The 70237-nt window shown below is 47.7% G+C and overlaps 5 protein-coding genes across 6 annotated transcripts in view; 1 reads left to right on the top strand and 4 right to left on the bottom strand.

Annotated features, from left to right (window-relative positions):
- Positions 1-18505: 18505 nt before the first annotated feature.
- Positions 18506-25357, bottom strand: chmp6b (charged multivesicular body protein 6b). Its single transcript, XM_083932420.1, has 8 exons — positions 25176-25357; positions 23794-23903; positions 22668-22755; positions 22478-22564; positions 22331-22396; positions 21195-21275; positions 20973-21045; positions 18506-20668 (listed from the first exon to the last, which is right to left on the bottom strand). The coding sequence occupies exons 1-8, from the start codon at positions 25236-25238 to the stop codon at positions 20619-20621; spliced, it is 618 nt and encodes a 205-aa protein (XP_083788546.1). The 5' UTR covers positions 25239-25357; the 3' UTR covers positions 18506-20618.
- Positions 25358-26497: 1140 nt separating this feature from the next.
- abca5 (ATP-binding cassette, sub-family A (ABC1), member 5) lies at positions 26498-52056 on the bottom strand. Of its 2 annotated transcripts, none has more exons than XM_083932820.1 (38): positions 51923-52056; positions 49715-49884; positions 47445-47631; positions 46224-46391; positions 45914-46011; positions 45493-45719; positions 45268-45409; positions 44179-44367; positions 43901-44048; positions 43575-43752; positions 43312-43370; positions 42881-43167; positions 42637-42756; positions 41986-42124; positions 41755-41845; positions 41084-41223; positions 40844-40963; positions 40557-40758; positions 39805-39971; positions 39411-39538; positions 39178-39315; positions 38421-38534; positions 38130-38300; positions 37640-37753; positions 37256-37393; positions 36367-36435; positions 36183-36274; positions 35928-36051; positions 34802-34919; positions 34593-34684; positions 33790-33965; positions 32979-33054; positions 32789-32883; positions 32385-32504; positions 32068-32220; positions 31810-31889; positions 31666-31721; positions 26498-30494 (listed from the first exon to the last, which is right to left on the bottom strand). In XM_083932820.1, the coding sequence occupies exons 1-38, from the start codon at positions 51933-51935 to the stop codon at positions 30354-30356; spliced, it is 5040 nt and encodes a 1679-aa protein (XP_083788946.1). In that variant the 5' UTR covers positions 51936-52056; the 3' UTR covers positions 26498-30353. The 2 variants fall into 2 exon arrangements, with proteins under 2 accessions (XP_083788946.1, XP_083788947.1); XM_083932821.1 differs by having other exon boundaries at positions 51919-51941.
- Positions 52057-53118: 1062 nt separating this feature from the next.
- On the bottom strand, positions 53119-60405 carry asb3 (ankyrin repeat and SOCS box containing 3). The gene is made up of 10 exons (XM_083933379.1): positions 60342-60405; positions 58967-59171; positions 57980-58150; positions 57773-57885; positions 57563-57695; positions 56490-56667; positions 55341-55559; positions 54484-54786; positions 54102-54235; positions 53119-53475 (listed from the first exon to the last, which is right to left on the bottom strand). Exons 2-10 carry the CDS (start codon positions 59166-59168, stop codon positions 53249-53251), a joined length of 1680 nt encoding a protein of 559 aa, XP_083789505.1. The 5' UTR covers positions 59169-59171; positions 60342-60405; the 3' UTR covers positions 53119-53248.
- A 24-nt stretch (positions 60406-60429) lies between these two features.
- Positions 60430-66545, top strand: cUnh10orf88 (chromosome Un C10orf88 homolog). Its single transcript, XM_083933378.1, has 9 exons — positions 60430-60567; positions 61601-61777; positions 61860-62057; positions 62146-62215; positions 62507-62698; positions 62897-63004; positions 63193-63316; positions 64115-64316; positions 65937-66545. The coding sequence occupies exons 2-9, from the start codon at positions 61638-61640 to the stop codon at positions 66157-66159; spliced, it is 1257 nt and encodes a 418-aa protein (XP_083789504.1). The 5' UTR covers positions 60430-60567; positions 61601-61637; the 3' UTR covers positions 66160-66545.
- Positions 66546-69873: 3328 nt separating this feature from the next.
- Positions 69874-70237, bottom strand: part of LOC310961346 (serine protease HTRA1B-like) — a 24917-nt gene continuing 24553 nt past the window's right edge. The window contains exon 10 of the mRNA XM_083933376.1: positions 69874-70237. This exon is cut by the window's right edge and continues 1392 nt beyond it. The gene's annotated coding sequence lies outside the window, so the exon portion shown is untranslated.

Below are 70237 nucleotides of genomic sequence, written 5' to 3'. Positions count from 1 at the left end.
CGATGCCTCATGCAGCCGCAGTAGTTTCTAATGCCCTGGCTCTCTGACAGCCGCAGTCTAAACACCACGGCCGAGATAATCACTGAACACTGAGATCTACCATGAAGCGTATCAGTGATGCCACAGGGGGAAGGTAGAAATATCATCAGCTGACTCAGGACACAAGTGGAGCTAACCTCCTGAAGGTGCAGTGTGAGTCGTTTAAAGCACAGCTCAACAAAAGAATCTGTTTTTATGGTGACGAGTTTGACATCAGCAGAATATTCTAGTACGAGTGCCGCCTTTCAGGTAAAGTGGAACAGTGGAAGCAGGTGAGCATGCATCAACACACACACGCGCACGCGCACGCACGCACACGCACACACACACACACACGCAGGAGCTCAGACACTGACACGTTGTTGGTCCGGCCACCATCTGAAATATTTCCCCACACAAGGAAAAGAAAACGAGGCGAGGCAGATGTTCACCCTGGAAGCATCTGTGTAGTGTTTGTGTGTCCAAACACAACTGTTGTGTGTGTTTATCCGTGTGTGTGTAGTCGATCACGGTGCTGGCAGGCGGGCGGGCTGTGGTGCAGCAGCAAAGAGGAGGGTTTGGGCTGTGATTGCTGATTTTCTTGTGCTGAGTGTTTGGCAGCAACGCTCCTTCAGGAAAACAAAGTATTTCATGCGTTTTATCTCGTGAGGTTTGACAAGGAGCCGCACAAACAGGCGTTCACACCTAGACGGTGAAGTGTGGGTCCATCGTACGCTCGCACAACACCTGAACAACCACCCGGGAGACTTTTACAAACGCGGGAGAGCATGCCAGCGTTATGACTCATTCTTGAGCCGCGCAGCTCGTTTTAGAAGCAGACTGAATTTCTCTTGTCGCCCGATGTTGTTTCTTCTGTTTCTTCTTAACAAAAGGAACAAAAAGAACTCTTCACGCCGACTTTCTCACTAGTGTTCAAGTAGAAAAGGGTTCTGGGAATGCAGAGTTAGCCGCACGAAGGAAGTGTGCAAGTGTATTTTCTATTTACCGCGTTCAGTGTGAGCGTGATGATGTACTGGAACAGCACGAGGTGGAAATAAACAACAGTATTTCTGAAATGAGTGTGCATGATCAGTGCATGAGCAGCGCTGCGACGATGAGTCGACGGAAAAATAATCAACAACTGTTTTAATAATCTATCGTTAAAATGATGTTTTATGCAAACAAGGTGAAAATGTTTCCAGCCTCTCAAACTGCTGCTTCTTTCTGTTTTTAATCATTCATTCATTCATCTTCAGCCTCTTGTCCCTGTCGGGGTCGTGGGCGGCTGGAGCCGATCCCAGCTGACATCGGGCGTGAGGCGGGGTCCACCCTGGACAGGACGCCAGTCTATCACAGGACACATAGAGACGAACAGAGACAGACAACCATTCACACCTACGGGTGATTTAGAGTCATCAATGAACCGAACACCTGCACGTCTTTGGACTGTGGGAGGAAACCGGAGAACCCGGAGAAAACCCACGCAGGCACGGGGACAACATGCAAACTCCACACCACCGTGCCCTGGCTTTAATCAGCTGGAAGACGAGAAATACAGAAATTAAATCAGAATCTGCAAACTGAATTATGACCCCAGGCTTAAAAAAACAAACAATATTTGCAGGTAGAGAAAATGTAGAAAGCTTCTGAGGATGGAAACGTTAAAATTAAAGCAGTTTAGTGACCGACTGAAGCAAAACCCTCCCCACACGTGAGACGCACACTCCCAGCTGAACCCTCCAGAGAACAAAGGCAAAGAAAACAAGAACATTATGACTGTGTGTGTGTGTGTGTGTGTGTGTGTGTGTGTGTGTGTGTGTGTGTGTGTGTGTGTGTGTGTGTGTGTGTGTGTGTGTGTGTGTGTGTGTGTGTGTGTGTGGGGTGAGTCAGAGCCTACATAAACAGCAGCAGGTTGGTATCGTGTTGGGGCGTAAATTACTGCAGAGCCAAGCCGGCCGTGTGGCTCCATTAGAACCTGCTGCGCCGCTCGCTGCCAAACGGATTAACCAGCAGGACGGGACCTGGCAACCCCGGCGAGGAGGGCGGGGCGGGGCGGGCGGGCAGGGACGGACCAGGTGGAGACGAGAACACGCACTCAAAATAATTGAGGGGAGGCAACTGGCTCCAGAAAACGAGTTCATAATGAAATTATAAGTAAATTACTGGAACAAAACACTTTTGACCGATCAACAGGTTTAAAAAAAAGACGGTTGGACGGCCCGCCCACTACACTGTCCTGTCCATTTTCAAAGGGCATGTATGTGAAGTTGGGGGGAGGGGCGTACGTCCATCGGACAGGAAGTCACTGTGGTGGGGGCTTGGTTACCGTCTCCCCCTGAACCCCCGTTCTTAAATCATTCATGGTGTAATCGATTGGACTCATTAATGTCCCTCTGTCGTCCACACTGAACTGAGCTCTTGGTTTCTGTCGTTCACACGACAAAAGGTCACTTCCTTGGACGCCGGAGCGGCAGGAGGTGACATCATGTGGCGTCCAATCACTCGCACACAAACACAAAAGCTCTCAGAGGAAAACACACGTCACTGTAATCAGCGCAGAGTCAACAGCATCAGGGCTGATAAATAAAGTTCACACTCAGCCGTGTGTGTGAACTGGTCCGGGATATGAAGGTTAACCAGATTACACACACACACACACACACGCACGCACGCAAGCACACACACAGTACAGGAAAAGGTCATTAACTGTAGGTGGTCGTCCTGGAAACAGCGAGGACTCGTGCTCCACTGGGGTGTGTTTGGCTATCGCTCACGAGTCAAGGTGACCTCCTGTCATCAAGTTTACTGTGTGTGTGTGTGTGTGTGTGTGTGTGTGTGTGTGTGTGTGTGTGTGTGTGTGTGTGTGTGTGTGTGTGTGTGTGTGTGTGTGTGTGTGTGTGTGTGTGTGTGTGTGTGTGTGTGTGTGTGTGTGTGTGTGTGTGTGTGTGTCTAACCTCTCCATAACCTGTCACCACGCTCCCGTTTCTCACCGTCGCTCACACACTTCAGTGCAGAAGCAATTTGCCGTCACCACACGACGTTTTCCATCAAACAGCAGCCGAACAGGTAACGTCCTCGACAAACACTCTTGTTACAACAACGTGCATCAAAAACTGAATTAATTATATTTTATATTGGAAAAAGAGTCTTCCATCTACGGCTGCGTCTCTTCCACTGGTTAATGTTAACTAAACGCTTCTGTTCAGGCAACAAACGCTCGTGGTTAGAGTTAGGAAAGGATGGAGCTGCGTGTTTGTGCGAATGGTAGAGCTGCAAATATTCATGCATTATTCATTCATTCATCTTCAGCCTCTTGTCCCTGTCGGGGTCACGGGGGGCCGGAGCCGATCCTAGCTGACATTGGGCGTGAGGCGGGGTCCACCCTGGACAGGACGCCAGTCTATCACAGGACACATAGAGACGAACAGAGACAGACAACCATTCACACCTACGGGTGATTTAGAGTCATCAATGAACCGAACACCTGCACGTCTTTGGACTGTGGGAGGAAATAAAATCGGTTTCTATGTCGAAATAAAGTCTTAAAAGTACATATTAAGGCATCAGTTCCTACAGTGTGTGCGTGTGCGCGTGTGCGTGTGAGTGTGTGACACAGGTCAGCGAAGCCATTTCTTTCCACACGTCCAGCGTTTAATCAGAAGCGTCTCCTGACAAACACTGAGGAGTTTTTATTCTCAACACTGACGGAAACTTTCCAAAGCGGACGAACGGATGAGATGAGACGTTGCTGACGGCGTCGCCTCCAGGTCATTAACTCATCACGTAAGCAGAAGCACAAACAGCTCCATTCAAACAGCTCATCGTTTCCACTAAACGAGGAGAAAACCCTTCAGAGCTCCGCGTGCAGCAGCCTAAATGAACCGGTCAGACTCTAAACGTCAGGAATGCATGTGAAAGTTTGAACAGAAGCCGTAAGAAGAGCTTCCCACATGCGTCTCCTCGCCTGTGTGTTTCTGTGAGCAGCCCGTTGTTGCAGACGCCCGCGGGCAGCCCTGCAGCTCAGCGCGGAGTCACGGACGAGCCCCCAAACACCTGTGGGCCCCCGTCACCTCCCAATTTGACAGATGAAGAGACGGATGAACTGGTAACAGCTGGTTGTGAGACGTGTTCTTGTCGTTTTTTGTGGAAAACCTGTCAAGTGCAGTTTATCCTGGGTTTTGTTTCGTTGGATGTCCGGTTGGGCAGAAGTTCTTGACCAGGGTTTGAATGTTTGCTGCGAGACTAATTGTTCTCATCTCATCTTCAGCCTCTTATCCGGGGTTGGGTCTCGGGGGCAGCAGCTCCAGCAGGGGACCCCAAACTTCCCTTTCCCGGGCCACATTAACCAGCTCTAACTGGGGGATCCTGAGGCGTTCCCAGGCCAGTGTGGAGATCTAATCTCTCCACCTGGTCCTGGGTCTTCCCCGAGGCCTCCTCCCAGCTGGACGTGCCTGGAACACCTCCCTAGGGAGGCACCCAGGGTTCATCCTTACCAGATGATCCTGAACCACCTGTTTTTTGTTGTCGTTGTTCCTGGGAACACAGGGACGAGTTCAAACCACAAGAAACTACAAGTATGTCTGCAGACGTGCAGTAAACCCTGCTGTGTTCTTATTATGCGTGCATTTCATTAACTGAATAAGGCTTCTTTCTGATCCTTCCACCATTTTACCGCGTTCACCTGCAGCTCAACAACTGCTCCGCCGTGAAGCGTCCACCCACTCAGATATGCATTCAGATGCGCTGTGCATTCAAATAGGAAGCACCATTATTGCCCGTGTGAAGAAAGACATTAGAGCCCCACCCCCCCCCTCCCTCCCTCCCTCCTGCTGCATCATCTGCTGTATGTGCGGTGATGAGCTGGTGCCGACACATCATGTCCATTGGTGTTTGGCTGCTGTTCCTCATTATTCTGTTTCCTCGGACATTATTTGCTTCTGCTCAGCCAGTGTGACAATCACCGCGCCAAAGCTGTACTGCTTCAGCGCCCTCAGGAGATGGACAGTTCTGTGTGTGTGTGTGCGTGTGTGTGTGTATGTGTGTGTGTGTGCGAGCTCAGCCAATTTCCCTTTCAGATGAGCTCTTATCTGCGTGCAGAGGCAGAGTCAGCGCCCTGTGTTCCACAGTCGCAGCTTTAGAGGGAGACGGGGAAAAGGAGGGAGGGAGCACTTCCGCCGCCATATATGGAAGCGCTGGAATTCCCCCCCGTGACAGGGCAACCCATCTTTATGCAGCTCACGTTCGGCTCATGCCGCAGGAAAGCTGACGGCGTGGCGGCGATGGTGGTGGTGGTGGTGGTGGGCGAGAGCGAGGAGGTGACGGGAGGGAGGGAGTCTCCATCGTCATCGCCTCAGAGTGACGCATCAGGTTCTCAATGAGCACATATGTTCGCATGAGCGCAGGTGTTCATTCACAAATATCAGGGTTGTAGGAATAAATATGACAGGTAACGTAACGTGACGTAAGACGGCATAACAGAGTGTGTGTGTGTGTGTGTGTGTGTGTGTGTGTGTGTGTGTGTGTGTGTGTGTGTGTGTGTGTGTGTGTGTGTGTGTGTGTGTGTGTGTGTGTGTGTGTGTGTGTGTGTGTGTGTATAAAAGGATGCAGCCCAGTACTGCAGTGGGATGATGGTGCATTTCAGCCTCCAACCTCAGATCACAGATTAAAAAGCTACACACACACGTTTGTAATTATGTTGAATGATGTTATTCAGTCACTGAGGCTTTACCTGGGGGGCGGGGGGCGTATATGTGTGGATTAGTCGACTAATGACGACCACTGGTTGCTCAAGACAATCCTTGGTCGGGGGGCAGCCCTAGTTATTAGAGTGGATCCACAAACTTTGTCTCCTCACTACGACTTCTGTTTATTCCGTCCCGTCCTTTTTTCTGTATGTGCAGATCTGTTCCAGTAACTTCATCCTCGCCTTTCATCCTCTGCCAACCTGCTGCTTCCTGACAGTCTCCACCTCTGCTCCACACTCCTCCTCCAGCTCTAGTTAGATCACACACACATGCACACACACACACACACACACACACACACACACACACACACACACACACACACACACACACACACACACACACACACACACACACACACACACACACACACACACACACACACACACACACACACACACACACACACACACACACACACACACACACACACACACACACACACACACACACACACACACACACACACACACACACACACACACACACACACACACACACACACACACACAGTTCACACTTCTAACAGCTGCATCATAACAGAGCAATCTAAATTATAAAACCGTCAGCAGCGCACGCTCCTGCAGCGAGCCGCATCACACAGCTGAATAAAGAGCGTTTGCAGGTACGGGGAGGCTGCACGCTCTCTGGGAGCTGCTGAAAGGCCTGATGGGAAATGCAGTGAAACCCTTGAGCTTATTTCTTGCCTCGTTAGGTCCCTGAGGGCCCAAAGTCTCAACCACACTGTGTACGTAGCCTGTATGCAACTGTGAAACCACAACAATGAGCTAAAAAGGAGGGAAAGTCAGCCTCTTGCTTCCTATCTGCTCCCGTCTTACACGACTCAATCACACGTGCCACAGCGCTGTCAGGCGGCGTCACGATGACGCTCGCAGGCACCGATGCTGCCCGAAGATCAGTACCAAGGAACAAAGCCAGAACAAAGCCCGGAGCTGGAGGAGGCGCAGTGTTCTGCAGGGACAGGAGCACAAAGCCAGTGAACGCAGTGTGACTAATCAGAGAGGAGAAATCACTGGTTTGAAACAATCACAGTGGAGAGATCCTGCCAGAGCGCCGCGCTAATACAATCTGCTTCCTTTCCACATGAGCACCGAGGCCAGAGGCCCCGTTTCACCTCCAACGACCTCAGACACGAACAAATGTACCGAGGCGGCTCACGCTGCCGGGTCGGTACCGAGGCGGCACAAGACACCGAGGAGTCGTGAAAGAGGGAAGAGGAGGAGAAAAACACACTGATTAATGGAGCTCTCTTCCTTCCTCAGTCCTTCCACTGCTGCACTTCATCTCGTCCCTGACAGATGCTGTTCCTCGCACCTGCAGCGCTCGGCCTGCGACAACAGCTGTCCGCTCTCGTCTGCAGGGCTCACACTCTTCTCTCAACGTCATTTCACTTTCCAGGACATTTACGTGATGATGATGGAGCTGCTGCTGTGGCAGACAGGGGATAATCTGTGTCACATAAACGCACATCTTTGGGGCTTTATCTGAGCCAGCAGGGGTGGAAAGTCTCACGAGTCCATTCACGATCAGTTTTAGATTCAAAATCAAGTGATGAATCAGTGCATGCGCCCACGTTATGGCATCAAAACAATAGATTACACTTTTAATCAACTGATTGCTATAATGTAAACACACAAAGGCAAATCAATGCACAAATGTAATGAAGTCATGACTTCACTCATCCTCTGTGCCGCTTCAATGCATTTACCATTAATGTCAGAATAGAGGCGCACTACAAACACAGGGCCGGCAGGTTTGACCAGGGAGAAGAGAACGACGGCTCTCTCGTCGTCAGCGGGCGTTCGTAGTGTTGCCGAAGTACCTGACTTTCACACTGAATGAGTCGTGTCCAGCTTCTCCTTCCCTGGAGGTTGTCAAACCCAAAGTGCGCCACAACACTCGCCTTCAGTGACGGGCGCGCTGGCAGTGACCGACTAGTGGGTAGCTCACTGCAACAGTGCTCTACGGAGGCCGCAAAGTGCGCACCGTGAGAAGTTATGAATAGATTATGAATCTTAGAAGAGAGGAATCACGATCTTTAGATGAAGCGATCGTTTTGCCCATCCCTATAAGCCGGTATCACGCCGGTGTCACGCCGGTGTTTGACCCACATTAACTTCCTCTGATTCAGTGATTTGACCGCAGCTTCACCTTCATCATCGTCTCTCAGCAAACATTTGAAACAATCGCTCCTCAACCCTAAAGCTTTGCAAGCTAAACAAGCTAGCAAGCACATAAACTTGAGCAACTGAACCAACTGAACATAATTCAACCGTTTTTAACACTTTGGGAAAAAAAGCAGCAAGTGTTAGTCTGTAAACTTCTGCAGTCACAACCCAGCTGGGACTCATTAGGGGTCGGAGCCCAGGGACCAGGAACCCAGCACACACACCGTAGGTAGGACGTGATGGGTAGAAAGACTTAGACACACACACACGAAGGAAGAACCACAACCACAAAAATCAATCAATGCAGCAGCTGATCCCTGTGTGATGATCCACTCCTGCTGCACCCTCAGACGGTGTGAACGCAGCCTCGCCCGACACTCGAGCTTCATTCAACAAACGGAGCCGGCAGCACAGTTGGGATTACATCACCGGGCTGAATACACTCCTGAACAAACATACAGATGGTGCTTGTTTAGCAGCCAGAACAACCAGAGGAAACAGTTTACACACACACACACACACACATAAACAAACACACACTGTGAGTGGGGTAACCGTCAACCTCAACGCATCTAATCCAGAGGGACGTCGATCCACAGCCGGCGGCGTTGCATTTACATTTGTGATGTGACGTAACGTTACAGAGCCAGATACAGTACAGCATGGGTGCTGACACACACACGCAGTCGTGAGACACTGCCCACACACACACACACCATCCACCAGTGTGAGTCATCCATAAATCACATTCAGCCGATCTTGTTTCAGCAGCAGTGAGGTTACGGCTTCGCTCCTCTGTTATTGTATTCTGGCAGCACACAAACATCCAGAGCCGCTCTGTTTACCCGGAGAAGGGTCGTCGTGCTCCGTCGGAGTAGTTCGACCCTCCTGGGAGTTCATTAAAGCTCACTCTTCCCCTGCTCAGCACCACATAGAAGACTGTCAAATGACTCAAACATCAAATCCGTCACTGAGAACCTGCCGAAGCTCCACACGAACGCTCCCCTGACACGATCAGCCGATCAGCAGGAGTCACCCGTCCGTCTACACGTGTAATTTGGTGCAGATTAAACATGTTCTAGGGGGTCAAACATGGACTGGGCAGTGTAATGGCGGTTCCTAATCCCATCTTGAGGCTGTGTGATTTAAATCTGACATTTTCCGTCTCTCCTCTCCTCGTTGGGACTCTGGTGTTATCTAATGGGAGCCGGCACCTCTGGGCCTCTTCATCTTCCTCCCCTTTAATGAATTAATAAAGACCTGTTAGTTTCTCTAAACACAGCCTCCCACAAAGCTCAGCTCGCTCATCGGATCGGCTCAGAAGCGCCCCGGGGCCCCCTCCCCACCAACCGCAGCAGCCATTGCCACGTCGGTCTCCTACGATCGGCGCCCAGCGGCGGCGGGTCGAGCTGGCTTCTCCACACTCCTGCTGACTCGGTAATGATGCAGCCCGCTGATGGCAGGAAGGAACCCCGCCGCTGCAGCTCTGCATCGTGGCATTTTCACAGTCCAGCTCGGTCGCTTTCAAAGACGCTGCAACGTCTTATGGTCGCTTTAAAAACCGATAAATGTGACTTTCCAATTAATGGTTGGGTCTATAAAATGTCAGGAAATAGCGACGAAAATACGGAGAAACACATCAGATCCTCACACTGGAGACACTGGAACTTTCTCTTCATACAGTGTGTTTCCATGAACATCAGTAACCCAACAACGGTCTTAAGGGACTAACCAGAGGTCCCCTGGTGTCCGTGTGCGGGGGTTGAATGGTGAAATGAGGGAGTCACTCTTCCTCCGGTACAGTAGGTGGAGCTCCACCAACATCCAGCTGCTCTGAACACGCCTTTATTCCCACCTTCACCTTTGTCACAATCACCAGCGTGGGGAAAATGGCCGACTTTTGGACAGAACCAGGACAGGAACAGCTCTTCCTGGTACTGATGCTGGTTGCCATGGTGAAGTCCTCCCTGGGTTTAAAGGGAACGCTCTATTGTTGTTGTTTTTTCACGTTGTTATCGGCGCCGTTGCTTCCTGGTTTCTTCTTTTTACGGGTCTGAAGCCACTGCAGTGCTAACCGGGGTGTGAGGACTCTGATTGGACCCAGGCTACGGTGTTTCCACGGTGTTAGAGAGACAGGAGTCTGACCTGAACCTGAACATAATCAATACACACTGAGTGAGGACGATCACCTGATCACCCTGACCCCTCAGCACAGCTTTATACACAGACACTTATACGCATACGCCACTTTAATGCAGTTTCTGTCCATCTTCCTCCTCCTCCTCTTCCTCTTTTCTGAAGTTCAGGCTATTAACGATTTAAAGGAACCTCCCACAGGTCACAACAGCAGGCGCCTGCTCCTTGTGCACCATCGATTCCTCATTAGAGTGTGTTTGTGTGTTTGTGTGTTTGTGTGTTTTCACGGCTCCTCAGTCGCCTAAACTCTCCTGTCGAGTTGCACCGTCGATGGGAAACACGGCTCAGCGAACACACGTTCTTCCTGAAGCTCTCAGACACGCGGGCTCGAGGCGGGTGGACCAGCGACACGCTCCCTCACATAAGAACAGGAAAGGCCTCGCTGTGCTTCCGCCGCTGTAATCCACCTCACCTGGAGAGATGCCCTGAGTGCAGAGGGAGTGAAGGGTAGCGTCGCTGCTCCTGCCTCTGCTCAACAGGAGCTTTGTTGTGTGTGAATAACAGCGGAGGACCTGAGGGCTTTGACACATTTCCTGGGCCTCTCCAGTTTCCTCGAGTGCAGGGCGCGTTCACTCCAGATTCCCCAAGAACGTCTCTGACTTTGACTGTTTTCACACCTGAAACTAGAGCCGACCAGGGCGGAGCTGCAACTGGTGCTCCATTAATGGGTTATGAGTTATCAACTATTAAATTAACCACTGATTGTTCTGGATGAGGGATTAATGGGATTCATCGTGCGGCCTCAGGCAGCAGGACGCAGCAGGACATGACGATGTACGCAGAGGACGCACAGAAGGCTGCGTCCGTGTCGGTGTGCGTCTCTAGCGTAGAGCAGAAATGAGCCGTTAGATGCTCTTCATGTCTTGAGGGAGGACGTCCACACCCTTTAACGAGTCCGCTCCACAAATGTGGGAAAAGTCTCGGATTCTCAAATGTGAATTTCTTTTAGTTTCTTTCCTCTAAAGGGACGGGACCGGAGAACCGGTAACAAATCAGTATCAGCACTGTACGTCACAGAGCGGATCAGTTCCTCTCATCAACGTCTGAAGTTTTATTATAACAGGGATCGACTGATGCCCGATACAGAGTGACCATTCTCTTGAGCTGATGCGACTTTTCTCCCTCAGTTTACATCATAAAAATGACACAAAGATGATAACAAATGTTACGAGTCTGACTTTTAAAAAAGGAGCATTTAATGAACTTAATAAAGGCGTCTGCAGCCTAGCAGAGCTGCCTGTGGACGCCTGCAGCCCACATCGGCCGATACGATGCACCTATAAAACACAAATATAGACCGATGATATCACTAATTATAACGTTTAGAATGATGTGTTTTTTATTAGAAGAAAACCTAAATAAAAAACAAAGCTGTGGGAAAGTTCTCTTGTTTCTTCTCCGCTGCACTCAGACTTTAAAAGCACAGAACACGGATGAGTGATGGATGAAGAATCAGGCTGATGAGCATCGATAACACTGATCTCCTCTGGGACAGGGAGCTGAGTATAACAGGGACAGTCTGCTTCCACAGCCTCTCCTCTGCCTTTAGAGGTGAACTCTCCCGGGACAAACCGTCCACCTGGACTCACCGGCACCTTTATTAGACCCACAGAGAGGATCAGTGAGTCCACGCACTCTTAATGAATCCTTCAATGAACAGAACGCATGAGCTGTTTACTGAACTAGATTTCTGTGAGCTGGAAGAACTGGAGTCACTGACACTAAAATCATCCACAGTTAAACAGCCCTCTGCCTCCGTGGACCCACCTGTCTCCAGCTGAGGACCAACACAGGAACTGGCATCCTCACAACCTCAGCGCGACACACTCCTGCAGACACACAACCTCACAACCTCAGCGCGGACACACTCCTGCATCCTCACAACAGCACGGACACACTCCTGCATCCTCACAACAGCGCGGACACACTCCTGCATCCTCACAACCTCACAACAGCGCGGACACACTCCTGCATCCTCACAACAGCACAGACACACTCCTGCAGACACACAACCTCACAACCTCAGCGCGGACACACTCCTGCATCCTCACAACCTCAGCGCGGACACACTCCTGCATCCTCACAACCTCACAACCTCAGCGCGGACACACTCCTGCAGACACACAACCTCAGCGCGGACACACTCCTGCATCCTCACAACCTCACATCAGAGCGGACACACTCCTACAGACACACAACCTCACAACCTCACGGACACACTCCTGCAGACACACAACCTCAGCGCGGACACACTCCTGCATCCTCACAACCTCACATCAGAGCGGACACACTCCTACAGACACACAACCTCACAACCTCACGGACACACTCCTGCATCCTCACAACCTCAGCGCGACACACTCCTGCAGACACACAACCTCACAACCTCAGCGCGGACACACTCCTGCAGACTGCATCCTCACAATCTCACAACAGCGCGGACACACTCCTGCAGACACACAACCTCAGCGCGGACACACTCCTGCGCACACACTCCTGCAGCCTGCACAAACTTGTGTGTCCTGTAACACCGTCCTTCCCCCGGTGCAGCAGGTGTCCCTCCGCGGCAGAGGAACAGCCGAACACCCCCCCGTCTTACCTTGTAGACATTCTCCGTGATACGGTGCACCTCGTCGGTCCGGGACATCCTTGTGGGAGCTTCGGTCAGAACCATAGAAGAAGAGGCTTCCGGAGGGATCTGACTTCTCTGTGCGCCGGAGACACGCAGACGAGCTGGTGCGTCCGCGGGATCCCGGCTTTTATAGGAGAGTCCTCCGCGCTGCGCCCACACCGGCTCCCCACGCAGCGCGACGCTCGGTCGGTGCCTCCCGGTTGGAGCGCAGAGGCGGACCCACCTCACGAGGGGCGGTGCTGCGTTCAGGGGCGCTGGGAAATGAAGGGTAGGGGAGAGGAGGGTCGGTTGGGACACTTTTCTGTCAACACGACATAACGAACAACAAAGTAATCCCAAAAAGATGCAAAACCAGCACAAATAGATGCAAAATGACTAAAAATAGATGCAAAACCAGCACAAAAAGATGCAAAATGACTAAAAATAGATGCAAAACCTCCACAAAAAGATGCAAAATGACTAAAAATAGATGCAAAACCACCACAAAAAGATGCAAAATGACTAAAAACAGATGCAAAACCACCACAAAAAGATGCAAAATGACTAAAAATAGATGCAAAACCACCACAAAAAGATGCAAAATGACTAAAAACAGATGCAAAACCACCACAAAAAGATGCAAAATGACTAAAAATAGATGCAAAACCAACACAAAAAGTCCCTGAATGCAGCAGAACCTTAAAAGGGCCTCTGACACAATCATACAAACCTAAAACAATTATTTAATAAGATTATTATTGTTATTGTGACATCACTGTTATATGTTCATGATGTCCCTGAAGGCACCTGCAGTGTTTATATTAATTTTAATAACATAGATGCTGTTCTATGGAGATCTGTGGAGGACGGACATCTGTCTGCACCAGAGAGAGGAAGAGAAGGAGAGAGAGAGAGAAGAGACGGACAGATGGACAGAGACAGACACAAAGACAGAGACAGACACACTTCCAGTAACTATAATAATATCTATAGTAATGTGAATATGACTTATTAATACAGCAGAACAGTAGAAACAAGCACAACTAAGGTGATAGATTATAAACGCAGCAGGAAGCGTCATGCAGGACCACGGCAGCAGGCACCACCACCATCAACAGAGACCTACACACACAGGACCACGCCAGCAGGCACCACCACCATCAGCAGAGACCTACACACACAGGACCACGCCAGCAGGCACCACCACCATCAGCAGAGACCTGCACACAGGACCACAGCAGCAGGCACCACCACCATCAGCAGAGACCTACACACACAGGACCACGCCAGCAGGCACCACCACCATCAGCAGAGACCTGCACACACAGGACCACGGCAGCAGGCACCACCACCATCAGCAGAGACCTGCACACAGGACCACGGCAGCAGGCACCACCACCATCAGCAGAGACCTGCACACGGGACCACGGCAGCAGGCACCACCACCACCATCAGCAGAGACCTACACACAGGACCACGGCAGCAGGCACCACCACCATCAGCAGAGACCTGCACACAGGACCACGGCAGCAGGCACCACCACCATCAGCAGAGACCTACACACAGGACGACGGCAGCAGGCACCACCACCATCAGCAGAGACCTGCACACAGGACCACGGCAGCAGGCGCCACCACCATCAGCAGAGACCTGCACACAGGACCACGGCAGCAGGCACCACCACCATCAGCAGAGACCTGCACACAGGACCACAGCAGCAGGCACCACCACCATCGGCAGAGACCTGCGAGACGACAAAACACAAACAACTCCAGGGGAAGAAGTTGAATTAGTAACATGCACTGATGAGACATGAATGATACAGACAGAGAGGAGAGAAGCTCGGAGGATCGGGAACAGGATGATGACCTCATCACCTCCTGACGCCTCTGTGAGGAGGGACGGTCACGCCGTTCTGTTCTGCAGCAGAACAGTGAGAGGAAGTGGATCTTTTTAGAGCTGCATGGAGAATAAAGAGGAGCCTCCACTTCTGGTCGTCACAGCGGACTAAAGCGACCCGAGGAGACCCGACTGCAGACGGACGGTTAATGGAAATCAATCCTCGTGTTGGACCTTCAGAGCAAACAGACACTTCCACACTGTCGGCCATTTTATCGACGATCTGCTCCCCGTGACGATTCAATCCCAGCAATTAGTTTCCGTGACTGACGCAGGATTTCATTGTGTTTGCTGACTATAAACAAGTGATTTAGGGTGATCTTTAATCACTCAGCTGCAGACTTGAGACACGTCAGCAAAGTGGAGTCGCTAACAGCCGGACGTGGCTAACAGTGATTAGCTCGGGGCAGTACGGTGCAGGCATTCAAAGGTCTTTTTTAACCACTAATGCTGCTGAAAATAACAGCAAACCTCTGCAGCAGCATGAGAAGAGTCCCTACACATAAAACAAAGCACCAATGGGCTCCTTCCACTGTAATGGACTTTACTATGAGAGGAGCTGGTACAGGGGCCAGTAGGTAAGTCTTTAAAACACTCTTTAATAAACTCTGGCTTCACTAACTGCTACTTAGCTCGGGGCAGCACGGTGAAGGCATTCAAAGGTCTTTTTTAACCACTAATGCTGCTGAAAATAAATGTTTGTATGAGTGACTACCTCAGATCATGTTGGAAATGTATATTTAAATTGTTAACCTTGGAAAATATAACGGTTAACGGTAAATATAAAGAACATATATCGGCGTGTAGAACATCAGTCAAGAGCAGGAGGTTGTTGTAAAACTGGTAATTACACTTATTTCATCTCATCTTCAGCCTCTGATCCTGGGTCAGGTCTCAGGGGCAGCAGCTCCAGCAGGGGACCCCAAACTTCCCTTTCCCGGGCCACATTAACCAGCTCTAACTGGGGGATCCTGAGGCGTTCCCAGGCCAGTGTGGAGATCTAATCTCTCCACCACATGGAATTTGATGTAATTGTGCTTTAAACAACACAAGTTCCTGACAAATGAAAGGAAAACACGACAAAGTTTCATGTTTTAAAATGTGTCGGCACGTAGAGTCAGCATCGTGTGTGTGTGTGTGACCTGGACTTTTCAAGGATTTCCAGCTCCTGAAAATAGAAACTGTGCACGGATGAGATGTGACTTTAACACAGTTCTGCCTGTGTGTGTGTGTGTGTGTTCAGTACACAGTGGAGGTGTAGTCAGGTAGGCACGTATCTGTGTGGGCAGGACACACACACACGCACACACACACACTCTCTCGAGGCATCCATTCAGCAGCATGACCATCCTACTCACCATTGTCCTCTCTCCGCCTCAGATCCACGTCTGTGATTCATCAGCGCGGCGCTCTGACATTCAGGTTCCTGTCTGTGCGGCGCCCACTCCCACTCCCACTCCCACTCAGCACGGACGGGCTGTAGCACACACTCCGCTGCACCAACATGAAGCCAGTCCATTCATAATCAGTGTGAAGTTCAGTGACTTAACAAACACAGCAGGCTTTTGCGTTTTTAAAGTGCTCCCACGGCCACAGACAGAGACATTTAATGCTTTTATTTTGAAAGGGTCCAGCTGAAATAGTTCAATTACTTTTAACTCTGACAGAAAAGTTGAGTGCAGAACAAGGTCACAGTGTTCAAACAGTGTTAATGAAGCAAACACTTAAATGCTAGGAAAGGAAATAGAAAGAAAAAGTGTTTGAATGGGTTATTTTTATTATCTGAACTTTAGTTTCTGTCCTAAAAAACATTTTTAATAACCTGCACATGTTTAAACTCCTTATGCCTCATTAGTCGTCTGCTGTATTTCATATTTGATCTGTTTGTCATTGGTTTATTCAGTGTATTCTTATATTGTACAGATATATAATATACATTATTTGAGTATGCTATGCTATTGTATTTAAATATTCTATTTTCTCATTTAATATTTAGTATGTAAACACATATACATACATTCTGTTATTGTTTGTTTGTGTATTTCCTGCTTTTTTCACATGCTTTGTATGTGCAAGACAGGAAGCTATATATACATACATACATACATATATGTATATATATATATACACACACACACACACAGTATAGATACATATATGCAATACCTGGGTAACCTGCTGCTGAAACTTAAGAATTTACCAATTTGGGATCAATATAAGCTTTCTGTCTTGTAGGGTGACTGTGGCTCAGTGCCAGAGTGGGTCGTCCTCCATTCAAGAGATTGGCGGTTCGATCCCCACCTCCCCCGGTCCACATGTCAAAGTGTCCTTGGACAAGACACTGAACCCCGAATTGCTTGTCGTGCTGCGCATGGGTGTGTGAATGTGGTGTGAATGGTTAGATTAGATGGTCTGTAGATGTCCACTGCCATCAGTGTGAATGTGACAAACACTGTGAAAGCACCGTGAGTCGTCAGAGTAGTCTCTCTGCTCCAACACACCTGATTCACAGGTGACTCAGGTGTGTTAGAGTATCCACAGTTCACTGATGGCTGCACTTTAAATCAGATGTTCTTGCGCTGTAGACGACCAAAATGATGTTTTATAACCTTCATTTCAAAGCTTGAAAACCACAACCCCATTCAAATTCAAGTGTTCTTTAAAGGATCTCCAGCACCAGTGTGTGACCGCTCCACATCAGACACTTTACAAAACATTTGGCGCCACCTTGTGTTCAACCATGCAACATTTGAAGTGTTGAGTATTAAAAAGTTCCCTCTGCGACGTGTTTGAGTCTCTAAAAACTTCTCTGCCATGATTTAAATGTTGTTTGCTTTGGTTTAACCACTTAAAAAGTTTCAAAAAAGTAAACTCAAAGGGGATGGAAGCACAACTGCTCTTTCTCCATCACTGAAAAAGCTTCTCCTGAGGTTAACGCGCAGACCTGAAATGAAAGAGACGCGCACAATCGGAGCCCGGGCTGCCCCCCCCATGCAGCTAGCATGAGGGGGGCAGCCCTTTGAGATGCGCACTCACGCTGTCCATCCGTACCGTGCCCAACAGCTAAAGTCTAGTTCCTTTGACCAGTGAGTGCAACAGCTTGCCGTCCACGGCCCGCTTGGGAGCGGTGGGCTTTAGTAAAGCACGTTTGCACGTGTACGAGCGTGTGCACGTGTACGAGCACGAGGCCTACGGCGGTTCTGAGGTCATTTCCTGTGCGCCTGTTGGGAAGTAGAAAAAAGAAGGAGGGACCATGCGCGGACATTTCAAACAATGGCGGTGAAAGGTTCACGTTGGTGTGATGCGGAGGTGGAGTGTTTACTGCAGATTTGGTCGATGAAAAGATTCAAAAACAGTCGACAAGACGCACAAAAACTCAGAGGTCTACGGAAAGATCTGGAAACAAAGCCACGCATCGCCATGACGTCATCAATGCGTGTGACGTGTTACGGCGTGATGACGTATAGGCAGCAAGAAGCATTCTCCGAGGCCCAGGTAGTGTGAGTACAAACGGGCCTGGAGGGGGGGACAAGGACCCTAAAGCACGGGGCACGGGACGGAGGCACAGTGGGAGGGCGCCCTCAGTGTGTTTTCCGCTCTGAGCCGGAGCTTCCACCTTTCTGTGACGCTGTTGTGTCCGAGTCGTTCCCCGTTCAACAGGGTTTCACAGATCAGACGGCTGATTGGTTCACGGATCAGTGACGGACCAACTGAAGCTGCTGGAGACGTTTGAATGTGAGAGTCTCAGAGTGAAAACACCTCTGCAGTGATGAACTCTGATAGGAACAAGTCGCTGTCGTCACTTTAGAGACACAAACAGAAGAAACACACTTGTCTGAGAGGAGGGGGACTTTGAGAGTAATTAAAAAACACTTTTATTGTAAAAAGAACAGAGAGAGAGAGAGAGAGAGAGAGAGAGAGAGAGAGAGAGAGAGAGAGAGAGAGAGAGAGAGAGACGGAGAGAGGTATAATAGAGCCCGGTCTGTTGCTGCACCGATGAAATTACTGCAGCGTGAGCGTGTTAGTCACCGGTGTTTGTGAGATTAACTGATTTACAGATTAGTTTGATGGATCTTCAAAGATACACAAGCTTAACAAATGTGGGCCATCGTTGCTGCTGCAGCTGAACACAGCTCTGCACGAGTGAACGCGGGTTTGATACGCAGAGTAAAACAATTACAGGCCCCTGCGATGATGATGATGATGATGATGATGATGATACTCGGTGGGGAGAGATTGGCTTCTGTCAGGTTTATTACCTGTTAGAGACGAGCAGCTGCTGCCTGAGAGCCCACAGACGCCACGATTAGCCCTTTCTCCAATGACACTCGACTCATCCACAAGGGGAGCAGGGAATTAGACGAGTTAAGCTGCACCAGAGGGGGTCAGGCTGGGGGAAAACAGATGCTCACGCAAACGTTTGGGTACTTCATTCAACATTTCAGGGTGTGTCGAGAACAGCGGGGAGGTCCAGAATATTCCTTTACTCAGTGAGAAGCCGTGTAATGAGCGGGGTGATGTAGAGCTAAAGATAACAAAGATGGACGAACCTTCAGGTCTGTGAAGTGAAGTCAATGGTCACTTAAAGCTGTAAAACAGACCAGACAGCAGGGGGCGCTTTAGGGCGGGGCTACACAGACACCTGTCAATCAGGTATCCACGGCAACTGTGACATTCAAACAGAACGAGTGAGCTTGTTTTTGGGCGTCGTCTTTGTTAAAGTCTCAACTTCACTGGGACATCGTGAGAACGTCTTAAATCCCTCACGTCGCACCTGCTTTAAAGTGGGGGCGTTGTTTTCCAACCGTTATTTTTTCACTTTCACGCAGAAACACAAACATCACCCGACTCTTAGAGCTGCGGCGTTTTCTCAGCTTTGACGAGAGTAAAGAACTTTTCACTTGGAGCCTAAAGTCCCGTTCAGACCAAAGATTCACGACGAGACGAGTTGAAACTTGCAGCGTTCTGAAACCTGCCAGTTCACACCAGAGAGACGAGGCCAGACGGTGGATCGTCTCCATAGCAACGCCTCTCTGCACTTCTGCTCTAACCTGCGACTTCTCAGCCTTTTGAGGACAGAGGTAGTGAGAAACTCGCTGCAGCTGCGTTTCTATAGAGATGAAACGGTTAAATTAACATTGTTTTTCTGATTCGCTGCGGCGCTCGCTCTCCTTATTTATTGTATTGCTCGCTCGGCCCTCTCTCTCTCGCTCCGTCTCTTTTCTCACACGCACACGCAAGCACGCCGTTTTTCAACCAGCTGACAGTCTCTCAGTGACTTGACCAGCGGACTTTGCTCAGACCTGATTGGCTGTTGAAACAGGTGACGTGTGTTTTGTTCTAAAAGCAGCTGCTGGAGACTTGACGAGCAGGGCTCAGGAGACGACATCAGCAGGTTTGAGTCCAGACGAGACGGGTCGGGTCGGCTCACACCGCTGCTGTGTTGTTGAGAATCTTTGGTCTGAACTGGGCTTCAGAGCGAGAACAGAACTCCTGCAGTGAAGTTTTGCTTTTGAGCATCACAAATCAAATTTCACTCACCAAAGCATCATAAGTGAGAGGACACACACACACACACACAGTGAGTCTGGGGGTCATTCGTGTGAGCTGACTGTTCACAATGACTAACACAAACACGCATTAGGGTGAAGTCAGTGTGTGTAAAATGATTGAGTGGCGAACACCAATCGAACAAAATCTTAGGCACAGGTATCTGATCTCACAGGTCTTTGTGGTTCTGCGGTGAGTCGAGGGCTCCGCGGTGAAGCCGCCCCACTGCCCTTCACGCGTGGGCGTGCGGCGGGGGCTGGATGATATGGAGGAGGCGCCGGTGTCTGAGAGAGGCTGCTGTCGCTTGGTCACAGGGCTCTGAAGGAGGGACAGTCCTCCGGCTAAATGTTTGTGTGGTCGTGTGTTAGTGTGGGAGTGTGGAGGAGATCCAGAGGGAGGTGAGGCGCGCTCCTACGCAGCGAGCATCTCTCGCGCCTCCTTCTTTCTGGGACGCTCCCGCGCTGAAAGAAAGGATAAGAAAAGGTGGTGGAGTCAACAACCCCTTCTCAAACTAGAACAGGTTTGTAGAGAAACTATAGATCCACCTTTGAGGCTACTGTGGACATAACGCTATCTACTAGAACTGGGCCAGACGAGCACAAAAGAGCCGGACACACACATAAACATCGTACACACATTGAAACGACAGCGTGCACACTGAGATATTATGCAGCTGGAACATGATCAGGACAACACGAGAGGACGTTTGGTGTCAGAGGTCAGAGAGGAATCGGAGACAAACTAAAAGCATGTGAGGGAACCCACCTGGTTGCTCCTCTGTGGCCTCTGGGACTTCTGGAAGCTCGTCTTCGGGAACCTCTGGAAGCTCCAGGTCTCCCTGAGAGCGCGAACAGAGCGGAGAATGAAGAGTGACACACGGAGGGTCGAGCCGCTCCTACGAGGCTCTAATGTCTCATTTCAGTTCCACACACACACACACGAGTGAATCCACAGAAGAAGCTGAGTGACGCTGATGGTTGCACCCACCTGAGTTATGGCCTCCAGCTCCGCCAGCACAGCGTCTTCATCTTCCTGTGTTAGAGAGCCGGCCAGCATCTCGTCGATTTGCTGCGGAGAGACGGAAAGTTCTCTGTGAGCAACAGCAGCTTCATATTGTACGGATTAGAAACATCTGTTGGCAGAACTGAAGTAAAGGAACCGCCCCAAACCCAACTGTCGCTGCCAACTGAGGAAGTTGGTGCAGCTCTTAATTTTAAGTTACAGATCAAACTGTCAAAAAGGATTAATACACGACCTTTAACCCTCACGCTTCCCTCAGATTTACCAACGCTGGTCTGGGGCTGAAAACGTCTGCGCACAAAAACTGCCATAAAATCCTCAGATCAAGTTTTTTTCAGATTTTTTTTGCTTAAATCCTCAAAAAAAAACTTGCCCCTGATCAAAATGAACAAATATTTAATCATTTTGGGGATTTTATGTCTTCAAATGCCAGTTTAATGATTTTAATTTTGAATTATTTGGTTAAAAAAGACAAAAGATGAATTGTTTTCCGTATAATAAACAGTAGGTTGATGAAACTTTGCTGGTGATCAGAGTCTTATGTGTCAAAGATTAGCAACAAATTGGATTGATCGATTTCAGGTAAAAATATTGATGCTTGAGGATTTTTTAGCAGTTTTTGTGCGTTTTTCAGCAAAATCAAGACTCTAATCACCAACAAAGTTTTCATCTTCCTAATATTTATTATATGGAAAATATTTCATATTTTGTGGGGGTTTTTGGTGATGAGTCACTGAAACAATAAAACTGTCATCCAATGACTGAACGTTTGGTGGTTTTGAGCAGGTTTGAAGTTGTTTAAGAGATTTAGGAAAAGAAATCTGAGAAAAAATTATATATAAGGATTATAAAGCATTGTTTTTGTGCTTGGACGGTACCAAAGGGAGCAAAATGTGAGTATAAACCTATGCAATATGTATAAATGTTTGTAATATGTCAGAGAGAAAAACAGTGGATTTCACATATTTGGCTAAAAATAAGAGTTTTTACCAAAATGCCAAAAACTGTAACCGCCAAAATGATCACATAATAATAAAAAAATGGCCTTTTTTGCCCCGAGGAGAGAACAAGAGTTAAAAAAGGTGAAGAACTAAGAGACTTACCCGTTGGTACTCGATGGAGTCTTGGGTTTCATCCAAAATCCGCTCGACTTCTTCTACAGACATCACCTAACGAGGGAAACACACGCGTCAGTCAACAGGGACACAGGCGGACGCTGGGACCGTCACACAGGACGTGACGTCGCCTACCTCGTGCATCTTTTTCAGACATTCGTTTCCTGCTTTCAGCCCTTGAATGACCTTCATCTCGATCTGGGCGAACTCCAGGTCTTGAACCTGAAAACACGCAGAAAAGAGAGGCGGTGTTGGTTTGAGCCTCTGCGGGGGGGGGGGGGGGGGCACGCCGTGCGTCGGTCTAACCCCAGCCTCCGTCACTCACCATGCGCTCCAGGTTGCCGATCTGGTTCTCCGTCTTGTCGAGAAGTTGATCCTGGTAACGCTTCTTTTTCAGCAAGAGCAGCGCTTTTCTGTTTCAACACAAAAGACATTCAAGACATTCACAATCAAGTCAGAACGCTGAAGAACAACGGGCGAGAAAACCGGGACTCGGTTTGTTGTTGAAGAGAAAGACGAAGGGAGAAGAAATAAACCATCAACTCTAGGACACAAATGGAGGAAGTTACCATAAAATATCAATGTTTTGATGTTACAGAATCCAACCTATGATGTTTCTGCAGCTGTCTAAAAAGGGGTTAAAGCGTAATTCAGGCGTAAAATCATCCTACGGTCGTTTCAGCACTTACACACATCAACTAACCCATGGAGACACTTTGCTTCGTGTGTAAACTACAGAGTTCGTACAGCACTTTTCAAACACTTTCCAAGTCCCTGTTGGAGCTTCTCCAGCCCCTCACAGTCGGGGTAAATCACATTTCTCTACAAACACAGATACTGAAAATGATTATTTCACTTTTTCCATTAAAATCACGTTAAAAGAGATACGATATAAAAATAAGAGCCAACCTCTGCAGCAGCATGAGAAGAGTCCCTACACACACAACAAAGCACCAATGGGCTCCTTCCACTGTAATGGACTTTACTATGAGAGGAGCTGGTACAGGGGCCAGTAGGTAAGTCTTTAAAACACTCTTTAATAAACTCTGGCTTCACTAACTACGCTGATGCTGCTTTGTTGTGTGTGTAGGGACTCTTCTCATGCTGCTGCAGAGGTTTGCTGTTATTTTCAGCAGCATTAGTGGTTAAAAAAGACCTTTGAATGCCTTCAACGTGCTGCCCCGAGCTAATCACTGTTAGCCACATCCGGCTGTTAGCATAGTTAGTGAGTGAACTTTGCTCCTAAAGCTCTGAAAGACTCTTTTCAGGGGAACAAACTGGATCTGGTGCAATGATCACATTAATTGTCGTGTTATAAGAGAAAAAAACTAGAGCCACAGTTATTCTGGTGTAAGTGAAGGGGGGGGGGGGGGGGGGGGGGGGTTCAGGTGGGCTGGAGCTCGTCAGTGACCCTCCCTCTGTGCGTTTGTACGGACGTTTTGCTGACTCACTCTTTTTTGCCATTTTTCAGCAGCTGCTTGGCGAGAAGCCGCTCCTTCTCCAGCTGCAGGTTGATCCTCTTCTGGTACTGCCTCAGCTTATCTCTCTGCTGCTTCAGTTGCTGCCATGATGAGAAAACACACACACACACACACCTTTAATACGCACAGTAGACATTTACACGCATACACACTTCAAACTTAACACCAGCTCAAAGATCGTTTCCTCTCCTAATAAAAGAAGCTTCAAGCGTCTCGTGAAAGCTTCTCCTGCTCTTACAGCTGCGAAGCACCTTTATAGTGACGGATTATTGCACTTAAATTAAATGTTATTGTGCTAAAAACATTTCTTTCCCTGACGGCTTTCTACAGAAGGCGACACATTAAAGGAAAGCACAACAAAGTTTCACGTGTTTGTAAGAAACTCAGCATTAAATAACAGGCTCTTTATTCAAAATCAAACCTTTAAAACATTAATAAGAACGATGTCAATCATGTGATTTAAAGGCAGAATCATAAAGGAAATAATCAAAAACACCACAAATTAAAAGTATATTTGACATATCTGATATTTCTTTCTATTGTAGAGTAAACATTGTGACTTTATGCACTTCTTCATCACATTACATCAGATGTTATTGTTTCCTGACAGCTTTCTACAGAAGGGTGAAAACACAACACTTGTTTGTAATAAAATCAGCATAAAAACCTTTAAAATCAACAGTTTTCAAGGATTTCAAACAGTCAATGTTGCAGTTTGAAGGCTGAATCATAAAGGAAATAATCAAAAACACCAGAAATTTAAAGTATATTTTCTATTTCTTTCTATTGTAGAGTAAACATTGTGACTTTATGCACTTCTTCATCACATTATATCAGATGTTATTGTTTACTGACAGCTTTCTACAGACACATTAAAGGAAAACAGCATAAAAACCCTAAAATCACAAAAACTTTATGCGAAACTCAACCTTAAAAATCAATTGTTTAAGGATTTCAAACAGTCAATGGTGCAGTTTAAAGGCAGAATCATAAAGGAAATAATCAAAAACACCACAAATTAAAAGTATAGTTGCTATTATGTTTATGCCGAATTGAAGAGAGACTTATAAAGTGCTGAAGTTGTGAATTTATGTTGAATAAACCTGCTGTGTAAGGTAAAAGTAAGGTAAAGTAGCTTGTTTTTGAACGCAGTTCGGCGTGACTAAGGTAAACATCGCCCGTTGAGTTAGCCGCTAGCGTTAGCAGCTAGCTGCTAGCTTTAGCCGCTAACGTTAGCAGTTAACCGCTAGCGTTAGCCGCTAGCGTTAGCAGTTAGCGTTAGCAGTTAGCAGCTAGCGTTAGCAGTTAGCGTTAGCAGTTAGCTGCTAGCGTTAGCCCGCTGTGACACTCACCAGAACCGCCTTGTCCTGCTCTGTCACTCGGGTCTGTTTCTTCTTTCCGAACAGGTTTCCCATCGTGACTCAGCATCACAGCTCCAGACTCTGAGCCGCGGGGGGAACCATTAAAAACGCGTCTTCTTCTCTGAGGGAACTCCGCGGACTACAACAGCTGATCCGCCATTTTCCGTGTCCACACCCACACCAGGAAGGACGGCGTCCGAGCAGGGACACACAAAAGGCGAACGACAGCTCTGCAGCAGGTACGGGGGGAAAAAACAGGACTAAATGAATACAAATAAATAAATCACAAATAAATAAAAAATGCTGCAATAAATTAACTAAATCATGGATAAAAGTATAAATAAATAAAAATAAATAAATGCAGATATTTAAAAATAAATAATCCAATAAATTAACAATAAATAATAAATAAATAACTAAAATAAAAAATGAATAAAAAGACTGTTTCTACAATTGTATTCACCAACATTTAATAATTTCAGTTTTTCTTTGTCATGTTATTGAGGCAGAGATTCTCATTTATTTATTTCTGAATTTATTTATTTATTTTAGCAGCTATTTATTTATTTTCTGTATTCATGTATGTATTTATTGCTGTATTTATTCATTTATTTCAGCATTTATTTATGTATTCATTAATTTATGTATTTCTAAATGTATTTATTTATTTCAGCATTTATTTATTTCTGATAATATTTTTTCATTTATTTATTTCTGTATTTTTTCATGGAGTTATTGATTTAGTACAAACGTGGAATCCCGAGTACTCAGCGCCCTCCCGTGGTCACAGCGGGGAACTGCAGCACAGCGTTCGCCCCTCAAAATGCAGCATTTGTCAAAAATTTAATTCAATAAAAAATAAAAAAGGAGCCATGCGTTGAAAGGAGCCAGTTGAGGTGGTTCAGGATCATCTGGTAAGGATGAACCCTGGGCGCCTCCCTAGGGAGGTGTTCCAGGCACGTCCAGCTGGGAGGAGGCCTCGGGGAAGACCCAGGACCAGGTGGAGAGATTAGATCTCCACACTGGCCTGGGAACGCCTCAGGATCCCCCAGTTAGAGCTGGTTAATGTGGCCCGGGAAAGGGAAGTTTGGGGTCCCCTGCTAAAGCTGCTGCCCCCGAGACCTGACCCCGGATAAGAGGCTGAAGATGAGATGAGATGAGATGATGTCTCCTGTAAATGCTGCTTCTGTTCATTTCTGTGTGAAAAGTAAATGAACAAACTCACCAGCAGCACTCAGGCTACTCACATCGGTATCCTGCTTTCGTGTCCGTGCATAAAAAAGAAGGAAAAACCCCCAAAACAATCATTTGGATCAACATTTATTCATGAAAAGGAGGCGTAGAGACGACGAGTGTCCCTCCAGACACGCGGTTACACAGGAGGGGATACAGCACGGCCAAACACAGTCATTAAAAAAGAACATCAGTGCACGCGTCATCTTACAAAGATTGCATAATAGAAAGAAAGGTCGTACAAATGTCCCAGAAATAGTGCAATTTGACCACCACCAGGAAAACAAAAGGACACCTGCGGACGAACAGTTGCTTCTCTTCTCTGAGTGAAACGTTTCTGCATGTGATGGTTTCTCTGTTTTGGGAGCAGGAGGGAGAGGAGAGGGTATTTGGACGGCTACACGTTCCTGAAACACGGAAAGTTCAAAGTAAACACTCTTCAGTGCACTCGGAAAAGCAAATATAAAACGTACACAGCGTGAGAATGAGCCAGAGACTGGTGCGTCCTCGCCACGCGTGAACGCAGAGCCACTGGGAACAAGGCTACATGTGCAAACACACACACACACACACACAAGACACGACGACAGCACATAAATAAAGTGTTCACATCAGGACACGAGGCGCCCGGCCGTGCGAGCTTCAGTGGATCTTTAGTGTGTGTGTTGTGCTCTCTCTCGTCTGTGGAGCACGTTTGAGATCAAAGGTAAAAAAGAGCAAATAAAAATGTAAACTGAGCCTGAACACAACGATGAAGCTGGGCTCAGACAACGAAACCTTCACGTTGGACGTTTTATTCAGTTTCCCTCCTGCAGGTGGAAGTTTAAGCTCCACTGTGGAGGTTTAAGTGAAGTTTAAGCTCCACTGTGGAGGTTTAAGCTTCACTGTGGATGTTTAAGTGATGTTTAAAGTCCACTGTGGATGTTTAAGCTTCACCGTGGTTCACTCTGCACAGAGACACTTCACATTTATCCGCTGAAAGTCCAAAGTTTAAGGGGCGGGGCCTGTGAGCATGATTTGTGACATCACAACTGGTTCAGACGTCAAACCTGGTTTAATATAATTAACCAACACACAAAGAACGGACGTTACAGTAGAGATTAGCCGACTCATCGATCCATAAGAAAATAATCCTCATAATCGATGAATCGTTAATATTTAATTGAAAAATGACAGAAAATGATGAATTCCACGTCTTAAATATAAAGATTTCCTGCTTTTCTCTCTTTTCTATCCTGTTAAAGTGAAAGAATGTGGAGCAAACGGGACATTTAGGAAACTGTGAGGACATTTTTCAGACTTAACCATTAATCAACAGAATCATCTGCAGATTCATGAAATTCATATTTAAAGATCATTCAGGGAGGAAATAAACGAGAACACGGAGCTCGTTCCTGTGATCAGACGTCAGATCTTTGACTTTCAGACACAAACTCCCTCCAAAAAAACTGATGAGGTGATTTTCTGTGTTAAACACGACGTAATTACAACAAACTCATCCTCTGGGAAGCTGAAAGTGTTGAGATCTGAGGCCAGAGTTTGTGTCCTCGCATCATCTGTTCCTGTTATTTTGTCCAACTCAACAGAGCCGGGGGACGTAACGAGCAGAGGGCTCAGCCGTCACCAACGACACGAAACAACAAAAGTGACTTTAATTCCCTTTAACCGCATCGTTCTCACCTGAACGTCATGACAAAAATTACAATTTGTCGGTTTGCTGATGGGTGTTGCACCAACAACGCGCCTGCTTGTACAAATACTAGATTATGCAGCTACACACAGTACACACAACACAACACAACACACACAGACACACACACACACACCAAACAGGCGAGATAGAGTTAACAAAACAGCTGCATGAATAAAAGTGGCACCAAAGTGAAACGGAGCGTTACAAACCCTCCTCTCACCGGAGGGAAAACATACATTCAGTCCCTTTTTATCCCAAAGCCTCGTGGACGTGAACGTGGACGTGAACGTGGACGTGGACGGGGAGCTCCGCCTCTCTGCCCCCCCCCCGATGCGTGATGAGGGCGGTGTGCTACATGTACTGCCGTGCATATTTCTACACTACATTCTAGTTAGAAAGTTGAACCTGTAGAGAGGAGGACCCCGGAGCGTCTGTCCCACATCCGTCTGACACAGTTCAACAGAATCCACCTCCTCGTGAGCGTGCGCGCTGAAACACTACGTGGTTAAATGTGGGTGGACGTCGATGTTTGCATGCTGGTGGGAAAGAAGGAGAAGGGACTCGAACATCGGAGGGAAATACACTTGTTTGTTAAAGGTTGAATATGTAGAATGAGCACAACAGCTCCATCTAGTGTCTCCAGATCGTCGTCTCAACAACAAAAAAGAAGTCCAGCAGTGGGGTTGCCAGGTTGGTCAGACCTGTAGCTCCAGGAGACCGGAGTCTGTTTGAGTCTGTTTGAACCCGTCCCCTCCAGAAAATCACAGCATCAAAACAAGGATCAGAGGAGTTTGACTGACAGTTAGCGTTAGCCGTTAGCGTTAGCCGTTCCAGCTAAGTGCAGATGAAAGTGATGTTAGCATCAAGGAGCAGCGTAGCCATGTGGGCGTGCGTTTGAATGGCGTTCCTCTCCTTTCTCTCAGTCCATGGAGTGAATGCTCGGCCTATAGTGATTCTGGTTGTTGCCCGTCTCCGCTCACTCAGCTGCTGGGACAAAGAACGCCCCCTTCACTGAGGCTCCAAAGCAGCTGCACGATTGGCTAACTCCATTTCACCCAGTGCCAGCCTACAGTAGCTGCACCCAACAGCAGACAACCCTGGCAACCAGCAACGCCCAACGCTATTGGCTGCTACCATGGAAACACAACGGGACAGGAAGTCATTGTCAAACCCGTCCAATCTTTCATTCTGTTCCCCTCAAAACGTCCCGTGGGGGGATACATTATTTTTTAAATATAGCTTTTAATAAAGATTCTACGTATTCAACCTTTAAGTGAAAACACTACAGGTGAAACTTTAACTCACAGACCACGAAAAGTCCCCAGTTGATTACTGACATGAAGACTTTTATTTTCACCATCACAAGTTTACTGAAATGTTGCTTTTAAATATGCAAAAGAGGCGTTTTCTAATGCTAACGTTTGGTGAATTTAAGAGAAATCTACAGCAACAAACACAAATGGACGAAGTGGAGTCAAATAAAGGTTTTCTTTCCACCCGTGTGAAAGAAGAGGAGCGGATCTAAGTCTGCACCCTCCAGTGGAAAGACTCCGCCCCACATCCACGATACACGGTTATGCACAAACTATTGATGCACATGCTACGGACACCGTAAAGTACTTCTGAGCGTCGGTGTGTGAGGAGGTGCGGTCGTGTGCGGTTCACAGATGTGCTGCTTTGGTTCGATCGTGGACGCTTCTGGTAAAAAAATGTTTAAAAATCACAAACACAACTGTGAAGAGACGAGCAAACACACTGACTCCTCCCACAGAGGAGAACGGATGGAGAGGATCACAAAGCATAAATATTATTTATATATATATATGTTTCCTTTGACTCCCTGTGAAGATAAAAAAACACCGTTAGAAAGAGGAGGAGGTGTCGCGTCAGCGTGCCGAGAGAGACCGCAGGCCCCTCGGTCAGTGCGATTCAGAAAACACGGAGCACCAGTGGACGAGGGTTACGCACATGCACGCCTCAGACCCGAAGAAAGGGGGGCCAGAACAGCCCTGAGCCCAAACACACACACACACACACACACACACACACAAACACACGGTCAGACTCAGTGTATGTGAGCCCCCACGCAGCTCTGTCCCGTTCATTGTGGGGCGACGGTTTTTGCGTGGAGCGGGCGTGTGCTGTGCTGGCGTGAGCCCCTCAGGCGCCGCTGAGGCCCCGGCGGGTCCGTCGGGTGGGTCGGTCCTGGTCAGTCACCAGCCTGCTCCCTCTGCAGCCGGAGCTCAAAGCTGGTGCACGATGCTCTCTGTGGGGTTGACGGGAACGGAGCCGTCCTGGCGCAGACGCTGCCACTGGAACGTCGTGCTGAGGGAGCCGACCTCCTCCTCCTCATTCTCCTGCTCCTTGGCGAACTCCATGAACACCTGCGGGACAATTAATGCGTTATTTTTACGATAGGAGCGGTGCGCATCGTTATTACATGCAAGCACCAGGGCTTGTGATGGAGGAGGATGGAGGAGGAGGAGGAGGAGGTGGAGGAGGAGGATAGAGGAGGAGGAGGAGGAGGATGGAGGAGGATGGAGGAGGAGGAGGAGGATGGAGGAGGATGGAGGAGGAGGAGGAGGATGGAGGATGGAGGAGGAGAAGGTGGAGGATGAGGATGGAGGATGGAGGAGGAGGAGGAGGATGGAGGATGGAGGAGGAGAAGGTGGAGGATGAGGATGGAGGAGGAGGAGGAGGACGGAGGATGGAGGAGGGATCTCACAGTCTCGTTATTACATGCAAGCACCAGGGCTTGTGATGGAGGAGGATGGAGGAGGAGGAGGAGGAGGAGGTGGAGGAGGAGGATGGAGGAGGAGGAGGAGGAGGAAGAGGAGGACGGAGGAGGACGGAGGAGGATGGAGGAGGAGAATAGAGGAGGATGGAGGAGGAGGATGGAGGAGGATGGAGGAGGAGGATGGAGGAGGATGGAGGAGGATGGAGGAGGATGGAGGAGGAGGATGGAGGAGGATGGAGTAGGATGGAGGAGGATGGAGGAGGAGGAGGGGGAGGAGGAGGATGGAGGAGGAGGAGGAGGGATCTCACAGTCTCCTCCATCACAAGCACCAGGGCTTGTGATGGAGGAGGATGGAGGAGGAGGATGGAGGAGGAGGAGGAGGATGGAGGAGGAGGAGAAGGTGGAGGATGAGGATGGAGGATGAGGATGGAGGAGGAGGAGGAGGAGGGAGGACGGAGGAGGAGGAGGAGGAGAAGGTAGAGGATGAGGATGGAGGAGGAGAAGGAGGAGGATGGAGGATAGAGGAGGAGGATGGAGGAGGATGGAGGAAGATGGAGGAGGAGGAGGAGGAGGAGGAGGAGGATGGAGGAGGAGGAGGAGGATGGAGGAGGAGGAGGATGGAGGAGGAGGAGGATGGAGGAGGATAGAGGAGGAGGAGGAGGAGGATGGAGGAGGATGGAGGAGGAGGAGGAGGATGGAGGAGGATGGAGGAAGAGGAGGATGGAGGAGGATGGAGGAGGAGGAGGTGGAGACGTTAGGATGTGGGCACATGAAGCAACAAGAATGAATAGAGAGTGAGGTTGTTTGAAACCACGCACCTGCTCCAAGGTCGACTGGGAGAAGTTGTACTCTTCGAAGTTGAAGGTTTGTTTGGCTGCGGATAAACAGATGAAGAAGAGAAAAGACAGTGAAGGAGCAGATGTGACTCATATGTTCACAGCGAGACATCGACGGTGACTCACCGCTCTCGAGCTGAGAGAAAGACTTGGCCAGGGATGTGACGTCCTCCATGGGGATCTTGTAAACCATCAGAGTAGCAAAGCTGCAGAGGAAGAATCAGCCGACACGATTCAGCCGTTTCATAGAAATGTGTAAAAAGAGAAAAGATGCAGTGGGCTCTCGTGAAAGCTCGCACACCGCTGCAGAACGTTCGTAATCAAGCACTCGACCGACGAAGAACAGTGTTCACAGTCGGGAGTGTGAGGAGGAGCGGGTCTCACCTCTCCTGCCGCGCGGCGTGAGGGAAGATTCGGAGGATCTCTTTGTGCAGCAGCGCCACCTGCTGGAGCCCCGTCAGCTCCTCTCGGAGTTTCACCTCCAGGCTGTAACCGCGACCGTATTTCCCTTTTAGATGCTGGATGGAGCCGATACATCTGACGGAGGGAGGGAGAGGGAGAGAGAGAGAGAGAGAGAGAGAGAGAGAGACAGACAGAGAGAGAGAGAGAGAGACACACAGAGAGAGAGAGAGAGATTCAGTTTGTTCGTTCGTTCTTTGAGAGTATCAGAGAACGCCACATGGCGGCTGTTGAGTACGGACCTCAGCTGGCCGGACACCATGATAGCCACGCGGTCGCACACGGCCTCGGCCTCCTCCATGTAGTGCGTGGTGAGGACGGCTCCCCGCTGACGGTTCTTGAAAGCAGCGCGTATGGCCCTCCTACACAGAGGAGGTACGGAGGTCAGAGGCTTTACAGATGATGGTAAAAGAGAGCGGGAAGGATGTGCTTCGTGTCACTCAGAGCAGTGAGCGAGCTTCAAACACTAAATCAAAACTGAAACAGCATCAAAATGTGCGTCTGTCACAGGTTTAGATTCAGAACTGATTTCCCAGCAGTTGACTCTGTCTCCGTTTAACCAGTTTCGAGAGAAGAATGAATGAATATCAATGATTTAAACAAAAACAGACAAAATACTGTTATGGTGACTTGAGTAAAGTCTCACCACATGCGCTGTTTGGACTTGGGGTCCATCCCCGACGACGGCTCATCCAGTAAGACGATCTGAGGATTCCCGATCATGCTCAGGGCGAAGCACAGCTGTGAACAGACAAGACAACGGCGGAGATCATGTGGGAACGTTTTAGACATGCATCTGTGTGGACGGGCGGCTGAGTGGGTTCCTGTGTCCTCACCTTCCTCTTGAGTCCTGCTGACAGAGACTTGGCTTGTTTGTTCAAGTGGTCCTTGAGCTCCAGAGCGTTCACCACACTGACGACGACGACAACAACAACAACAACAGGAGCAAAACTTTCAGTACTCTGGCATCTCCTCCATCATCAGGAAACACAGTTAAGGTGGTATTTAAGCACCAGTATCTAATTATTCTCTACTAAACACTGTGGATGAAGTTACTATAAATCAGTCCAGAGGGGTGAACTACGAAGCGCTCTGAACATCCCGAGGGTTTCTTTGGATCACCTGGATCGACAAATATGAAACTCTCAGTCAGAGTTAAACAGTTCCACGAACCTCACTTTAAGGTTAATTTGTCAAACCAGGGTTTACGCTTTAGTTTTAATGTGCGTTCTCATAAAGAGGCAGAGTGTCACGTCCTCTGACTCACCCTTTGGATCAAGGGCCGCGTGTTTCACTGAAGAGGAGCACAGTGAAACACGAAACACAGACACACTGCTCAACACTACGGTCACGTCTTCTTTGTGTAAAGTTGTCAACATAAGGTCCAACAGGACGATCAGACAGTGAAGAGCCTCAGATGAACCCGTGTGTCTCATAAAGGAAGAAGCTGCTCCGAGCTTTAAGGAGCCGATCGAACAAGAAAGTCTTGGTCTGAGCTCTAAGTCTGACCTCCTCCAGACCAGGTTTGGTTGAAAGCATCAGTTACCACGGTGACACAGCGATGCTAAAAGAGAGCGTAAACATACCTCGCTAACTCGCTAATCGAGCGCTCTGATGGTGGAAGAGTGTGGAAGAGAGAGCTCTCACCGCTTGATGATCCCTGGGACGTCATGTCCTTTCAGGCCCTTGACGGCGGCGTAGATCTCCAGATGCTCCTGCAGCGTGATCCTGGGCCACAGAGGGTTCACCTGAGGACAGTAGCCCACGTGCTCCAGAGGACTGTCCACCGGGCGAAACTCTGTGCTGTAGTCTCCCATCAGCACCTGGACACGGGCAGACGCACACGGGGACAGAGAGCAACATTACGGACAGTAGAGCGTCTGTGTTGTTCAAAGTCATTTTGCATTTCGTCGACCGTAATGCTGCTTTTATTTTCTATTAAACTGTATTAGGTTGAGGGGCGACACGGAGGAGTGGTGGTATGGTAGTTAGCACTGTTGCCTCACAGCAAGAGGGTTCCTGGTTTGAATCCCGGCTGGGGGCCTTCTGTGTGGAGTTAGCATGTTGTCCTGTGTCTGCGTGGGTTTTCTCCGGGTTCTCCGGTTTCCTCCCACAGTCCAAAGACGTGCAGGTGTTCGGTTCATTGATGACTCTAAATCACCCGTAGGTGTGAATGGTTGTCTGTCTCTGTTTGTCTCTATGTGTCCTGCCGCCTCACGCCCGTTGTCAGCTGGGATCGGGCCCAGCGACCCCGGCAGGGACAAGCAGTTGAAGATGAATGAATGACTGAATGTATTAGGTTGACGGAGAATGATCCAAAGTGAGATGACGCTAAATTTTCATGACTTTTAGGGGAAACACTGCAGGTGAATGGGTAAAGCATGAAACCTCCCCTGTTATAGGTTACATGAGTAAAAGTGTTAAATGCTTCAGTGTTTCCTGTACTGTACCTGTCCTGCAGTGGGGTCGGTGTCCCCTGACAACATGTGCATGACGGTGCTCTTTCCTGCTCCGTTGGGGCCCAACAGACCCAGAACTTCACCTGCAGAAACAACACGTTACATGTTTCCTGAAATGAAATCTACAGCTGAATGGTTTCCTCTCTTGGAGTCAGAAACCATGAAATTAAAGCATTAAAGCGTCCACTTGACAAACAGACCTTTGCGAACACAGAAGGAGATGTTCTTCGTGGCCACTTTCCTCCTCTTGTTCAGAGAGAACCCTTCTCTTCGGCCTTTGTACTGCTTCCTCAGGTTACTCACAACCACCGCTGGTTTCTAAACGGACACGACACAGTGAGGAGAAAGTGTGCACATATGTACCGAGACCACAGACCTACAGCGAGGCCGTGACCTGTCACACAACATTAACGAAAAATAACAAGTATCTCCTGTGATTCCGCTCCTTTCTACCACGTTTCATGCAAATGAGGCGGGGAGATTTACTGTGATCCTCCTGACAAACAGACAAAAATCTGACTTCCTTGATGGAGATAAAGCAGAAATTGTCCAATTCCAAGTTCTCTAGTGGGGGCGGCAAAGTTTTAGGTCGAGTGTTAAACGTAAGCCCAGTATTTTCTCTGGGGATCGTTTAGTTTCCCTTCAGATCTCTTTCTCATTGTCGCATTCCCAAATGGAGACCGGTCCCTTTCTCCCATCCATACCTTAGGGCGCACTCACACTGTCCTTCTGTCCCGGGCCAAAACAGGTTTTTCAGCCAAAGCCTAGTACGTTTAAGCAGTGTGAGTGCAACCGTTCCGCGCATAACTGCGGACAGCGGGCCGTCCACAGCCCGCTTGAAAGAGGTGGGCTTTAGCAGAGCCGTTTGCACATGTACGAGCACGAGCGTACGCACGTGTACGAGCACGAGCCCTATGGCGGTAGCGATATGTGCACCTGTTGGGACATAGAAAATAGAAGGAGGGACCATGCGCGGACATTTCAAACAATGGCGGTGAAAGGTTCACGTTGGTGTGATGCGGAGGTGTCGACAAGACGCACAAAAACTCCGAGGTCTACGGAAAGATCTGGAAACAAAGCCACGCATCGCCATGACGTCATCAATGCGTGTGACGTGTTACGGCGTGATGACGTATGGACAGCAAGAAGCATTGGCCGAGGCCCAGGTAGTGTGAGTACAAACGGGGCTGGGGCGCGGGGGGAGAGGGAGGGGGGGACAAGTACTCTAAAGCTCGGGTCGCGGTGCGGAAGGACAGTGTGAGTGCGCCCTTAAACTCTGAGGAGAACGGGCTCATATCTGGGTCATGCACCGCTCCACCCACTCACCTCCTCACAGGACTGGCAGCTGAGGGCCTCCTTCACTCTGGCCTTCTCCATCTGAACGTCCTCGTCCTCGTTCAGCCCTTCTTCTGGGTTCTTCTCCACTTTGGGCTTCGACTGGGACGAGATCCTGGAAAAACAATCTTCCATTGTTGTAACAACAACTTGAACGAACGTGCGTCTCTATTTGTTCTTAGAAGCTCGCTCTGTTCATGTGAAGCACAGGTAAAATACCTGGATGTTAAGAAATCTGATCATTACCTGCAGAACTGATCGTTCTTCATTGTCCTCCCTCCGTAACGGATCTCCAACCACCGGAGCAGGAAAAGCAGCAGGACGCACTGGAGATACGGCTGAGCACAGACACACACGTATCATAACGGCTGAACACACACTTTGTCTATTTAATGATTGTTTGACAGACATTTTTAAATGAGACACGCACAGCTACAACTGCAATGAGCAGGTTTTTCCACAGGAAGTTCTCCTCGTACGAAGAGGGGAGGAAGGTCGCCTGAAAACGGAGACAAAGCATCAGTGAAGGGACTAACAGAGAAATCTTAAGGGTCCAAAGAAAGCACCCTGAACCATTCTGTACAAACAAGTTCACTAGATCTGCAATTCACCATAAATCCAGATAAAATGGATGAGTCAGCACCGTGCATGTGCAGCAAGAGAACCACAACAAACTCAAATCTATGTAGAAATGTCCAGAGCATGTGGTAATTCTCAGTGGTTTCATCACGTTGTCTAAAATACAGTTTCACGCAGGTTTGGAGACAGAGAACCCACAGAAGCCTGTGACTGTTCTCATGTGTCCAGGTCGCCGTTCTCCCCAAAGCAATTTGAGTCCAAAGCAACTGGACTTGGTTATTTGTCAGGAAGACGTTTCACCTCTCATCCAAGAGGCTTCATCATTTATGTACGCATCTGACCAGGACCAGGACCAGGACCAGGACCAGGACCAGGACCAGGCTGGGACTAGTCCGACTGACTGGTGTGGAGATCCAGGTTTTAACCTCTCACAAGGCCGATGATGTCACAGGAACCCTTTGTGCTCCAAGTGCCAATGACCGTCGTTGGAGTGGCAGTCGACTGCCACTCTAACGACCCAGTCCCAGTCCCAGCCTGGTCCTGGTCATGGTCCTGGTCCTGACCCAGCCTGGTCCTGGTCCTGGTCCTGGTCAGATGCGTACATGAACTGATGAAGCCTCTTGGATCAGAGGTGAAACGTCTTCCTAGACAAACAACCAATTCCAGTTGCTTTGGACTGAAATTGCTTTGAGAAGAACCCACAGAAATGACGGTGGGGACGGGGGGGGGGGAGGTCCTACCTTGGTGATGCAGTTGAGGCAGCCCATGAGAGGATACAGAGGGTTGAAGAAACACAAGGCGTTGTGCAGGTTCCTGGTCAGTCCGGGGAAATTGGACTGACTGGACAACTGAACCAGCGAGGCCGACACCACACACACCTGAGGCAGAAGTCAGTCAGTTAATAAAACCCTTTCATGTGACAAGAACACATAAAAAGATCGTGATTAGACAGATTGATTGTCATTAGCTGGGTTCACAGGTTGACACAAATTGAAAATACCGGTTATCAGCCTCCTATGACAACAAAACGTGTCGCCCGCAGTTTGGCTCCTTCTGAGCACAGTTCAGGAGGACATTTGATTTTGCCGTCTAAGGTTTAAATCTGTATTCTCATCCCACCTCACCATCATGGAGATGACAGAGAAGAAATCCCTGTTGCTCTGGACTCGAGCGAAGCCGAAAGATAACACGTAAGTGAAGAGGATCATGGCCGGACCAAAGCCGACAGTACACAGGACCTGAGGGAGGGGAGGGAGAGAAGTCATGAATGACACGCAGAAATGTAAAGATGCGTGAGTGTGAGCCACAGTGTGTGAGCGGCAGTGTGTGAGCCACAGAGTGTGAGCCACCGTGTGTGAGCCACAGAGTGTGAGCCACAGTGTGTGAGCCACAGTGTGTGAGCCACAGTGTGTGAATCACAGTGTGTGAGCCACAGTGTGTGAGCCACAGTGTGTGAGCCACAGTGTGTGAGCCACAGTGTGTGAGCCACAGTGTGCGAGCCACAGTGTGTGAGCCACAGAGTGTGAGCCACAGAGTGTGAGCCACAGAGTGTGAGCCACAGTGTGTGTGAGCCACAGTGTGTGAGCCACAGTGTGTGTGAGCGGCAGGACGGACCACAGCGGTGAGGTTGCTGGAGGTGAGCAGGTTTCCAGCGTGGAAGGAGAAGAGGATGATGGTCATGCAGGACAGGATGAGGTAGTAGAAGGGGATGTCCACAGCCGCCTGACCGCACCAGTAGGCCGACGGCACCAGACCAGAGATACGCAGTGTGGAGCGACACTTGATCTGCAGGACACCAAATATTCAAAGTGTTCAACGCTATATGGTTACCCAGATACAAAATGACCTTTATCTGACCTTTCTGGACAGAGGATATGACCATATAAGGAATAAGGAAGTGATTACCTCTCTGTCTCTGGTGTGGTCCATTGCAAAGTATGCAGGCATTCCCGCTGCTAGCATCCCCAGTATGATGGCCTCGATGTACACCAGCGTGTAGGACGTAGCATCTGGGATTTGCTGTGAAGAGTCACAGTGGAAACATTAAAGGTAAATATGTAGAATCTTTATTGATGGGTTTGACAATGACTTTCTGTCCTGTTGTGTTTCCATGGTAGCAGTAAATAGCTTTGGGCGGTGCTGGTTGCCAGGGTTTTCCGTCGTTCGGCGTAGCTACTGTAGGTTGGTACTGGGTGAAATGGCTACGTTTCACCTTAATCAGTAAGATCATGTTCATGTTTACTAACGTAACTACCTGTCAGTCAAACTCCTCTAATCCTTGTTTTTAATGGTGCCACTTGCCAGAGGGGACGTGTCCAAACAGGCTCAAACAGGCTCTGGTCTGGCTGATCGATGACACAGCACTCAAAGAAAGACTTCAGCTGAAGACTGGCTAACGTTAAATACTGTTGTAAAATTCATTGATGAGTCCAAATGAGTGGTTCCCCTGTTTGATTCCTCACTGACATGGAGCAGGATGATCGCTGACACACTCTGCAACCAACCTGGCAACAAGACTGCTGGAGTTATGTTTTGTTGTTGCGACTACGATCTTGAGACACTAGATGGCGGAGTTCTGCTCATTCTCCATATTCAACCTTTAATATCTTTAAATGACTCATGGAAACTGAACAGATGAGATGCATAACAAACAAATACTTACATAATCAAAAGGTTTGGTCCAGGTTCTGATGTGTCCGGTTCCGTTCAGACCTCTCAGCAGAGCGTTGCTCAGCACGTTGACGGCCATCGGCAGCGAGTGAACTGTGGTGCTGTTGAACGCAACGCTGTACCTGAAACCCTGCTGACGGAGACAAAACAGAGCCCTTCATCTGGAACAACTGGAAAGAAATCCACTTTTATCAATTTTCTGGAATACACTCCAATAACAGTGACCTTGCTGGATCCTGTTACGTTGATGGCGGCGCTGTGGGGGGCTGCGGCCATGTAGTCGCTGTGTTTCATCATGTCCACTTTGATGTCCTGAGACTCCAGGTTGTGGATGAAGTCAGAAATATCAGAGCCTGTTGGAACAAGAAAGAAAAGGAGTTCAATGAGGAGGAAATGCAGCGAGAGCGAAGAAGCATTCAGAGGGTCATCAGTCAGTTAGAAATAGACCCATGGGAGCGTTTAGTCTCATTGATGGTCCTTTGCGGTGTAGGTTAACAGCTGTGCAGCGGTCAGTACCTCATCACAGCATTTACAGCACTCAGGGGAAATATATCAGCTGATCAGCTTGTTTTTTCTCTCCCTGGTCTCAAAACAACATCTCATTCCCTGGCGGACTCACCTGAGGAGTTCTGAACCAGGAGGCTGGTGGCGTATCTCCGCGGCGACTGGTTCCTCTTGAGGAGGTAAATGGGCAGAAACTGACGGTCTGGGGAGTGAATCTGAATGTTTCCTGTGGCCACAGATATGAAGAGCACCGCTGCCACGAATACCAGGAACAAGGCCAGACTGCAGGAGGAGGGAGGAGAGACATGAGGGACAAAAGTGCAGATTCTTTTTCGACACTTACATTCATCAAATAAGCCATCGAGACAGTTTTTTATCGTGTAACAACTATAAACGGAGAAATCCAGGAGAGTGGCTAACAGTGATTAGCTCGGGGCAGCACGGTGAAGGCATTCAAAGGTCTTTTTTAACCACTAATGCTGCTGAAAATAACAGCAAACCTCTGCAGCAGCATGAGAAGAGTCCCTACACACACAACAAAGCACCGTGCTGCCCCAAGCTAATCACTGTTAGCCACGCCGGGCTGTTAGCAACTCTCCTGGATTTGCTTGTTTGAGGAATGTAAGTGCCGAAAAAGACTATTGGATGAATTTGAGCTTCAATGATATCTTTGATCAGCTGTGTCCATCTGCTATAAAGGAAACTATGTATGTTTATATGTATACGTTAAGGTTCTTTATTTAGAAGCAGTGTTTACCTTCACCTACTCCTTTTTCAGCATGTAATAATTCATTTGTGTTGTTTATGAGAAATAGAAAGAAAGAAAATTCAGTGTGTGGCTGAAGTTGTCTGTTTTTAATCACTCACGTGTAAACGAAGGCCTTCCTCTCCCTGTGCATGTTGAGCATGTGCAGCCAGGCCACGGTGCTGAACTGCTGCCTCCACAGAGCGTGACCCGACACGACGTCTGACTTGCTGTCTGAGAACGTCAGCAGCCGCTGGTCTAGGTCGTCCGCGGAGGCGGTGTCACCCTCATCCTCTGCCTGCTCGCGATTGAACACGCTGTAGTCTGAAGACATCAAAACAAACGTCTCCCATGACCGTCATGTGTTAGATTAGGGAACGATAGTCCTCACTGCTTTGTTTACACTCACCGGCTTGGTCCACCTCGGCCTCTGCCTCCAAACGAAGAAAAACATCCTCCAGCGTTGTCATGGAAACCCCATAGTTGGTAATTCCCAGTTTGGGTTCACAATCAAGCTCCGAAAACAAGCCTGTGGAGGAGAAATGAGTGTGTGTGTGTGTGTGTGCTGCTGGTCAGAGCTGAGTCACTTTGCGTCCACAGAGGAAACAGGATGTACACGTAGAAATAATGAGATCTGAACCAAACATACCTGAAAACGTGTCCATGCTCTCAAAAGGCAGAGTGAAGGTCAACTCCGCCTCGTGTTGTCGAGACAACTTAGCCTTGGGAACGTGCTGCTTGACCAGCGCGATGACCTTTTCAGCGTCACATCCCTCATTGATAGACATTCTGCGTGGTGGACAAAGGCTGTTAGGATCACGGCGCTGCAGGACTTTTACATCCTTGCATACATTCATCAGACTCGAGATCTCTGGATTCAATCGGAGCCGACAATAAGTCAGAGCAATGAAACAATGTAGAGGTGAGGCGGTGCTTGAGGCAGGAAAACGATGGCGGGTCACAAACTTTCTCAAATGACTTCCAAACATTACGCTAACTTGTGTTTCTAAACCACAGCATGATCAGAGGTTTGTAAACTGCCCTAGATGGAGAACGCCAGTTACATTCAGTATCTCTGACACATCTCTGTCAGTTATCGTCTTAAAGGAGATAAACGGATGTGTGTGTGTGTGTGTGTGTGTGTGTGTGTGTGTGTGTGTGTGTGTGTGTGTGTGTGTGGCTGAATGGAAGTCTGTCTGAGAGGGTCCAGATGCTCCTGCCAGAGCAAATTAAACAGGAGCTCCACAGATGTGTCTGTCCCTGTTCTGTTCCCAGTAAGATGAAACAATAACATACTTAAGGGAAGGGAAATCTACTTGCCTGAGATGATACCCAACACCACACTTGACCTTGAGAAACATAGAAGAGCCGACACATTTAAGCTGTCCTTGGGAGATCACAGCTTTACGATCTGGAGGAAAGAAAACGTGCTTTACAAAACTGCAGTTGGCGAGAACAGTTTCACGACACACACCGTCAGCGATCAACTAGCAACAAACATGAGATGATGCAACATCAACAGTAAAAACAAAAAACAGAGGGAGCTCGTACCAGCAAGAATGTCAGCCTCGTCCATGTAGTGCGTGCTGAGGACGGTGACTCTGCCGGCTCTGCGGTTCTTCAGCAGCGACCACACCTGGTGTCTGGAGCAGGGGTCCATGCCTGCTGTGGGCTCGTCCAGGAGCAGGATCTGACGGGAACAAGGAACAGATTTCACTTTTGCAGAACACCATATAAACACCGTACCGCTGGTAAAATCTGAGTTAACAGACGATTAAACAGACCTAGATAACTACTTTATTTGTGCATGTAAAGAGCGTACCCGGAGTAATATCGGGTTTGCGGTCTGCGCATGCTCCGTGGGTTATAACTCCCCCTCCCCACTCCATGGCAGTGGTGTCAGGAACCAGGAAGCAAAGAGTTACCTCTAAACCGTGGGAGGAGTTTGTCGTGGCAACACATCACTACCAAGAGGACCCGTCTCTGTCATAAGTCTGTCCACTTTTAACGAGGGTGAACCAGAAGAAAGCCGTATTCTGACCAGCTGTATATTGGCTGAGCTCCACCTACTGTACCGTCATTTTACCATTCAACCGCCTTTCATATATACGAGGGGAACTTCCATAATCGGATTATTCCCTTATCCAGTAAAAGATCCTTTTCAGGATGATTTAAAAAGGTAAAAGCACGTCCTTCAGGTACCTTAGGATCTCCCAGAATGGCAATGCCCACAGAGAGTTTCCTCTTCTGGCCTCCGCTCAGATTCTTGGCCTGAGCCGTCATGATCTTCTCCAAGTCCAGATCCTTCAGCACTTTGGTGACCTATCAGAGAGAAGAGAAGTCCCCTGTATTTGTCTTTGTCTCATGCTGAGAACGGTCAGACTGAGAACCTAAGCTTATTGAAGCTCATGCATTTAAAAACGCCACGGTTGGAGCGTCACAATACCTCAGCATCGATGTCCGACGGTGGGATCCCTTTGATGGCTGCAAACATCCTGAGGTGTTCCTCCACAGTGAGCACATCAAAGATGATGTTGAACTGAGGGCAAATTCCCACCAGCTTCTTCATTTCTGACCCGTCTGCGATCTCTGCTACGGGGGAGCCGTAGATGGTGGCCTGGCCGTTGGTGGGCGGGCAGATGCCACACAGGATGTTCATGAGAGTGGACTTGCCCGCCCCGCTGTGTCCCAGCAGAGCCGTGATCTGGCCCTCGTAGATGTCAAACGTCAAACCTGGAGAGAGGATGGAAAGATGGCATCGTGAAAATCAACCAGACACACTGAAGTCAGACTGAACGATGCTGTTGAGGAGTCGAGCACATCACAACATCCGCTGAGTGAGAAAGAACCGATCGAGTCCAGGTGTTCGGGACTCACCTCTCAGAGCCTCCACCACATTATCCTTCTCCTTGTATACTTTCTGGATGTTGTTGATGCTGACAAAGAAGGAACAAACAAGCAATGAAGAACATGTTTCTCACAAAATGTAAATGCAGAAAATCAGGTGACGGGCTCAGCCTGACACTGATTTCCACTGGAAACCCTCGACGTATCAAAAGGCTCTTTTATCCTTTGAATCGTAAATAATGCAACAGAAATATGCACCAAAATGACAATCATAAGTAAGTGTGGCCTTTTACCGGATGGCCTCTTTCCCTCTGAACTCTGGTGAAATGGGCTCGATGCACTCGGCCCCCCCAGGAGTGCCGTTCACCTCTGCGTCGTACACTGAGCTCACTTCCACGTAGCGTTTGCTGCGTTTGGACCAATAGGACGGTTTCAGGAAGTACACCAAGGACCTCCTCATTCCAAACTCGCCTGCATTTCAGACAAAAGGTCGCTATTACACACGATTACAGGTTAAGAATAAAAGTGAATGATACTGCAGGGAAACTAAAGTGGACAGAGGTAAAGGTGTGTGTGTGTGTGTGTGTGTGTGTGTGTGTGTGTGTGTGTGTGTACTCACCAGGCAGTACCTGGTCCAGGTAGACAGCCAACAGAAGGTAGAGGATGCAGTCTACAACCAGCATGAGCAGGGGCACGTAAAGAGGGTGAGGGCCGTTGGCCAGAGAGGAAAACACAGCTCCGTCTCCCTGAGCCTCCAGGTAAACCACCTAACGCACACACACACACACGCACACACACACACACACACACACGCACACACACAGAGATACATCAATTTCTCTCATTTGTTACGCTGAACATACTCAAAGACGACCATGGTGGGTAAAACAGTTTTACCTGTGCAATCCCGATAGAGAAGGCGCTGGGGGAGAGCAGGCAGAGGAGCCAGACCAGCGGCTGAGGGAAGTCTTTCATCAGCACGGTGAACAGCGACAGGCAGCCAAACACCACCGTCAGCATGGAGCCCACCGTGCTGGCAAACTTGGGCTTCTTAAATAATGGAGTCAGCATGAAGGAGAAAAATATCTGCGACACGAGAGAGGGGCGAGAGAAGGCAGAGGGAGGGATGGGAACGGGACAGGGAAATCACATCTGAATATGTAAACCTGTGTCGAGTGTTTATTTCCTAATTTGAAGAAATAGGACAGAGGGGTGATACGTGTAGAAGGACGCCAAAACATAATGCCTTCTCCCACAGCTGTCGCCGCACGGAGGATTCATAAAACCAAAACTATCGACAAGACTGGACACCAACAGAGTACCGTATTTCCCGCACTTTAAGGCGCACCACATTATAAGGCACACCTTCAATGAACGTCTTGTTCTGAAATTTTGTTCATATCTAAGGCGCACCACATTATAAGGCGCATTGAACAGACGCTACAGTGGAGGCTGGGATTACGTTCTGCATCCATTAGATGGAGCTGCGCTAAAGGGAACGTCAACACAACAGTCAGGGGAGGTCGTCTTGTTGCTTCCTCCACTTCGGCACCATTGATTGGTTCATGTTAAACTCTCTGGCTGCTGCTCTGTTCCCGTGTTCTACTGCGTGACTAATGGCCTTGAGTGTAAACTCTGCGTCGTAAGCGTGTCTCTTAACAGGAGCCATTTTGGGCTCTTTACACAAACACACACATGAAAATGAAACGGCACGCTTCACACAGTCGTATATCTCAACATGCACCGCGCGTTTCTTCTTCTACGGGGGAAAATAGAGTCGGCGGCTGCTCACCGTAGTTGGAGACCTGTTGTGGCTCAATATTGGTCCATATATAAGGAGCACCGGATTATAAGGCGCACTGTCGGCTTTGGAGACATCTGAAGGTTTTTAGGTGCAACTTATAGTGCGGAAAATACGGTAAATGAGAAAATACTGAAGTGTCAAATTGAGCCTTTACATAAAGCATCCGTCACAACTCTACTCACCGATGATATTCCATAGAGGAAGATGAGGAAGAAGATAACAAAGAAGTCACTGTTGGGGAACAAGGCCGTGTACGTGGCAATGATGGCCATCAGGAAGGACATGGCGGTCACCAGAGCGGCGTACAGGAGGCCCCATGACAACCTGTCGTACGATACGAAAACTTCAGCACACACACAGAGTCACGCACACACAGAGAGCGCATGTTCTCTTCTCTTCTCCCTCACCAGAAGGACGTGTCGTACAGCCCCATCATAGTCATGGTATCCTTGAGGCGATGCTCCTTCTCAGCCGCCACGTTGACAATCAGGAAGGTGACGAAGGGGGTGAAGGCCAGAACCAGGTAGATGGAGATGAGGGCGTGGGGGAACTTCTGCACCTCCACCGAGCCTGGCTGCCCCATCATCACCACCTTCAGGTTCATCTCACTCCACACCGAACGCTTCGTCTGCATCTGGACACAACAGAGGAGCCTCAAACCAGGACCGTGGGGTCAATTCAGCCACAACTATTTTATCAGTTTACTACTCAAGTAACCCACGAACCGTTCAGCGCTAGAGATGACATGATTATCAGAGGATATATCACAGTTTCCATGATTATGAAGACATTACTGAATGAGGTGCACGGTGCTGATCTCTGTCTCACCTGGATGATGGCTGCATCGATCAGAGACTGGAGGCGGATGAAGCCAGAGTACCAGTAATTCGCTCCTCTGCAGTTCACTGAGCTGGTAAAACAGTTTGCTAGAGGAGAACAAACACAGTGACAACAACATTAGGTCTGTGTGCGCCGGATATATACAGACGACAACAAAATGTTCTTAAAACAAGGTTTTGCTTTGCCGTCATAGGGCGTAAAATTAATCAATTTCAGATAAGATCTACAAATTATTGAAAACTGAGGGGCATCTCTATGAATACATAATAAAACACAATAGAAATAAAGACAGTCATACAGATAGATTCTGTGTAATCGCTTGGTAACGGCAGCTGGTTGTACGGGAAACGCAGCCTGTAAGACGTGGCGGAGCTGTCCATGAACACAACGCCGACGTAGCTGGACGGCTCGTACAGGCTGGCGTTCTCCAGGTCCTCCTCACTGGCAAACAGATCCAGATGCATGTCTGACAACACAGAAAGGAGGAGAGAGTGTCACAAAGAATGTTTGGTGCGCCGTAACGTCCCTCAGTCACTATCCTGAGCCTTTCACACACGCACTGCAAACCTGAAATTATCTAGACGTGTGTTTTTGGAATCAGTTTGACCGCACATCAAACAGACCTCAAACCCTCCCAGCTCCCTAACACCAACACCTTTGAAATTCAGAGTGAGTGCATGTGTGAATAGCGTCGTTAATTCTCTGGCATATTCACGGAGAGCAAACAGGCGCGTTGATGACGTTTCTATCACACTGACACCAAAAGAAAACCCAATTCAAATGGTGAAGAATAGGGTGATTTACACAAAGATGGCACTGGAGAGATCCGCTGTGTGTCTGCTCCGACCTGTTCAGGGTTGCACACATGCTGCTCACACCATAAGCATGGCTCGGTGTAAGTGAGGTATTAAGGGCGCACTCACACTGTCCATCCGTACCGTGCCCATTCAGCTTTTACGGGTGAAGTCTGGTTCCTTTGACCAGTGTGAGTGCAACCGTACCACGTCTAGGAGCGGCACGCTTGCCGTCCACGGCCCGTTTGGGAGAGGTGGGCTTTAGTAAAGCACGTTTGCACATGTACGAGCACGAGGCCTACGGCGGTTCTGAGGTCATTTCCTGTGCGCCTGTTGGGACGTAGAAAAAAGAAGGAGGGACCATGCGCGGACATTTCAAACAATGGCGGTGAAAGGTTCACGTTGGTGTGATGTGGAGGTGGAGTGTTTACTGCAGATTTGGTCGATGAAAAGATTCAAAAACAGTCGACAAGACGCACAAAAACTCTGAGGTCTACGGAAAGATCTGGAAACAAAGCCAAGCATCGCCATGACGTCATCAATGCGTGTGACGTGTTACGGCGTGATGACGTATAGGCAGCAAGAAGCATTCACCGAGGCCCAGGTAGTGTGAGTACAAACGGGCCTGGAGGGGGGGACAAGGACCCTAAAGCACGGGGCACGGGACGGAGGCACAGTGGGAGGGCGCCTTACGTTAAAGGATGAGATGCTTGTCGTGCACTCACTCATCTCATGGGCCACCTCCTCCATGATGTGGCTGGTGATGTTGGTGATGGGTGTGTAGCCCAGGCCCTTGAAGAAGTGGTCGTCACGCTCCAGCTCCATGGTGCTGATGCCTCCATAATAAACGTGAGGGTTCAGGATGCTGATGAGGATCAGGAGACCCAGCAGCAGCAGAGGGAGGATCAGCTCCTGCAGAGACACGCACATGAAGAGGGAACAGCTGATGAGAAAAACACACGGAAGCTGAATGTTGGTGAGACGAAAGAGCTTATCATTGACTTTAGGAAGAAAACAGATGACGCTGTCCTGGTGACCATTAAGGGCGCACTCACACTGTCCATTCCTATCGTGCCCCGTGCTTTAACACTGGGGTCTTACTGAGGAAGGCTCAGTCCAGACTTTTCTTTCAGAGGAAACGTCGTGTTAAACGATAAGAATCCAAACTTTTACTGCAGCTCAACACCAACTTTATTCGCCATCTTGGCCCCTTCACCAACAACAACAACAACAACAACCTTCTTTAACCCTTGATCCAGTCCCTTCACAATAAAGGTTCCTGCACAATAAACGTCATCTTTTCCACACAGGTTGATCTTTGTCTAACTGAATATATTAGAACAGTGCAACAGTAAGTTAACACTTTGCTCCTTTGACATCAGCTCAAGGCTGCCGGGCGTTCTTGCGAGTGTCCTCTTCTATGCTGTTGTGTGCTGTGGAGGCAGTGAATCTATTGACGGTAAGAACAGGATCAATAAGCTGCGCTGTGATTGGCTTCAGCCCGGACAAACTCGAGGTGATAGTGGAGAGAACAAGGACCAGGTCGAAAACAGTCCTTCTCCATGAAAACCACCCCCTCTGTTTCTCTGCTGCTCTGCTCTTGTGTTGGGTCCTCGGTCGTTTATTACGTCTGAATGATCTCATCATGTCAAAACAGCTGAGCAATGGAACTGTGTGTATTGTGAGTCAAGAGGTTGTGTTTGTTTTTCTTCAGACCGCAAAGTAGTTTCCCCTTTGGGATTAATAAAGTTTTCTAATCTGATCTGATTTACTCTGATAACTTCAACATACAGTATGTCGTGTCGGTTGGATTTGGTCGCTGCCCACAGCTGATGGTTACAACGTGGAGCTCAGGGGCTCTAATGTCAAGATCAAACCTCACTACAGACGACAAGAGCCACTTCTGTCGCTCCTCCGATCCATAAACAACATGCCACAGCTGGACCTTGAGCAGAAATGAAACATAAATCAGGAGCTGAAATGATTTCCAGCTCGTCTGGTCTTTAAACACCTTTAGACCAAGACACAGTTTGACACAGTTCCACTGGGAAAACTGGATCGGAGGATTTGGTTCACCGGGGATTTTCCAGGTCCACAATAACACTAAAAAGTCATGCAGTAAACACTTTGCCCTCCAGACATCATCGGTTTCCTTACAAGCTAACACCTCTGCGCTCCGTTCTGCAGTTCCCACAGAACATTGCACACAAGCATTGGATTTCAAGTCCAAGCAACCAAAGTGACAAACAAAGTTGGCATCTCTAGTATGAAGTTAAACAAGCCGCATTAATCCCACTGCAGCCGCGGACTCTCCTCACTGCTGTTAAGGAAGCTGCAGGAAGTCTCTCTCTACTCTGCGAGAGAGTTGATACACAGAGACCTTAATAATGCATCAGTGCACCTTCAGGCCAAATTAAAAATGCATGCTCCAAAGAGATGAAAAGAGAACAAACCATCTCTTTTGTTCAGTCAAAATCAAAATGTGCACCGTGTATAAAGTAAGGAGCACTTTACCGAGGGCACACGTTCAGCTGTGAGCCACAGGCGTGACAACACGACCACATTACCAGGCTTATTAATAACTGAGGTTTCCCTGGGATAACCGCAGAGAGCTCACTCACCCATCCAGACATAACACGGACCACGACAGTGTGTTAACCTTGAGAAGTGTGTGGTATGTAAGATAACAGCACATGACTTTACCAACACCTTCTCTACTTTAACTGGGAGGGAGAAACTGTTTACAAAGACCTGTAATTATATTAAACTCAGTATTTATCTTGAATAAATGACCTGCATTAGTTTCTCCTTCTTACAGCTGCTTATCTACACACTCCAAGCAAAGTCCCTTCTACTACACACACACGTACTTTGCACAATCTGCGTTCTCGCTCCAAAATTCAAACTGAATATCGACTTTGCTGCCTGACAAGAGAGAGCAGATGGAGCTTCCACCCTGAGCGGGTTCCCTCTCTGTCTGCTGAAAACCAAGCACCTGGAGACTCTGCTGCTTCGTCCTCCACTTGATGAGCAGATTCTTGTAGAGAAGACTTTTCGTTTGGTGCCAGACTCCAGCATCTCTTCTGTACACGGGCTGCATACTTCCTGCATGCCTCATCTGGATCACGTACGGACGAGAGGTGGTCTCCCTAATGCTGGCCTCAGCTGCACGTTAAGACAAACAACAACAACACGTTTCTGTGTTTAGGATACAAGCAGAACAAAACAACATCATGATGGTGGATCTACACACGTGCGTACAGGACGATACCGCGTACTGATCATGTGCGCGCTAAAACAACATTATTCTGTATGCTGCTAACTCTGTAGATGTGACATTATTTGTATCATGTGAAACATTAACACATGCAGAGAAGGAACGCCAAAGAACTTTATTTTGTTATCTCTGAGTTTGACAGTCAGTCATCACAGGAGAAGAAGCAGAAATAAACAACTCTGAAAGATGATTTGGTTCGGGCTGAATAACACGGCAAACTGCTGACTAAACGACTAAAACGACTAAAACTTTGCAAACAATCACACAACGATCTTTGTGACGCAGACACAGAGAGAAACAAACGATACGGTACATTTTCTGACAGCACTCGTGTGCAGCCTGTTCCCTCTCAAGGACAGTTGAATTTTCTTGTCAGCTTGTTTTACTTGGTTTTATCTTATCCTCATAATTTGGCACATTAATGTTTTTTAAACTTGTTTTTTATTGAAATTTCCATAAAACAACCACAGTGTCTGGGTTTAACACTCCTGAGAGCATCCACTCTCACAGCAGGGACCTTACAGTCCAGTGGTGATGCTGGTTTCCTCCATTTTTCCTGAGATTGTGTCTCTTGTAGCCGTAGTTTATCTGTAATTTTTACCATTACGACTATTTCTTCCACGGTGCTCGCCCACTGCTCCACGCTCGGTGCTTCTGCTTTATACCATAACCTTGTTATTGCTTTCTTACTTGCAGATAGCAGAACTTTAACAAGACACTCGTCCTCTTTTTGTTTTATATCTTGTGTCAAATGACCAAAATAAAGTATCTCGTATCCTGTTATGTTCCTTAAACCCTGCCATATTTCATCCCAATATCCTATTACCTCCTGATAAGACCAGAAAATATGCATATGGGACGCATCCATGGTTGCTGGTTCCCTACAGTTCCCTTTGTAATGTTTGGAGTTATAAAAAGTCTAACCAATGAATTCTCTCCAGGTCTTTATACATATCAAAGCATTAATCCTCAGTTATTCCTTCCTTCAACTCTTTTCCCATTTGTCTTTGATCTAAAGAGAGGAAGTCTTCCTGCATGACAACAAACCTCTGCACACATCAACCCAAATAAAGTATCTCGTATCCTGTTATGTGTCTTAAACCATGCCATATTTATATATATACATATATACCCTGCCCAGTATCCTGTTATCTTCTGACAAGACCAGATATATGGGATGCATCCATGATTGCTGGTTCCCTACAGTTCCCTTTGTAATGTTTGGAGTTGAATTGGAAATGAATTCTCTCTTTATAAATATCAAAGCAATCCCACTCAGTTATTCCTTCCTTCAACTCTTTTCCCATTTGATCTAAAGAGAGGAAGTCTTCCTGCATGACAACAAACCTCTGCACACATCAGTGACTTCATAATCAGTGTCAGTCTTTGTCTCATTCCCATAATAATCCCTTATTTGTCGGGATCATATTGCTCATATTGCTGTTTTCTGTTCATTCTGTGTCGTTTTAATGTGAAGCACTTGGTGTGTGTGTGTGATGTCTCTGTTGTAAAGCACTTTGGGCTGCATGTCATGTATGAAAGGTGCCACACAAATACACTTTATTATCATATTCATCGCTGTTTTTGGTCAAAAGTGTCGCAGAATGACACTGGAGCAGCTGTCAGAACCAGCGTTTATGTCGTTACTGCGGAGAGCTAGCGGAGTTAGCCGGTGAACGGAGCTAACCTGCTAAAAGGCTGAAATGTCGCGGTGTTTTTAGGTCGTTTGTGGAGCCTCGTGGACTGGAGACTAGAGAAAGTGTCGCTGACTGAAGCACGGAGGCTGTGCCGCGACATAAACGCCACAAATGAGCCGTTTGTCTGCAGCATCTAAGCTAACTGTGCAGATTTAAGCTAGCAGCTACAGTCGATATCCATGAAAAAGAGACAAAAGCCGCGGTAAAAGGAGACTTTTCACATACTCACGGATGAAATACATTAAGACATATCCTTCCTCAGCTCAGGGTCGGACGGCCTCACATCACAGAAGGTGTTTTATTACGTTAAACACGTCAAACCCTGAACGAGCGGCTCGTTTCTAACGTCGCTGCTTCCTGCTGTCAAACACAGCTGTGACGTAGACCAATCAGATGAGACGCTGACCAATCAGGTCTGACGTCGATGTGGATGACAACGGTTTGGACCAATCAGAGTTCGAGCCGATGGCTGCTGTTGTGTTTTCATAAACACAGGAGATCACTGTGTAAACTGAGCATTTGTTTTATGATTAAATACAAATTAAACTGCTTCATAAACACAAATATACAAATATATAATATAAATATATTCATATGCAAACACGTGAAATATGTTTTTTAATGGGAGCCAATTTCTGCTTGATTTAAAATAAGAATTCTGTAAATTATTTTAATGAAAAACCTTCTGAAAATGATTTAGTCTCAAAATAATTACTAAATATTTCAAAAATAATGACTTCATCTCAAATAATTAATATTAAAAAATAACGACTAAATGTTTCAGAAATGACTTAGATATAAAAATAATTAGATAATATTTCAGAAATAATAAATTCATATTTTAAAGTAATGACTTCATCTCAAAATAATTACTATTAAAAAATAATGACTAAATATCTCAAAATAATAAATTCATCTCCTTAAAAAAATGATAAATTAATATATCAAAATAATGACTTAATATTTCTGAAAAAAATCATTTAAAAATAATAAATAAATCTCAAAATAATGACTTAATATCTTAAAATAATGTTTTCAACATGACTTAATTTTATAATTAAGTCATGTAGAAATGTTGAGTAATTATCTCAAAAATAATGAAATAAAATTAGTTATTTAAAAAATAATGAGTTATCTCAAAATAATGATTTAATCACAAAATAAGTAATATTTAAAAATAAAGTTCTCTCAACATAATGACTTATATTTCAGAAATAATGACTAAATATCTCAAAATAATAAATTAATCTCAACATGATGACTTATATTTTTAAATATTAAGTAATTATCTCAACATAATGACTTGGTCGTAATAATCACTGTTCTGAGACACTGAGCCGTGATATTCAGTCGTTAGCTGATTTCACTCCACTCAACACAAACATTTACTCAAGCAGCTTTTATTTTGAAAAGTACGAACATTTGATTTGCTTCCATTAACACCCCCACTGAACGTGTTCCTGTAAGATGGATTCACCGACACAGAACCAGAACCATGTGCAACACGACGGTTTTCACAGCCTCAGAGCGACGTGACGAGCAGAGAGCGGCCGGGTCACAGCACGTGTCTGTGTCGGTGTGTGCTGTCGTACAAACGCAGAGGATCCAGACGTGGCGACGGCGGTGAGTGCGTCTGTTCCGGGATGTCTTTGAACTGGAGGAAGTCCTGAAGTAAGGGGGGCACCGGGAGCTGCTGCACCACGTCGGTCCTCATCACTACATCCGGCCCCAGCGTGCACCTCACCCGCAGCCGACAGATGTGGGAAAGACAGGGAACGGAGTCTGGAGGGAGGAGAGGAGGGAGAAAAGGAGATGACTCACGATGCTAACGGCGGTTTAGGTAAAGCTCATCCTACTATTAGTCATTTATTCTGTCACTGGTCTTATAAATTATAGAATTTGTAGCCATAAAAACACCATCAGTGGTGTGTCTCGCTGTATCGTAGCTGCTATTGCCACGACTCATCATTGATCATGTTTGACATAATTATTATTATTGTCATGTTCTGTCACCTTGGATGTGCGTGTTCCTGCTGTTCTGCTGTGCAGACGGCCATAACATGTGGGTCATGTTCACATTACTATAGATATTGTTATAGTTACTGTTACTCGCTGGCTGCTTGCATCTCTGGAAGTGTGTCAGTCTCTCTGTCTTTTGTCTATCTTTATGTCTCTCTCTCTCTCTCTCTCTCCTTCTCTTCCTCTCTCCGGTGCAGACAGATGTCCGTCCTCCACAGAGCTGGGTCTGTCTGACGTTCCTGTCTGTTATAGTGAAGGTTTTCGTCTCCACCGTACTCTACGGGGGAATTGTTGGGTCTTTACCTACTCTGTAAAGTGTCCTGAGATCACTTTTGTTATGATTGGGCACTATAAATAAAATAGAATTGAATTGAATCCTGTCACTGTACCAAACTGTGGATGTGGCTCCCAGGTCTTCTCCTCCCGTCTTCGCTGCAGAATGTGTTTCAGAGGGGGAGCGAGAGTCGACCAGTTCACGAACTCCAGCAGGTAGTTCAACACCTCGCCGTCCGCATGCTGCAGCCTAGAAAGCATCGAGAACAGAAGGAGACGGATCAAGTATCAGCCGTGTGATGTTTGACCGACGAGAGGAAACAGTGAGAAGACACTGAGTCCGTATTTTTCGTCCTTATTATTAAATTAGCTGCAAACATGCTGTTGCCGTGTCTCTGGCTTCTTCTCTCTCATTTCCTCTCTCCACATGAGGTTATCTGAGTTTTTTAAACTACCTCAAAGTGAAAAATACGGACTTGGTGAGCGAAAGGCCTTTACGTGTGAGGCTGAAGCAGCAGAGAAGGTTCCAGTCCCGCCTTCAGAAGCAGAGGGAGCCAGCAGGCGGCGAAGCGTACTTGGTTGAGCGCCACACAGAGCAGCTCCCTCACTTCCTGCAGCTTCAACACTTTTCTCCCGTGACGCCGTGCTTCCGAACAGTCGCAGGTCAAAGTCTCCGGTCGAGGGATCCACCTGTGCTCCAGGATCAGTCGCAGCAGGTCCGTTTTGTCCGTGGCGAGGGCTTTGATCCAGTTTTCCTCGCTCAGACTTGCCCCCGCGGCGACCAGCAACCGCGCACACTCGCTGGAAGAGATCGTGATCGAAGTCAACGACAAATCCATCTGATTTATTTTTAGGTTCTTAAGAGTGGGATTCAAAATCATCCCAGGGTGGAATAAGCCACCGAGCTCGGGGCAGTACGGTGAAGGCATTCAAAGGTCTTTTTTAACCACTAATGCTGCTGAAAATAACAGTAAACCTCTGCAGCAGCATGAGAAGAGTCCCTACACACACAACAAAGCAGCAACAGCGTAGTTAGTGAAGCCAGAGTTCATTAAAAGAGTGTTTTAAAGACTTACCTACTGGCCCCTGTACCAGCTCCTCTCATAGTAAAGTCCATTACAGTGGAAGGAGCCCATTGGTGCTTTGTTGTGTGTGTAGGGACTCTTCTCATGCTGCTGCAGAGGTTTGCTGTTATTTTCAGCAGCATTAGTGGTTAAAAAAGACCTTTGAATGCCTTCACCGTACTGCCCCGAGCTAATCACTGTTAGCCACGTCCGGCTGTTAGCGACTAAGTGATGATTTTGCGGCAGAAATACACTTTCAGAGTGTGTGAGGAGGCTCCAGCTTGCCTGTACCTGTACGATGTGTTGGGTGTGTCAGACAAGGCCAAGGAGAGCGGTGACCGGATGCCCAGGCTGTGTCTGCAGTCCTGGGCGTCGGGGCTGTAACCTTCCCTCAGGAGCATCTCCACAATGTCGATCTGATTCCTCAGGATGGCCATGTAGAGCGGGCTCACCATGCCATCGCCATGGTCACAAGCACAATCGGTAACAGCGATCAGCCTCCTGAGGATGCTGGATTGAAAGAACGACAGAGGGAAAACAACATGGATACAGCGACGCCTTGTGTTTATGTGATGATCAGAGTCTCGCAGTTTCACAGTCGTTTGTTTCGCATGTTCGGGCCTCATTATCCAGCTGTTCAGTCCGATGTAACACCCTTTCAAAATAAGATTTCGGGGTCCAAACGCTCCGTTGAAACAAAACAGTCCGAACATGTGAACAATAACGATCACCAGGGACACCAGGAGGATGGATAAACTGATCCGGAGAGCAGGCTCAGTGCTGGGTAGGTGCCTAGACTCACTGGGGGCTGTGGTGGAGAGGAGGATGTGGACCAAGTTGTCTGACATCATGGACGGTACCAACCGCCCCCTCCACCACACCCTGATGAAGAAGAGCAGTAGCCACAGCGGGCGGCTCACTGCGCCGCGCTCGAGGACTGAGCGCCACAGGAGGTCTTTCGTCCCCTCGCTCATCAGGCTGTGGACGGGGGCCGCTGACCTTGGCTCTGGTGCCAGGCCCATCCCAACACACCCTCCACCTCCTCACTTCTTTTATTACTGTATCGCTCTTTATTTTTATTTATATTGTTATTTATTCATATTTCTTTTATTGTATCTATCTATCTACCTCTTTCATCAGTTAGACGTCTTTTTCATCCAGAAGAAAGAAAAATGATAATTAAGCTGTTTTTTAAGAACTCAGATCTGTTCAAACAACACAGGGAGAACACGGCACTGCAGCGTTGTAGTAACATGAAGCTCGGACCGGCTCGGACCCAGGAATCATAAGTTGAAAGGGCGTAACGTAACGTCCTAACAGCTGGATACAGTGGCTTCTTCTACAGTCAGGAAAACATTAGTGATGCAAATGATTGTGATCCTTCAGTTTACTAGCTCACGTGATGAGGTTCAGAGTCGCTAAAAGACCACATGTCAGTACCCGATGTGGCCGAACTGAGCGGCAGCGTGGATGGGGAGTTGGGGCCAGCCGTGACTGCAGACTGTGTTCGCGTCCGCCCCGTGGTCCAGGAGGAAGTCCACGCACGCCTGGTGGCCCTCCTGAGAGGCAATCAGCAGCGGCGTGGCCAGGTCAGCTGCCTGGACGCACACACAGGCTCCTGAAGTAACAACAAACAAACGAGACACAACTCATTACGCATTTGATTTTACTGGTGAAGAGAGGAGTGAGAGGGAGGGGGAGTATAAAGTAAGTTACACTCAGAGCTGTGAACAAATGCAAGTGCACACATAAAAGAATGATTAAATGGATAGTTTGTTTTCACATATTTCACATAATAAAAATGTACAATCAGCGAAAAAGGAATGGGCTCGTGTTTGCCTATAGTATAAAACCATTAAGATGAGATAACCCTGAATGTCACAATGAAAAAAATATAATTTTACACAGTAATCCTTAATTATTTTCAATTTCAAGGCTTTTTTGAGAGCATCATCATCACAGTCCTGCACTGAAACACATGTGTTTAACATTTGTTCTTTATGTGTTTCAAAGACGCACAAGCCTCTAAATTATAATTTACTTCATCTCATCTTCAGCCTCTGATCCTGGATCAGGTCTCAGGGGCAGCAGCTCCAGCAGGGGACCCCAAACTTCCCTTTCCCGGGCCACATTAACCAGCTCTAACTGGGGGATCCTGAGGCGTTCCCAGGCCAGTGTGGAGATCTAATCTCTCCACCTGGTCCTGGGTCTTCCCCGAGGCCTCCTCCCAGCTGGACGTGCCTGGAACACCTCCCTAGGGAGGCGCCCAGGGTTCATCCTTACCAGATGATCCTGAACCACCTCAACTGGCTCCTTTCAACGCAAAGGAGCAGCGGCTCTACTCCGAGTTCCTCACGGATGCTGAACTTCTCCCCCTCAAAAGTGTTTGATTTACTCTTTCAGTTTAAATTCAGTTTTAATTCACAGTCAGCTCCGGCACCGCTGAACATGCTGTGTTCTGCTTTATCTTCATTTAGTGGTAACGTGTTAACATCAAAGCATCAGTTATTTACCTGCATTAACGAGGATTTCCAGGCATTCCTGTTGTCCGTACTGCGCCGCCACAAAGAGAGGGGTGATCTCGTGGTCGTCCACGGCCTCCAGGTTGCACACATTGACCAGAATACGCACAATTTCACTGTGACCCTTTGGAAATAAGATAAAAACACGTTAGGAGACATCTCACAGAGCCGTGTGTGTGTGTTTGTGAGCTCTGTATTTACCTTATAAACAGCCTGATGGAGGCAGGTCCAGCAGGATGCGGTGTGTGTTCTGTCGACCGCTGCACCTTTACTGACCAGCAGCTCCACAATCTCCGTGTGCCCGCCATCGACAGCTGCGGGACAACAGTGAGCACCTGTTCAGAGGCGCGTACACGGACGAGAACAGCACAAAAGGTACAGCGATCTGATAAAGAGCAGCGTCTGTACCTGCATACAGAGGACAGGACGAGTCATTTGTCAGCTGGTTGATGTCCGAATGAGCTTTCAGGAGGAGTTGGACGGCTGCCAGGTGTCCCCGCTGCGCCGCCAGGTAACACGCAGACTCCCCCTCGTGCGTGAGAGAGTTCACGTAGGCAGTGCAGCCGCGGGGCGAGCCTGCTGCTTACAGTCAGAGACAGGGAAAGGAAAGCTGTGTCTGCCTGAAATTACAGCTGCAACAATTAGTCCGTTAGTTGTCAACTATTCAATTAAGAACCAACTGTTCTGATGATCAAGACAGTCGATGTCAGCTTCTGAAATGTGAATATTTTCCTCCTCTGTGACAATAAACTGAATCTCTTTGAGTTGTGGATGAAACGAGACATTTGAGGACGTCGTCTGGGGCTTTTAGGAAACACTGATCCACATTTTCCACCAATTCATGACATTTTATAGAGAAACCAAACAACTGATCCATTAACTGAGAAAATAATCCACAATGAAAAGAATCCACAGTTACAGCCAGAAAGGAAATTATCTGATTTAACAGATTTGTGACGTCATTCTTATCAAGAAGATTTTCTGTATTTTATGTGTAATTTTCTTATTGTATTGTTTACGTAAGTGTACAGCACTTTGGTCGACCACTGGTCATTTAAAATGTGCTCTTTAAGTAAAGTTTGAGTGGAGTTCAGTACGGATAACTGTCAGATTTATGACATCATTGTTTTGTAGTTTTCTATGCCAAGTGATGATCATCCGTAGAGGCTCTGGCCTACAGTGTTACGGCGTGATGACGTATAGGCAGCAAGAAGCATTCTCCGAGGCCCAGGTAGTGTGAGTACAAACGGGCCTGGAGGGGGGGACAAGGACCCTAAAGCACGGGGCACGGGACCGTGTTTAAGTGTTTATCCATAATAAAATCCAAGCTCTTCCTGCCTCCAGCTTCTGAAATGTGAGAACTAGAACCCTGATTTGCACAGGAACCTTTCTTACCGCCCGCTGCAGCTAGAATCTCCTGCACACACTCCTTGCTGCCAGCGGCCGCCGCCTCGTGCAGGGCGTTCCAGCCGCGGTTGTCTCGGCAGTCCACGCTGAACCCTCTCTTTATCAGCCTCCTCACCTGCTTCCTGCTGCCTGAGCGCGCCGCCGCGGCAACACTGGAGACTGTGTCTCCGTAGCACTCTGTGAAGTCCATCTCCTGTTTCAGGAAGAAGTAGATCCAATAGATAACTTATTATCATTATTATAATTATTATTATTATTATTATTTGTCTTAAAGTTAGGGCACGGTATAATCAAGAGAGGAAAAACACAAATGCAGAATGTTTACTCAAGTACTATTCTACAAATTCAAGGTGTTTGTACTGAGGAATTTTCTTTTTCTCTGTGTTTGAACTCCTCTACATCTAAGAGGTAAATGTCATATGTTTACTCCACCACGTTTGTCTGACAGCACCATTTCACTTCACTATACCGTATATCAGTTCATGTACGCATCTGACCAGGACCAGGACCAGGCTGGGACTGGACCAGGACCAGGACGAGGACCAGGACCAGTTGCTTTTGACTGAAATTGCTTGAAACATGAGAACATTCACAGGCTTTGGTTCGCTGTTCCTTCCCCCTTCTTCACTTCTGTGAAGTTCTGCACTGAGGTTACTTTCAATTGTGTACAAATAAATATTTTCTGTATAATATTGTTGTTGTTGTTGTTGTTGTTGTTGTTGTTGTTGTTGTTAAATATGTTGTTTGTGTATCTGGAGTTTGAAACAAAAGCAATTTCCCCCTCTGACTATTTCAAGTATTTCTGATTTAAATGAACTCCACCTTTCACCGGCTGCATCATTTAAAAGATTTAAACATTAATGCGTCAAACACTATATAATAAATAATAAAATAAATAACATCATTATGAAATGGGCCATTCTGCAAAATGAGTACTTTGGTAAATATATTTAAACATGTTATATTATATTTTTAGTGCAGTGCTGGACAGTTTATTTTAGCAGTATATCTACAATGATTATTATTATCTTTAATTATTATTATTATTATTATTACTACTTTTACACTGATTATTATTATTCCTATTATTATTATTTTTTCTTATTATTATAATAATTATTATTATTAACAGAAGGCTGTGTATCATAACTTCAGTAGAGTAATAATAATAATAATAATAATATAGAGATATAAACAGTTAGCTACGATGCTAACGTTCAATAATTCGCATTTAAAGTCGCTATTCTTCATTTTCTGCACTTTAAAAAATTCATGAACTTTAACAAAATATTAGAAACATGTTTGTATGAAACACAGCAGCTAAAATTATGTGTTATAATTAAAAAACAAACATCGTATTTACCCAAAAAGAGCGAGTTGATGAACGGCTGCTGCGCCGACAGCTCAGGAGTCGCTGTGTGTTGACGTCACATCCGGCGGCGTTAGCATTAGCTTTAGCTTCTTCGGCTAAAAGTCTGATTTTCGCCGTTTTTATCGTCACTTTTTTTTGTTTTTATCACGTGTGAAGAAATGTGAAGACGCGGGTTTACACACAGACGATCAACGGGTTCAGCTGCAGCTGTTTGAAGGTAAAAGCACGAGTTAATGTTTTTATTCTGCTGCTGTTTGATAAAAACTGGATTTACACTTGAATATAATACAATAACAACAATGATTCCTCCTGCACACAGTTCAACATGCACACAGTTAAACATACGCACAGTTCAACATGTACACAGTTAAACATGTACACAGTTAACTGCATTCACATGTCACACACAACCACAGTGTTGAGACTTTGATTTATTATCATCTCAATCACAATCTGAAGTTAGCATTTATGATTTATTTATTTTAAATGTGTATATTTATTTTTTATTTATTTTAAATGTATGTATTTATGTTTGCATGTATGATATGTTTATTTCAAATATAAGTATTTATTTTTGCATGTAAGTTTTATTTTTTGTATTTATATTTATGCATGTATTTGCATGTATTTGTATTTATGTCAAATGCATTTATTTTTATATTATACTTTTAAACATATTTTAATGTATTTATTCATTTATATTACCTTTTAAACATATTTCTTTATTTCTTTATTTGCCTTTCTGTGCTACAGGATACACTAATATTTAAGGGCTGAGTTATGATTCATTATGATCATTATGAAAATATATATTTGAGACACACAATCATGTCTACAATGAAAATTCAAGATGTACACAGTGTGAAGCAGATGTGGAGGCTTTACAGTAACGTGCGTGTGTGTGTGTGTGTGTGTGTGTGTGCGTGTGTGCGTGTGTGCGTGTGTGCGTGTGTGTGTGTGTGTGTGTGTGTGTTTCCAAGGTGAAGAGGTTCATCTAAATGCTGCATGTTTCGTTGTTGAACGTGTTTACTTATTGGCTTCTTTATCCGTCTTCTGCGTGTTTTCTCTCTATTTTTGCGGTGAATTGAGCGCTCAGGGCCACCGTAGGATGTCCTCTTAACTCAGAATACCTGAAAGTTTCTCTCTCTCTCTCTCCTCTTTTCTGTTCTCCTCAGAGGGGAGCGACTCCAGCCTTGTTTCCTCCTAACTTGACCTTATTCCTCCTTGTCGTCTCCTCCTTTGTGTCCCAGCTCGTCTCCTGCTCGTCCCTGAGGCCTCGGCGGCGTCATGGTGGACATCTCTGTGAAGAGCGGCGCTGCGTGGGTCTGTCCGGCTCAGGGACGTCCCCTGGCTGATGTCCTGCTTCCTGTTCACATCCGTGACAAAGAGGAGGAGCTCGGCCAGTCAGAGGGAGACGAGACGGAGCGGTGAGAAGCCTTTACCTTTAATGACAGCAGCCGACCGTGGAACACATGTTTGGCTCCTCTGACACGTCCCTCCCCCTCACAGGGGCGGCCCGGTGCTGTTGGAGCAGACAGAGGAAGGGTCTCCCTGTGTGCTGACGCTGCGCTGCAGCCCCTGCTCCCCGACAGCTATCAGCCGCCTGCTGGTCATCAGCGAGGCTCGAACCATGGAGGTGTACAGCCAGATGGGAGAGTACTGCGGGACGATACGCGGGGAGAGGGACGACGGCGTCCAGCAAGACGGGTACACACACTCTCAGTTATCACCCCGGTGGGATAAATGCAGTCGTCTGATCCTGATGAAGGTGTGATGAAGTCTCTTTCTCCCACAGTTCAGACAGAGGGCCTTTCTACCAGAAGCAGCTGATCCTGGAGCCTCCGTCGTCCGCCTGTGAAGTGAAGGTGCCTTCTTCTTCTTCTTCTTCTTCTTCACATCTGTTCACACTAGAAACATCTGTTTACGTCTAGTTACGGTTATATTTTTGTACACGGCGATGGTGAGTTTAGTTTAAAGGAGACTGTTTCTTTCTACTCTCGGCTCACGGTGACATCATCCTGTGCTGGATCTCTACATTTGTTCGTCTGCTCCAGACGCCGCAACATGTAGCTACAAGCTAGCGCCAGAAAAAACTGTCATCTTGCTGCTGATGTTGTTAATCGCCCGCTCGTGTCTCCCTCTGCTCGCTGTCCCAGCTGCTCTCTCTGGGCGGCAGGAGCAGCGTTGTGGTGCGCCGGGTCATCGTGGGCCTTCAGGCGCTGCAGCCCGTCACGGCCCGCGGCCCCGGCATCGACATGCAACAGGTGCAGTGTCTGGTGGAGGAGATGGGAACCAGCCTTTCACCGGGAGCCCAGAACCTCATGGAGATGGTGCACTTCCAGCAGAAGGTGGGAGTAAAGGAGCAGTGAGTTACTTTGACAGTGACGTCCTCAGGCGATGGGGGGGGGGGTTACAGGGACGTGCGTTACATGTTTTAGCTCCTAACCTACAACCTGCTTCTACTTCATTTCACTGATTACAGTGTTTTAGGTGGTTCATCCTTTGGTTTCAGTCCATTTCACCTCAGACACGGTGTTTCTCTGCAGAACCAGACGGGCTCTCTGGGCGGCTTCCTGCCTCTGCTGATGGGCGGTGGAGTTTTCTCTGCTCTGACGCACGGAGCCAACATCAGCCAGCCTGCAGACTCACAGAGGGTAAGGGTTTGATCTGCTGTTCGCTCTCAACCCACAGACTGTGACATCTTAGCCTTATGGGGCTTTACAGCACCGACACATCACTTACCTTCACACGTCCCTCATGAATGAATCCTTGTCCGTCACCAACACGCTGCCGGTTGAATGTGGCTTCAGAAAATGAGCGTTTCTGTGTTTTCTGTCATTAGTCTCCCGTCGGCTCCATCGAGCCCGCAGACGAAGCTCCACCGGCTCAGAACGGAGCGATGTCAGACGGCTCCACCGCCTCCTCCCCGCACCTGCAGGGCTCTGGTGTTGACATTAAAAACATGAGTAAGAACCATCATTTCTCTCTCTCGTCACAGAGTGCACGAAGTGTAGACTGGGAAATATCAGTGTGTGACATGTTTAAGTGTTTGTGACTTTTCATTTGAATGATCCTTTCTTCGTGCGAGACCAGAGAGTTTCCATGAGCACAGGAGTAAACGAACACGGCGTCTGTGGAGGAACGCATACTTCTGTTTTCACAACACAGAAGGAAGAACAAAGACAACACGATGCACCTGCCTGAATGAAACCAAAGCGTCTCCGTTGGCGAGGACCATGTTTCCGCCCTCATGTTTCTGAAAAGAGACGTTCAGCGTAAACCGTCTCGCTTGATCATTAAACACATCTCATCTTCAGCCTCTTTTCCGGGGTCGGGTCGTGGGCGCAGCAGCTCCAGCAGGGGACCCCAAACTTCCCTTTCCCGGGCCACATTAACCAGCTCTAACTGGGGGATCCTGAGGCGTTCCCAGGCCAGTGTGGAGATCTAATCTCTCCACCTGGTCCTGGGTCTTCCCCGAGGCCTCCTCCCAGCTGGACGTGCCTGGAACACCTCCCTAGGGAGGCGCCCAGGGTTCATCCTTACCAGATGATCCTGAACCACCTCAACTGGCTCCTTTCAACACAAAGGAGCAGCGGCTCTACTCCGAGTTCCTCACGGATGCTGAACTTCTCCCCCTCTCTCTAAGGGGGACTCCAGACCCCCTCCTGAGGAAACACATTTCGGCCTCTTGTACCCACGACCTCGTTCTTTCCGTCATGATTCATTAAACATAACATACTGAAATAATGACCTCTCATCTCTAGCGAGCGACGGGAGCGGAGGTCCGGTGAGCCACGGCCAGCTGGCGGACATGATGTCACACTTCCTGAAGGGGCAGGTGCGGGGCCAGGCGTCCGGCTCGGGCCCCGAGGTGCTGACGGCGCTCCAGAGCCTCTGTGGACAGGTGACGAAGCTGCGACTGGACGACGCCACAGAGAAGGAGAAGCTGATGAGGAACGGCTCGTGGTGAGTGACCTCAAGTGCGTCTGTGCCCTCTGAGGCAGCGTTTAAAGTACCGCAGCAGAAACAATAAGCATTTTTTAACACTGTTTCCATTTCTGCAACCACATCACAGATGACTCGTTTCTCATTGTTAGCTGAAAGTTGATGCCTTCACGTTTCCCTTCTGCCTCCTGGTGGGATAAATTTAATATAAAAAAACACTTGTGGTCAGTGAACAGCTGACAAACTCGGCTCCACACATGAGTCTGGGTTTGAGCGGTTGGTGACAGTGCAGGGAGGAGGCTGATACGGAGACAACAGAGTCCATTTATCAGCGTCACTGTCGGTGGGAGTCGTTCCGATGTCCGTAAACTGCACCAAACCTCATTAAACAAATGCACTTTTTTATCCAGCACTGATGCAAAAGGCTCAGGATCAGTTTACTTCATTACATTAGTTTCACTCTACAGCTGGAAAACTGTGTGTGTGTGTGTGTGAGCCGGTGCTACATGCTTGGGTTTGATAAATGAGGCTCTTTGTCAGAGCAGAGCAGCGCGCGTGGGTTCAGAGCGAACGTCAGCTGAGTGCGACTGCACATCGAGGAGAGGACGGCAGCTCAGCGGTACGTTTCCCCAAAACACCTCAGCGTCGTTACCGAAGACTTTCAGTCAGATTCAAGAAAACAAGGCACACGAGAAGTCTCTTCTTTGTGGTTTTTAAAGAAAATGTGTTTGACGCCGATTACAGTTGGCTCTAAATGTAATGTTTAAGAGTTGTGACTGTATTTGATGTTGTTGTTGTTGCGTGATTTCCCACAATGCTCCGAGGAGGAATCCAGGAAGTTGTTGGTTCCTTGAGGGGGGCGGGTTCGAGGGTTAAACAGGAGTTTGCTAAACACACAAAAGCTGTCTCACAGGATGTGGGATTTTAGAGATGGATAGAATTCACTGATTATCGACACGGTGGCTGATATCATGAATCTTTGAGCTGGAAGAAATACTGCTGAGTAAGGAATCAGAGATGAGCGACGCGGAGGTGGTTGGAAGTTTCTTCAGGATCCTCGAGGGCAAGAAAGAAAGTCTGGAAACATTTGAGAAGGTGGAAGAAGAGGCGTTTTGTAAAGCGTCCTGGAGGTGGTTAAGGATGAAAGGAGCCCAAAGTCAGCTGTCAGGGGGTTTCAAACAGACACACGTGTGAGTGAGACGGACGCAGCCGGGTTTAGAGGCTGGAGGAAGATGTTTGAGGTTTAGTTTAAGTGTTTATGTTTGAGGGTTCGTCTCTGATGTGGCTTCATGTTCGCTCTTTCATTTCTCTACACTAGACTTTCGAGTTCCAGACCAATTCTTTCTTTGATCCTGTTTGAATTTCACGTGATGTCGGTTGATTTAAAAGAGAGTTCACACTCTTTGGGAGTTTAGTTTTCAGTCCATGTCAGCAGTGGCATGCACGGGCTGCTAAAGTGCCCTCCTCAGTGGCGAGGACATGCTATATGTGCCCTTTATTGTCCTTTTCTCCCCCCTGCCCCTCAGAAAGTCTGTGCACGCCGCTGCACGTCAGTGAAGGTTTCAGTCAAAAGTCTAAACTGTTACCCTGCAGACGCTTCGCTTTAACCAAGTGTCCCCTCATCGTCCGTCCTCTCTGCAGGGAGCTGGACTCGGCCATGGAGCGCCGCCTGGAGGAGATGGAGAGGAGGCTGAAGGAGCACGTGGACCGTCGCCTGGACGCTCTGGAGCAGAAGCTGGAGAAGACGCTGCTGAGCGCCCTGCCGCACGTCGCCCTCCACCAGGGAGCCGCCGGCAGCTCAGCGGGGCGAGAAGCATCAACGGGGCCGCCGGAGGAGAGCGCCCCGACACCCGCCACGCACTGAGCGCAGATCACTGAAAGACTAACATGCAACCTGCAAGCGTTTCCACACGACGGAGACACAGGAGAGAAAAAGGATGAAATAACACAACGTAACGTACTAAAATGTAAAACGGTGTGTAAACTGTTGGAAGATGCAGCCTCTGTAACGGTTTGATGGTCTCCGGGGTAACAGCACATGAAGTCGACACGAATGTCCTGATTAAAGGATCGTCTCAAAAACCCCGTGGCTGCAGTGCATTCTGGGAAAGTTACTGATTCAAATGTGTTTTTAATGACACTGTAATGTTTGAACTAATGTCTGTAACATAAAAACTGCAAATGTAAACTGTGATGTTGATGCTTTTAATAACTGCTGACGTTAATGACAATTAAATATCTATTTATGCAGATGACTGTGTTCTCTCTTTGATACTCAGCTCTTCACTTCACAATAAGGCACCAGAGTTCATATTTAATGACATGCATTAATACTCACACACGACACGTTCAGAGGAAATCATGCTGTAGTAATAATATTTCATAATCTGACATAATGTGCACATGACGTCACGTGAGTAGTCCAACAGAACTGCAAAAGTCTTTTAGAGTTTTAGTCGTTGGTTCACTTGTTTGTAGCTAAAAGAATCAGGGCGCACTCACACTGTCCTTCTGCACCGGACCAAATAAGGTTTCACGGCTAAAGTCTGGTTCCTTTGACCAGTGTGAGTGCAACCGTACCGCGTCTAGGAGCGGCACGCTTGCCGTCCACGGCCCGTTTGGGAGAGGTGGGCTTTAGTAAAGCACGTTTGCACGTGTACGAGCACGAACGTGCGCACGTGTACGAGCACGAGGCCTACGGCGGTTCTGAGGTCATTTCCTGTGCGCCTGTTGGGACGTAGAAAAAAGAAGGAGGGACCATGCGCGGACATTTCAAACAATGGCGGTGAAAGGTTCACGTTGGTGTGATGCGGAGGTGGAGTGTTTACTGCAGATTTGGTCGATGAAAAGATTCAAAAACAGTCGACAAGACGCACAAAAACTCTGAGGTCTACGGAAAGATCTGGAAACAAAGCCACGCATCGCCATGACGTCATCAATGCGTGTGACGTGTTACGGCGTGATGACGTATAGGCAGCAAGAAGCATTCTCCGAGGCCCAGGTAGTGTGAGTACAAACGGGCCTGGAGGGGGGGACAAGGACCCTAAAGCACGGGGCACGGGACGGAGGCACCGTGGGAGGGCGCCCTAAGATTCATCTTAAATGTTTGATTAAAAAAACAAGTATGATGTTTAAAATATATACAGTCTGTTTGAATCTGTCAGATTCGGACATGCTTGCTTGCTTGCTTGTGGTTGTCCATCGAGTCCGATGATGACTTCCACTTCTTTAACGGGGAGTTCTTTGATGGCTGAATAGCCCTGGACCTGGACCTGGACCCACAGGTTCTGCTGCAGGTGTAAAAGTGGTGTTGATGTTGCTGTCAGCCATGGATGCATTTCTTCTTAAGCTTCGTTGCCGTCTCCTCGCGATCCTTTCCTCTTCCAGTGATCGAGTCCCATCCAAACATGTCTGCCGCCACATGCTACGATCAGCAGCAGCGTCTTCCAGATCCTCAGGGTTCATTTTGCACCTCTTAAGTTTTAAGTTGGTCTTTAAAACGCTTCTTCTGGCCTCCTGCAGAGCGCTGGCCTTGGTGTAACTTCTGACAGGACAGCACACGTAAACCTACCAGGGCCCTACAGTCCTGTAAAAACACATGAGAGAAGTCACTGGTGCCACGTTTTCTCAGGCAACCATAACAAGCCGAGCATGTTGGCGTTCAGTTTGCTATCTTTGGGCTCGAGCGCTGCATTTGCTGACAAAGCATGAGTCAGAAAAGACTCTTAAGGGTCGACGACGCTGATTTATGGATGTTTCATGTGGCAGCTGGAGGAAGATGTTGCTCAGGAGTCTCCTGAGAGGTCAGATCGAGTCAGCAGAAGCTTCCTTCCAGTAACACTGACTCATAAATGGGTCAGAAGTGAACCGTGAAGGTCACTGAAAGTCTCCAGCACCCAGTGGCAGCTGTGAGGCAGCAGGAGTTCAATGGGTCACATCTGTCACAGGAGAAGGACACCGAATGATAAAAAGATGTGCGGATGTTCGACATGTGGTGGACAGACACCGAGTCAGCAGAGGAGAGCTCGGGGAGAAAATCTGCTCCGTCAATCAGGACAAACCGCTTCACGGCTCCATCCAACTGGGGTCCAAATGACAGAAAGACTCCTGCTGCAAGAGAAAGCCTGCGTCTGAGGCTTTCACCACCAGGAGGAGAGAGTGAGAGGGAGAACGCTCTTAAACCCGGCTCACACACCTTTACTGAGGAACTGGGAGAGGTTAAGATGGATGATGTCATGTTTTATGAAGCTGTGATTGGCTGTTGTGGGTCTCTGTCTTTCATTTAACATTACAAAAGAGTCACATCGGCTGCTGACTCATCAAGTTTCTGTGCAGTTATTCATCAGCCTCCATGTCTGACAGCTCGTTAACAGGCATCCACGGAAGAATCCTCGTAATGATCGATTATTTGTCCCAGCAGCTCAAACAGACTCCGGTCTCCTGGAGCTACTGGGCCGGGTCTGACCAACCTGGCAACTCCACTGCTGGACTTCTTTTTTGTTGTTGAGACGACGATCTTGAGACACTAGATGGAGCTGTTCTGCTCATTCTACACATTCAGCCTTTAAGTTTTCCCACTGTGGCCAAACACATAATTTAACCTTAAAGTAAACGCTCCAAAACAAACCAAATACTTGAAGTTTATAATGATACATCATGGACAAATTTAAGAATTAAATTAAATGTGAAAAGAAAAGAGTAGAGAAGCAAATTTGGAAATGTCTCCATCATCTCGTCCTCCCTCTGCAGCGTGTTACACACTGAGTTTAACAAAGCATGACACAATGTTGGCCCCAGTGTGTGTGTGTGTGTGTGTGTGTGTGTGTGTGTGTGTGTGTGTGTGTGTGTGTAGGCCCAGCGGAGCGAAGGGGTTATGTAACACTTGACACAGTTAACAGTGAGGTTAGTAACATGTTCTCTGTGCAGCTTCATGCTGACGTCAGCTTTTAAACTAAGTGATTTCTGTTCGGGGACAAAGACGGAAGAGCAATTCTTTTCATGTGTGCACAGTTTTGTGTTCAAACATGCAAATCTTGCAAAAACAAGGCGGCACAAGAGCTGCTCCGGTCCGTCCCTGAGGACCTGTCTGCAGAGGGGTGGCTGGCAGCAGCCTGGAGGCAGGAGTGGGAGTCAGCGGGGCCCTCACGAACCCACCGTCACATCCACGACCCTGGAGGCGGTCTTGAAAGAGAGGACCTGCCACGCCGGCAATGGACTCTGCTGAACCGCCTGTGAACTGGGGTCGGACGCTACAAAGCATCAATGAGGAAGTGGGGCTTGGAGGACGGAGCAGCGTGTGAGTGTGGGGAGCCGGAGCCTGTCCCCTGGATAAACCACCCTCGGAGGCCGGCCTCTTCGATGTGGGACCCGAGACGAGGACGTGGCTAAGTTCTACTGAGCTGGACGTTTGATGATGACGCACGAAAGAAGAAGAAGATGCAAACCTTTAATTGTTAAAATGAAAGTCGTAGAGGATGTTTGAAACTCCTGTTGTTTCCTTTTGTCTGTTAGAGGAACACGTTTGACATCGACTCACGTTTTTCACATCAACACAAATCAACAAAGACGGCGCTTTTGAAAATCATTTTATTCCCTTTTTTCTGAAAAATTGTCATAAAACACATAAAAGACAAAAATACTATTTAAAAAAAAAGTTCCGTCAAGAACATACACAACGAAACAGAACTACGGTGACCTGCGGCGTCCTGCTGCAGCGGCAGACGCGTCAGCAGAATATAAACTGTTTGTGATGAACGTCCCACCCCCTCGGTTACTGTTGCTAGGCGTGTCAAGCTTTAGAAAGGAAATAACAGCACATTTCTGTAATGATAGTTTTGCATTTGAGAGCTACATTCAAAATATTACATTTAGATGTTGGCGCAGTTTTGTGGATTAAGAGGACGGCGCGTCTCATCAGTACGTGAAGGAACAACGGTGTTCAC

The sequence above is a fragment of the Echiichthys vipera genome, assembly GCF_963691815.1.
Source record: "Echiichthys vipera genome assembly, chromosome: 18".
Taxonomy (NCBI): Eukaryota; Metazoa; Chordata; class Actinopteri; order Perciformes; family Trachinidae; genus Echiichthys; species Echiichthys vipera.
The sequence above is the reverse complement of the archived record's forward strand: the minus strand, read 5'-3'. Positions and strand labels throughout refer to the sequence as shown.

Excerpts from the sequence above, each read along its gene's own strand:
- chmp6b (XM_083932420.1), bottom strand. The coding sequence starts at position 25,238 with ATGGGAAACCTGTTCGGAAAGAAGAAACAGACCCGAGTGACAGAGCAG. Across the intron at positions 21,276-22,330 it reads ACTCCATCGAGTACCAACGG|CAAATCGACGAGATGCTGGC; the intron begins GTAAGTCTCTTA and ends GTCTCTCCGCAG. Across the intron at positions 20,669-20,972 it reads GGCCACAGAGGAGCAACCAG|CGCGGGAGCGTCCCAGAAAG; the intron begins GTGGGTTCCCTC and ends CCTTTCTTTCAG.
- abca5 (XM_083932820.1), bottom strand. Across the intron at positions 43,371-43,574 it reads AGAGGGAAAGAGGCCATCCG|CATCAACAACATCCAGAAAG; the intron begins GTAAAAGGCCAC and ends CTTCTTTGTCAG. Across the intron at positions 39,316-39,410 it reads ACGTAACAGGATCCAGCAAG|GGTTTCAGGTACAGCGTTGC; the intron begins GTCACTGTTATT and ends CTCCGTCAGCAG.
- asb3 (XM_083933379.1), bottom strand. The coding sequence starts at position 59,168 with ATGGACTTCACAGAGTGCTACGGAGACACAGTCTCCAGTGTTGCCGCG. Across the intron at positions 58,151-58,966 it reads GATTCTAGCTGCAGCGGGCG|CAGGCTCGCCCCGCGGCTGC; the intron begins GTAAGAAAGGTT and ends GACTGTAAGCAG. Across the intron at positions 57,886-57,979 it reads GTCCTGTCCTCTGTATGCAG|CTGTCGATGGCGGGCACACG; the intron begins GTACAGACGCTG and ends GTTGTCCCGCAG.
- cUnh10orf88 (XM_083933378.1), top strand. The coding sequence starts at position 61,638 with ATGGTGGACATCTCTGTGAAGAGCGGCGCTGCGTGGGTCTGTCCGGCT. Across the intron at positions 61,778-61,859 it reads GAGGGAGACGAGACGGAGCG|GGGCGGCCCGGTGCTGTTGG; the intron begins GTGAGAAGCCTT and ends TCCCCCTCACAG. Across the intron at positions 62,216-62,506 it reads CGTCCGCCTGTGAAGTGAAG|CTGCTCTCTCTGGGCGGCAG; the intron begins GTGCCTTCTTCT and ends TCGCTGTCCCAG.